Source organism: Lynx rufus, unplaced genomic scaffold, assembly GCF_022079265.1.
Source record: "Lynx rufus isolate CCGP_SWC_20201006 ecotype Redwood Valley unplaced genomic scaffold, mLynRuf1.p SCAF_13, whole genome shotgun sequence".
NCBI classification, from domain to species: domain Eukaryota; kingdom Metazoa; phylum Chordata; class Mammalia; order Carnivora; family Felidae; genus Lynx; species Lynx rufus.
In genome coordinates, this window is record NW_025814827.1 from 43,145,336 (window position 1) to 43,213,420 (window position 68,085).

General features: G+C 42.8%; 2 protein-coding genes and 7 non-coding genes across 11 annotated transcripts; 5 read left to right on the forward strand and 4 right to left on the reverse strand.

Moving 5' to 3' along the window:
- Positions 1-13,167: 13,167 nt before the first annotated feature.
- Positions 13,168-13,258, reverse strand: TRNAY-GUA (transfer RNA tyrosine (anticodon GUA)). Its single transcript is given in 2 exon segments — positions 13,168-13,203; positions 13,222-13,258. It is a non-coding gene; the product is annotated as a tRNA-Tyr (tRNA).
- A 1,251-nt stretch (positions 13,259-14,509) lies between these two features.
- Positions 14,510-14,600, reverse strand: TRNAY-GUA (transfer RNA tyrosine (anticodon GUA)). Its single transcript is given in 2 exon segments — positions 14,510-14,545; positions 14,564-14,600. It is a non-coding gene; the product is annotated as a tRNA-Tyr (tRNA).
- Positions 14,601-20,460: 5,860 nt separating this feature from the next.
- Positions 20,461-20,542, reverse strand: TRNAL-AAG (transfer RNA leucine (anticodon AAG)). Its single transcript has one exon. It is a non-coding gene; the product is annotated as a tRNA-Leu (tRNA).
- A 5,659-nt stretch (positions 20,543-26,201) lies between these two features.
- Positions 26,202-26,283, reverse strand: TRNAL-UAG (transfer RNA leucine (anticodon UAG)). The gene has a single exon. It is a non-coding gene; the product is annotated as a tRNA-Leu (tRNA).
- A 12,046-nt stretch (positions 26,284-38,329) lies between these two features.
- TRNAT-UGU (transfer RNA threonine (anticodon UGU)) lies at positions 38,330-38,402 on the forward strand. The gene has a single exon. It is a non-coding gene; the product is annotated as a tRNA-Thr (tRNA).
- A 1,093-nt stretch (positions 38,403-39,495) lies between these two features.
- On the forward strand, positions 39,496-39,586 carry TRNAY-GUA (transfer RNA tyrosine (anticodon GUA)). Its single transcript is given in 2 exon segments — positions 39,496-39,532; positions 39,551-39,586. It is a non-coding gene; the product is annotated as a tRNA-Tyr (tRNA).
- A 1,155-nt stretch (positions 39,587-40,741) lies between these two features.
- TRNAP-UGG (transfer RNA proline (anticodon UGG)) lies at positions 40,742-40,813 on the forward strand. The gene has a single exon. It is a non-coding gene; the product is annotated as a tRNA-Pro (tRNA).
- A 533-nt stretch (positions 40,814-41,346) lies between these two features.
- On the forward strand, positions 41,347-59,923 carry LOC124508757 (ribonuclease 4). 3 transcript variants are annotated; one of them, XM_047075387.1, is made up of 3 exons: positions 41,354-41,443; positions 55,181-55,324; positions 58,677-59,923. In XM_047075387.1, exon 3 carries the CDS (start codon positions 58,694-58,696, stop codon positions 59,129-59,131), a length of 438 nt encoding a protein of 145 aa, XP_046931343.1. In that variant the 5' UTR covers positions 41,354-41,443; positions 55,181-55,324; positions 58,677-58,693; the 3' UTR covers positions 59,132-59,923. The 3 variants fall into 3 exon arrangements, with proteins under 3 accessions (XP_046931342.1, XP_046931343.1, XP_046931344.1); XM_047075388.1 differs by having other exon boundaries at positions 41,421-41,443; positions 55,188-55,324; XM_047075386.1 differs by lacking the exon at positions 55,181-55,324 and having other exon boundaries at positions 41,347-41,443.
- On the forward strand, positions 41,356-53,311 carry ANG (angiogenin). The gene is made up of 2 exons (XM_047075385.1): positions 41,356-41,443; positions 52,682-53,311. Exon 2 carries the CDS (start codon positions 52,700-52,702, stop codon positions 53,138-53,140), a length of 441 nt encoding a protein of 146 aa, XP_046931341.1. The 5' UTR covers positions 41,356-41,443; positions 52,682-52,699; the 3' UTR covers positions 53,141-53,311.
- Positions 59,924-68,085: the final 8,162 nt, after the last annotated feature.

Genomic DNA, 68,085 nt, shown 5'->3' on the forward strand with positions numbered 1-68,085 from the left:
ATAATTCTCAGCCTCACTCTATGGTGATACCACTGGCTTGTATCTTAGGAAGCACCTATGCCAGTATCTTCATACTTTTCCTTTTGGACTTGTCAGATAATGCAAAGAAAATTCTTCAGTTTCGTATCTAACTGCTAAATATGTGGCATCTAAAACAGACATCACAGTAACCAGTATATATAATTTATTTAATCCCCTAGTTTCAAAGGTAAAAGACTTTCTGCTTTACCTACCTGTTCCAGAGACAAACCATCCAGTCTCTTGCTGGGAGTGAGAAGGATGACAACTAGCCTGGGTAATAAAGAAGGCCTCAGCTTCTTAAGACCACATGTGACCCATGTTCTCCACCAATCACACCTGACAGGACAAGAAGTCCCTAACCCTTACCAGAAGCCTTCATGTTCCGAAGCAATAATGTTTGTGAATATTCCACCAAGGGAGAGTCATCTCTTTCATGAATGTGTGGACTCTTTCCCTTTGATCCCCAGAGGACAACATGGTCTCTGAAGTTGAAGTTCAGCCTCCTTAACCTCCCACATAGGAACTATAATATGTTCCCTAAGCTGTTACGCAGGAATCCAGGTGGATGTGCCTAGCAGGGATTCTAGGGGAAGGTTTGATTGACTCAAAGCAGTCTATCCCCATTGAGACTTACAAGGTTGCCACCATGGAGGTCTTACGTTCCTAGAGGGAGCGTGATCACTGTGGCCTGCTGATTCCCAGTTTCCTGTAGGAGTCTTGCCTGACAGGCCAGGGTTTCTTTCAGACCAAGCTGTCTCTCTGTGCTCTAAATTTGGAGTTGGAATTGTTTGCACATGGTGGGCAAGTATTTGAGTTGGGTTTTCTCCATCGTAACTTGCTCTGAATCTCAATTTTAGCACCTCTCCCAAATGGTGCTGGTAAAGAGGCTGTGTTCTCAGGAGTTAGGGCTGAGTTGTGCATTAACTGCCAGAGACTTTAAGCTTCTTAACACCTTCTTGCTGGGTTTGACAGGAGTAAGCTCCTTCCTTACTGAAAAGGATTTTGCAATTTAGGATTTTGGCTAGGAAAAAAAAAGAATCATTCTAGTGCTCTCCTTGCTGTACTGATATAAGCTGATTTTGGTGGACCACAGTCTGGGTCATAAAATACATGTTTACAATTTTAAAAGAATAGAAACTATGTAATTCTCTCAGACCACAATGGAATTAAACCAGAAAGCAATAATACAAAGATAGCTGGAAAATCCCCAAATATTTGTAGATTAGACAACACACTTCCAAGTGACTCATGGGTCAAAAAAGAAACATGAAAGGACGTTTTAAAATATTTTGAACTAGGGGAGCCTGGGTAGCTCAGTCGGTTGAGTGTCCAACTCTTGATTTTGGCTTAGGTCATGAGCCCAGGGTTGTGGGATCAGTCCCAGCACTGGGCTCTGCACGGAGCATGGGAACCTGCTTAAGATTCTCTCTCCCTCTGCCCCTCTCCCCTGCTCACACTCTCTCTCTAAAAAAAAAAAACAAATAAAATATCTTTAACTGAATTAAAATGAAAACACAGCTTGTCAAAAAGTGTTGAATGCAGAAAACACAATGATTAGGGGAAAATTTATTACATTGAATACACATATTAGGAAAGAAGAAAGATCTAAAATCAGTAATCTAGGCTTCCATCTTAGGAAACTAGAAGAAGAGGAAATTAGATCCAAATAAGCAGAAGAAAAGAAATAATAATAATTAGAACAAATATCAATGAAATTGAAAACAGGAAATTAGTAGAGAAAACCAGTGAAAACAAAGGCTGGTTCTTTGAAAAGATCAGTAACATTTATAAACTTCTAAATAAGCTAAACTATTTAGTGAAATATAAATTGAAAAGATGCAAATTACTAGAAAGAAAGAAAGAAAGAGAAAAGACACAGATTATTAATGTCAGAAATGAAATAGAGGTATTCACTACTGATCTCATGGACGTTAAAAGGATTATAGGGGAATATTATTAATAATTCTATGCCTGTAAATCTGATAACTTAGGTGAAATAGGCCAAATCCTTAACAGACACATTTTACCAAAACTCACACAAGGAGAAGTAGGTCTTGTGATTAGGCCTTTCTATATTAAAGAAATTGAATCAAAAATTTATAACCTTCTAAAAAAAAAAAAGCACCATTCCTGGATGGTTTCACTGGTGAGTTCTATCAGACATTTAAGAAAGAAATGATACCAGTTTTCTACAATCTCTTATAGAAGTTAGAAACAGAAGGAATACTTCCTAGTCGTTCCATGAGGCCAAAATTACCCTAATATGAAAACCAGACAAAAACAATAAAGGAAAATTACCGACCAATATCTCTCATGAACACAGATATAAAAATCTTCAACACAATTATCAAATCAAATCCAACAATGTATTTTACACCATGACCAAGTGGGATTTATTATAGATATGAAGATTTAACATCAAAAAACCAATTAATGTAATCCATTACATCAACAGCCTAAAGAGGAAATATCATATAATCATATCAGTTGATATAGAAAAAGCATCTGACATATCCATCATTCATTCATGACAAAAATGCTCAGTAAACTAAGAATAGAGGGGAACTTTCTCAACTCGATGAAGAATATCTACAAAAAACCTATAGCTAATATCATACTTAACTGTGAGGAACTAGATGCTTTCCCCCTAACATCAAGAACAAAAACAATGATATCCTCTTTCATCACTCATATTCAGCATCATACTGGAAGTCCTAGCTAATGCAGACAATAAGATAAAGGTATACAGATAGAGAAGGGAGAAATAAAACTGTCTTTGTGCACTGATGATATAATTGTTTATATAGAAATTTCCAAATGGACCAAAAAACCGTCCTCTTGTAATTACTAAGTAATTATAGCACAATTACAGGTTTAATACCTAAGTCAGTTGTTTTCCTCTATAGCAGCTAGTATATAGGAACAGTTGGGATTTGAAATTTAATGGGCTCTGGGGTGGCTCAGTTGGTAGAGCGGCTGACTTCAGCTCAGGTCATGATCTCACAGTTCATGAGTCCCAGTCCCTTGTTGAGCTCTGCGCTGACAGCTCGGACAGAGCCTGGAGCCTGCTTTGGGTTCTGTGTCTCCCTCTCTCTCTGCCCCTCCCCTGCTCGCTCTCTCTCTCTCTCTCTCTCTCTCAAAAATAATAATAAAACGTTAAAAAGAAATTTAAAACACAGTATCATTTATATCAGCACAACAAAAAATAAATCTTTAGGTATAATTCTAACAAAATATGTATAGGGGAAAGGGTTAAGATGGAGGAGGAGTAGAGCAACCCTAAGCTTGCCTCCTCTCCGAACAGCTAGATAAATATCAAATCATTCTGCACACCTAAGAAATTGATTGGAAGTCTTAGAGAGCAAAGCTGCATGTCTACAAACAGGAAGATCACTGCGGAACGTAGGAATTGAGGAGAGTTGATTTGTGGGAGAAAAGAGCCATGGGAGCAGAGTGGGGAGGGAGCCCTGACCTTAGAGAGGTGAGCTAGAGAGAAAGAGAGAAAGACTAACAAAATATGTATAAGATCTGTATGAGGAAAACTACAAAATGCTGATGAAAAAATCAAAGAAGAATTAAAGGAGAGATATTTTATGTACATGGGTCTTCCTAGACTCAATATTGTTAAGATGTCAGTTCTTCTGAACTTGACCTATAGAATCAACACAATCCCAATAAAAATCCCAGCAAATTTTGTGGTATCAAAAACTTAAAGTTTATATGGAAAGGCCCACAATTCACATGACACTGAAGATCAATGTTGGAAGACTGACACTACCCAACTTTAAGACTTACTACACAGCTACAGTGATCAACACACTAATGGAATTGGCAAGAGAACAGACAAACAGATCAATGGATTAGAATAAAAAACTCAGAAATAGACCTACATAAATATAAGATTAGAAGAAGGCTACTTTGAAGAAGTAGCAAGGGCAATTCAATGGAGAAAAGGGGACTGTCTTGGGGTACCTGGCTGGCTCAGTCGGAAGGGCATGCAATTCTTGATCTTGGGATCATCATTGGGTGTAGAGATAACTAAAAATATAAATGAATACACTTTAAAAAAGAGAGAGAGAGAGAGAGAAAGGGGATAGTCTTTTCAACAAATGGTGCTCAACTAGACATCCACATACCAAAAGAAAAAAAAAAAGCCTCTAGACACAGATCTTACACCTTTCACAAAAAGGAACTCAAAAGAGATCATAGACTTAAATGTAAAATGCAAAATAAAATTTCCAGAATATAGCATAGGAAAAAAATCCAAATTACCTTTCATTTGGCACTGGGTCTTTTAATACAACCCAGAAAGCAGATTATGAAGAAAATACTGATACATTGGACTTCATTAAAATTGAAAGCTTTAGCTCTGTGAAAGACACTGTTAGAAGGATGAAAACACAAGCCACAGACTAGGAGAAAATATTTGCAAAACATATGTGTGGTAAAGAACTTGTATCCAAAACATAAAATGAACTCTTAAAACTCAACAATAAAATAACAAGCAGCCTAGTTTTAAAAATGGGTAAAAGATCTGAACACACATCTCACCAAAGAAGACACGCAGATGGCAAATAAGCATATGAAAAAGCATCACACATCATTAGGAATTGCAAATTAAAACAATGAGATACCCTACATACCTAGTAGAATGGCTGAAATCCAAAACACTGACAACACCAAATGCTGACAAGAGTGTGCAGTAATAGGAATAGCAATTAGTAATAGGAATAGGAATAGCAATTCATTGCTGGCAGGGATAAAAAGGATACAGCCACTTTGGAAGACAGTTTGTCAGTTTCTTACACAGCTCAACATAGACTTACCATATGATCCAGCAATCATGCTCCTATGTATTTACCCAAATGAGTTGAAAACTATGACTACACAAAAATCTGCACATGAATATTTATAGTAGCTTTATGCATAACTGCCAAAACTTAGAATCCACCAAGATATCCTTCAGTAGATGAAGGGATAAATAAACTGGGATTCTTCCAGATAAATCCATCAGTGCTAAAAAAGAAATGAGCTATCAATCTATAAAAAGACATGGAGGGAAACTTAAATGCATATTGCTAAGTAAGGGAAACTAGTCTAAAAAGGATACTGTGTAATTATAACAATATGATATTCTAGAAAAGGCAAAACTATTGGAAAAGTAAAAAGGTCAGTGGTCGGTTTCCTGGCTGGCTCAGTCAGTAGAGCATGTGACACTCGATCTCAAGGTTGTGAGTTCAAACCCCATGTTGGGTATGTAGATTACTTAAAAATCTTAAAGAAAAAAAAAAATCAGAGGTTTACAAGGGAGGGATGAATAAGTGGGGCACAAGGCATTTGGGGGGCAGAAAAACTACTCTGTATGTTACTGTAATGATGGATACATGAAATTATGCGTTTCTCAAATCGATACAACACAAAGAGTAATGTCTATAGACTTTAGTTATATATCAATGTATCAATATTGGTTCATTGATTATAACAAATGTATTACATTAATGCAACATTTTAATAATAGGGGAAACATGAGGAGTATGGTGACTTGTAATTTCTATGCAATTTTTCCGTAAACCTAAAACTGCTCTAAAAAGTAGTCTAATGACTTTTTAAGAGATTCTTAAGGCTCCAATATCTAACAACATAAATTAAAGGTGGAGGAAAAACTAAGTTTCCAGACTTTACTGTCATGTATTGGGTTGTAAAGTGATATTTATTTTTTAATTGCCTATCTTTAGAATATCATACTTGAATTATGTATGGGATATCAATGACCTCATATAACTTAAAATACCCTTCAGATCATGCAATTCCTTCTGATTTTTGACTATCTAGAAATAGTAGCACTTGCGTGTTATTGACTTTTGAGCTATTGAAAACTATAAGATAGTTCTTTAATATGTGAAATCTGAACACCTTTGGCTCCATAATAGTTGAAAATTTTGATTCATGTAATTTCAAGTTTTTAAACAGCTATAGTTTGAGAGTTTGTTAAAGATAGTGAAATAGTTTGTGTTTCTCTTTAGGGAAAAGGTGATAAAAGCACTTTTTTTTTTGTACGAGCATTCATCCATTTTTAAAAATAGTTGACTTTAGGGATGCTTGGGTGGCTCAATTGGTTAGTCATCTAACTTTGGCTCAGGTCGTCATCTCACTGTTCATGGGTTCAAGCCCTGCATCAGGATCTGTTCTGTCAGAGCCTGGAGCCTGCTTTGGATTCTGTGTCTACCTCTCTCTCTTTGCCCCTCCCCCTTTCATGCTCTGTCTCTCAAAAATAAATAAAAGTGTTACAAAAACATTTTTAATAAAAAAATGATTGATTTTAATATATTTTTCTTTAGATATTAAAAGTTATTTTCCTGAAGAAAGTAAATGTTTCACATAAAACCTCAAAGAAAAATTTAAGACTTTTAAAATGTTATATTTAAAACCTTTGGAACATAGATACATTGTTTGTGAAGTTTTAGGAGAACCTATTTTTTCTAATAGAATAAAAGGTCATCAAAATATTATTTCAGGAATTGCATTGCTTTAAAAACTGATGAAAAAAAAGCATTTGGGATGGGTTATCAATTGTTTTTCTTATAAATTTGTAGGCATTCTTCACATATTTGGGATGTAAATCCTTTGTTATATACACAAATACATTCTCCACTCTGTGCAGGACTATTCTTTCAACGGAATTTTTTGGTTTTTGTTTTTTTTATTTTTTTCAGTGGAATTTTTTAATTTTTTTTTCAACGTTCATTTATTTTTGGGACAGAGAGAGACAGAGCATGAACGGGGGAGGGGCAGAGAGAGAGGGAGACACAGAATCGGAAACAGGCTCCAGGCTCTGAGCCATCAGCCCAGAGCCCGACGCGGGGCTCGAACTCACGGACCGCGAGATCGTGACCTGGCTGAAGTCGGACGCTTAACCGACTGCGCCACCCAGGCGCCCCCAGTGGGATTTTTTAAATGAGATTTTACTTCTAATGTAGCCCAATTTATCATATTTATCTCTTCATATTTGTTTTTATAGGTCTTGTTTAAGAAATATTTGCCTGTCTCAAGGTCATCAAGACATTCTCTTACGTTTTTTAAAATAAGCTGTACTATTTTACACTTCACAATTGGGTTTATCATTTATCATTTTACATGTGATATGTGCTTTAATAAATCAAGATTCATTTCCCCCATTATGTTAGGTGAATGATCCATCACCATTTATTGAAAAGTCTCTTCCCTCCCCTCTCTCACTAATCTTTGTCATAAATCAGCGACCAACCATTCGTCTATTTTTCTAAACTGTACTGTTCCATTGGTATATTTGCCTATTCTATATCACTACCACTCTGACTAAATTGTGTCTTCATAATAATTATGACTACTTTCTGATACAGCAAGTCTTCTCTATTTGTTTTTCTCCAAGAGTCCATTAAACTAGTTTTGGCCCTTTGCATGCCCATATATACTTTAGAATTGTCAAGTTGCACTGCCTAAGTGTGGAATTTTTATTGGATTTTAAGATCATAGATTACTTTAAGATTTGACATTTTTATAGTATTGAGTTTTCCAGTACAGGAAAAAAAAACAGGGGCTGTCTTTCCCTTTGTGTAGCTTTCCCTTAATTCTCCAATAATATGTTGCATTTTGTGCCTGGAGATTTTTGCACATTTTAAAAGATGTGTTTCTAGGTATTTCATTGTTTGATGCTATTATAAAGGTAATCTTTTTACATTTAACATTCTAACTAGTATTATGGCATAGAAGAACGTAAGTAATCTTTGACTATTGCTTATTATTTCTAGTAATACACCTGTAGATTTTTTTCTTTGGCTTTATGCAGTGAAGATTTATTTCTCATTCATTTCACAGTCTTGTGGGCTGCAGCAGTGGCTTGGAGATCCAGGCTCCTCAATGTAAGGTCTGCACAGTCACCAAGGATGAGGAGGAGAGCACAGGGTTGGCATACGAGGACACTTATATCACTTGTGCTCACATATCTCTGGCCAGGACTGATGAGGTTAACTGCAAGGGCAGGGGAGGGGCGTGGCGGTATGTGTCATGGTGTACATGAGCCTTCACACCTCACCACAGACACCAGAGAGAAGAGAGAGGCAAGAAGAGAAGGTGTTTCAGACTATTGTCACCAAAAGCCATCCCACTAACCAAGAGGGACAAACACCTAGGAGTTCATTGATTTTCAGTTGGTGGATCTTAAATCCTACAAATGGTGTCCACAGTATTGTTACTTCATAGATTTCTTCAAATTTTCTTTTTACTCAATCATTTCTTCATTTTCATTTCTTCTAACGAAAACCTTCAGTATAATGTGAAACAGCAGATTAGTGGGCATCCTAATCGTGTTTCAGGCTCAAACAGAAATCTAACACCATTTCACCATTAAATATATTGTGAGATACAAGATACAATGAGACTTCCTTTTTGCAGAAACACTTCCTCAAACTAAGTAAATTGACTTCTATTCCTAGTTTATTTATCATTTTTACCATGACAGATATTGGATTTTATGAGACAAATTTTCTGCATCTATTTTTCTCCTTTGGTATCTTAGTGTAGTGAAGAACATTGATTTTTCTAATGTTAAATCAATCCTACTTTTATCTAATAGCTCCAGTTCTGTCAGATAAGTTATAATTTCTATATATATCACTATTTGGTTTGCTAATTTTCTGTTTACAATTTTTTATATCTATGTTTATGAATGAAACTGGCCCATGGTAATTTTCTTATGTTCTTGCTTGCTTCTGACATACAATTCACATTGGCAGCATAATATGAATTATTTCCTTATACGTGGGGAGTTTCTAGTTAATATCACTGTAGATTTCTATTTATTATCACTCCTATATTTTGGCTAAATAACCCTTCTTATCTTTGTTTTATCTCTCCGATGTCATCAAGCAGATATTTTCATGTATTTTTTTCAACTTTCAAATTTCCTCAGGGGTAGAGTTAATTTGAATATCTTATTGTGTGATTCCCAGATGCTTCCTCATTCACTTTTCATCACAGAAAACCCTGGGCTCTTTACGTGGGATATGTCATCTCTGGTTGTTATCTTAGAAGAAATTATGGGCTCTTTTTGGTCTTCCAATAAAGCAGGTCTCTAGTTATTACTCCGAGTTGTAATGATTCGTTCACAACCCTCATCTTCCTTGAACTGATGCTGCAATGCCTTAGGCCAGTTAATATTTTCACATATGCTGGGTGTCTGTCCTATGCAAAATGAATACAGCATTGCCCCAAATTTCAAGGAGCTCACTCCTAAAGAGGATGTGAAAGTATACCATCAGTATGTTGTGATAGGTGGAAAGGTGAAAGTAATCAAGGAGTACCAAAGAGACAAAGAGGAGGAGAACCAAATTGAATCTTGAGGAGCTAGGAGAAGATTGTGGTAAAAGATGATCCTGAAATGATTCAGAGATAATGGGAAGGACTTTGATAAAGGATGAGGCAGAGGGATCAAAGCAGAGTGAGAACCTTGTCATCACCTGGTGTTTGTAAGCCAGGAAACATGGTACATTTTGACTGAGTCACAGAGTTTGGGCCGAGGTGGGAATGGAGGTAATGGAATTGAATGTGCAGAAGGGGCAGAGAGAGAAGAAGAGAGACAGAATCCCAAGCAGGGTCTGCACCGTCAGTGAGGAGTGTGATGCGGGGCTTGATGTGGGGCTCCAACCCATTTGAATGGTGAGATCATTACCTGAGTCGAAGTGGGACACTTAATTCAGACGCTTAACTGACTGAGCCACCCAGGCACCCCCATTAGAATATTAAGGTGAGAGGCAGAAAAGCCCACTTGTAAAAAGAGCAATACTTGCCATCTTATGCGACAGTGTTGGCCTTCCACTGAGGGTGGGTCATGCTACAGGACAGAGGGACAGGAACTCATTTCCCCTTTTTGTGACACAGATTCTTGCCCTGTTATCTGACATACTGAGGGGGAAGTGAGGCTGCAGGGATGGGAACAGCACTCAGGAAACCAAGCCCTGCCTACGAAGAAACTGCTTGTTTTTTTATGTTTTAATCTCAAGTGTGGCTTCTCAGATTCAGTTTTTCTGCCTGGTTAAAAAAAAAAAAAAGAGGGGGGAGGGTGCCTTCTGATTCTGAGTCACTGTATTATCTCTCAAGGCTACCAACTTCTAGGATCTCACCCTCTCCTGTTTCAGAGAGTTTTATTTATTGGACAGTGCTCAATGATTTTAGTAGGCTCTGAGTTTATCTGATACGTTATCTGACATTTTTAAAGTAGGGCCCACACCCAACATGGGGCTTGAACTCACAAGCCCTGAGATCAGGAGTCCAGTGCTCTACCAACTGAGCTAGCCAGACACCCCTCTAAAAGCTACTATTTAAATAAGGAGGCTTTGCCACAAAATGCCCCAAGATATTTCAGTCTGTGTGCAATATAGGACTAGCAGGCAAAAGTGTACCTGAGAGGAAGATATCCCTTGTCCTCCATCTTGAACAGATGCCGACATTTTTCCACTCTCCTTTACACACTGATCGAAAACATATCCCACTTGAGGTCAGGTCTTAGGTTTCTCATTTATGGATTTTACATGCAAATAGTCATATATAAATATATATATTTATACATATATATACATTTATACATATATATTCATTTATACATATATATGTATATATTTTGTTTGTTTTTGTCAGTCTTGGACTACATCCTTCTTGACTGCTGGTATTAGCACAAGTGCAGAGATGGAGGAGAGTGACAAAAGCTTTGGTTTCTAATTAATCCCATTAGTGAAAAGTAAACATTTTTATTTATAACCTGTTTGGAACTATTTAGTTACCACTGGGGGTGACCTGCATTCAAGAATTATATTGATCCAGGCATCAGGAACCCAGTTAGAGGAAGTACTTGCTGAGAAAGGCTACCCAGATGGTAAAGAGATGGTGAGGTTTAAGAAAGAAAGAAGACAACTTCAAAGGATCTTTTTTTATTTTACTTTGTTTTTAAGTAATCTCTACACCCAAAGTGGGGTCTGAACTCACAACCCCAAGATCAGGAATTGCATGTGCCAACTGAGCCAGCCAGGCACCCCTCAAGAGATCTTGAATGGAAATTTCCCGATTCCCTATTCTAGTCAAATCTGAAAAAGAAGTAAAGCCTTCATTGAACATAAGATTTTTCTCTCTCGACATTAGCAATGTTTCTGCCTTTATCTGTCAGCTCACCCAAGCCAGGCAGCAACAAAAATGTATGTGCAGAGAAAGTGATAACGGGAGTGGAGGCGAATGTTGAAGTACATGAACACTATGCATTTTTCTTCTTCTTGCCATTCTGCTAGAATAACATATAGATCAAGTGATAAAGCCATGGTGCTTTCTCTATGAAGACTCAAACGGGATGTTGAGAAACCTTCCCCTTGCTTCTGGAGTGAGTAGCAATTAAAACCCAAGGGATATGATGAGATTGGGTTAAATTTCATGCATGATTATCAATACTTCATTTCTGGCTAGTCCTGGACTTGTATGTATGCTCTAGTGATATTATATACAGTTACACACAAAATCAACACTCTTCAGGTTTCTGTGTATTTTTCTAAAGCTGTTCTGTGTCCACTGAACTCACCTGATCACAGATCTAGTCTCCTGTTCTAAAAGTCAACTGACTCCAGGCCATTGGTGCTACCAGGAGACCTCTCCCATTTTTTACTCTGACCTCTACCCCAGTCTGAATTAAAACTTTCCAAGGTTAGTTTTAGTTTTAGATTTGCATGGAATGTCCTATGTACCTCTACTACAGTTTTCAGGACATTATATTTTAATTATCTGCTTCCATCTGTCTGTCCCCTACAAACACTAAACTATTTAGGGCAAGACCTATGTTTTAATCTCTCTTTCCCTAGCACAATCACAGTACTTGGGACAGATTAGGTACCTATTAAAGGGTTTGTGACTAAAACATACACAGTCTTAAGGAGTGACAGCTTTTTGAGCCAACATGACCTAGGTTCTTGAGCTAAGAGGATGTAGGATTTACTATACCCTTATTGATGAATACCTGCTTCAGTTCATATTCTCAGGGAACACTTCTCAGTAGACAGGAAAAAACAAATCTAAATGTAATGGTGGAAGTATTAGCTGAGTGCACAAAGAAGTAGAATTCTCGGGTGTCAAAGAGAGGCCAGAAATTTCATCGTTGATCCCACAATGCTAATTTCTGCATATGGTGACATTCAAACCTGAGGTCTCTTTGCCGAGAAAGAGTTATAAAATCTTCATGTAGATCACCTGTATGTGCCCAATGGTGTGAACAGAGTAGGAAAGATCACTGTTCTTATCACAAAAGCCACAAAACTCCAGAGGCAAAAAGTGCAACACAAATAAAACCTGTGTCTGTCAGGAGCAACAATCTAGACACCCACGTAAATAGGCCACTGAGAGTTATAATCATCCCTTTCAAACTACATACAAAATTACATTTGCATCCTACAAATGTCAGCTAAGGTGCAGTCCAGAATTGGCAATTATTTGAAAGTTCTCCAAGGGCAATTCTGTACAAATACTACGCTAAGCACGAAGATGAGCCATTTCTGTCTTTGTAGATCAAAATATTTACCCAGCATTGGAATTGGGAAGCAAAAACATAGAGGAAAGAAAAGAGTACACCCGTGCACAGACACAGAGAATGAAACAGTGAGTCTCCAAGAAGGATGCCAAGGTTGTCCTCTAACCCCTGCGTTGGCCTGTGTGCTTGGGGGCCTCCAGGGCTTGCCCTGGGCAGCACCTATTTGGCCACCTCTTTGGCAGGGATCTGCCCATCTGGGCAAATTGGTGTTGGTGGCAGAGCCCAGAACACAGGGGGTGAGTGCATGAGTGTAAAGTGCCCTGGATGGTGTGGGAAGTGGCTGCTCAGGGCTCCTCCATAAAGCCCCAGCAGGGTGGACTGTTTTGCGCTGCAAGGCACCCGTCTGTGGACTGCAGAAAGATGGTGCAGGTGTTCCTTAACGACAGCATACACCTGGCTGTGCAGGGGTTCCCAAAAGCTTCTCCTGGCTTTGGACTGTGAGAGTGAGTTTGCTGTAATCCTGACCCTGCCAGGTTCAGAGGAGGGCTTTGGCGTTAAGCACTAGCCGCTGGTGGAGGCCTTCATGAGGGCCAGTAAAAATGACGGGCACCTCCTTCGAGCCGGAATCGAACCAGCGACCTAAGGATGTCCACCTCGCGTCTAGTCTACAGTCCTCCGCTCTACCAGCTGAGCTATCGAAGGGTGCACGGCATTGGGGTTGAGTCACCGCTCTTTCTGGAAATGACGAGGCCAAGACTGGACCGCCCCAGGCGCAGTTTGCCTTGGATTCGTCAGAAGCTGCCTTTGAAGGGAACCAAACACACGCTGCTACGTGATGGCAGCCGGCTGTCCTGGGACCGCGATTTTCAAGATTCCCGACTGGAGCCCTCACCTGTTGCGTCTTTTCGCCTCCCAGAGTTCCTTAATACAGTGGGAGAGGAGACGATGGGGGGGACTACGGCCGTCCGTCGGGGCCAGAAAGTCATTAAGAGGGGGAGGGGAAGGGACGTTGGCGAAACGGATGCGTGGGTCGGGTGGGAAGGGCTTGCGGAGCAAGGGAAAGGAGAACCCACCCCATGGGCGCTGGGTGGGCGGCCGCGAATCGCAGGACCTCAGGCTCAGGTGGAGGCCCCTTGGAGGAATCTCGCCTCTCAGCGCCCTCGCCTTCCCCGTGTTGTGAGTGCCCGCCCCCGCCTCGTCCCCACGCCACCCACTCACCATGCACCTGCCGCGTTGCGTCCCCAGGACCTCGGGGTTCACTTTTCTGAGCGGGGAGCCTTACTGGGAAGTGATGGGGAAAGGCTCTGGGGCCAGGCTTAGAGACCACGGCCACGGGGCCCCGGCGTCGCGGCCATTCTGGGCACTTGTCTCCCCGCCTCTGCCCCCAGACACGGATTCCTGTGGCTGAGATGGCTGCTCCCCGAAATAGCTCACAGTTCTGTGGGCTTCCCGGAGACGCACCGAAGACAATTTCAAGAGTCTGAAGTTGGGCTAGACAGACGTGAGACGGCGCCCAAGCTAGGAGGAAGCTGAGGAGAAGGAGACTGAGACAGACGTTGAGAGAGTGGGTTTTCAAGAAGGATGCCCAAGACCCGTGTGATGGCCTGTGTGCTTATCAGCCTCCAGGGCTTGCCGAGGACAGTGCCTGTTTGGTAGGGATGTATGTTTAGCAAAAACGGTGGTGGCAGATCCCGGAGCTAGAGCACCGGGTGCATAAAAAGGGCTGGCGTCAAGGCTCCTTGATAAGGCAGGAGTACCAAGCAGACTGCGCGCTGCAGGCCATGGGTGTGCGGACTGCGGAAAAGAGGTGCAGGTGTGTTCCCTGGGGATAGATAGCACACACGTAGCTGTATAGGAGTTCTGAAAGTGTTTCCTGGCTTTGGTCCCTCCTGCGAGGCCTTTGACACTAGCCGGTGGAGGCCTTCATGAGGTCCAGTAAAAATGACAGGCACCTCCTTCGAGCCGGAATCGAACCAGCGACCTAAGGATGTCCACATCGCGTCTAGCCTACAGTCCTCCGCTCTACCAGCTGAGCTATCGAAGGGTGCACGGCACTGGGGCTGAGTCACCGCTCTTTCTGGAAATGACGAAGCCAAGACACTGGTCCGTCACAGGTGCAGTTTGTCTTGGGTTGGTCGGAAAGTCCCTTTGAAGAGAGCCAAACACACGCTTCCACGTGATGGTAGTCAGGTGTCCTGGGACCGGGATTTTTAAGATACCCAACCCGGGCCCTCACGTGTGGCGTCATTTCCCCTCCCGGAGTTCCTTAATACAATGGAGGGGGGGGGGGCGACTAAGGCCGTCTGTCAGGGGCCAGAAAGCGGATAAGAGGGAGGGGGGCGGAGATGGAGGCCCGAAACAGATGCATGGGTCGGGTGGGAAGGGCTTGCGGAGCAAGGGAAAGGAGAACCCACCCCATGGGCACCGGGTGGGCGGCCGCGAACCGCAGGACCTCAGGCTCAGGTGGAGGCCCCTTGGAGGAATCTCGCCTCTCAGCGCCCTCGCCTCCCCCTGTTGTGAGTGCCAGCCCCCGCCTCGTCCCCACGCCACCCACCCACCACGCACCTGCCGCGCTGCGCCCCCAGTGGGGCTCACTTTTTGGCGTGGGGACCCTTACTGGGAAGTGATGGGGAAAGGCTCTAGGGCCAGGCTTAGAGACCACGGCCACGGGGCCCCAGCGCCGCGGCCATTCTGGGCACTTGTCTCCCCACCTCTGCCCCCCGACCCGGATTCCTGTGGCGGAGGCGGCTGCTCCCCGAAATAGCTCACGGTTCTGTGGGCTTCCCGGAGACGCACCGAAGACAAGAGCGGCAGAGATCACCGGCGTGAGCCCGGTTGGACTCCTTTGCCCTAGCTCCGCGTCTTTCTCAGACGTTTCAGATCCCATGCTCCCCAAGACATCTCATCCATCCAGCGAAGGTCTCCCAGAGGCACAACAAGCCACACTCAAGTGCCTCTGCCTCGAGCGTGTGTGGGCGGCAGGTGTATCTGCACCTTCGAGGATCGAGGATCGGGGTGAGGGGCAGTGCCTTTGAGCCGGTACTACTCTCTCTGTGTGGTACCAGGCAGAAAGAGTCAGCCAGGCCGGGTTTGTAGTTTTGCATGCTCTGGTCCTCTCAGGCTGTGCTGCATTCCTCTCTTGTCTTGTTGGGAGCAAGCTTCAATTTTGAGCCCAGGTATTTTGCCATAGTGAAAATGTGTCTTTGGATTTTAATTATTAATAAACCCTCAAAATTGTCTCATCAACTGCAGCAAAATATACCACAGCAGTGCACGTTATCATTATAGGAGACAACAGTGGATGAAGGGCAGTTAGAGTATACATGGGAACTCTGTACTCTGTGCTTAATTTAACATAATACCGTCCCCAAACATAAAGTGTATTAATTGAAAAATTAATAAATTGATTTGACTAATTTTATTTATTCAGATGTATATATACTGACTTACCAGTCTCTAAGAGAACTATTCCCCAAAACATTAAGAGTAACAAGGTATAGAATATAAAATGTAAATGTTAAAATAACGAGTGGTTAGGGGCGCCTGGGTGGCTCAGTCGGTTAAGCGTCCGGCTTCGGCTCAGGTCATGATCTCGCGGTCTGTGGGTTCGAGCCCGCGTCAGGCTCTGTGCTGACAGCTCAGAGCCTGGAGCCTGTTTCAGATTCTGTGTCTCCCTCTTCCTCTGACCCTCCCCTGTTCATGCTGTCTCTCTCTCTCTGTCTCAAAAATAAATAAATATTTTTAAAAAAATTTTTTTAAATAATGAGTGGTTAATCCTGAATATCTAACCCTAATGTTACAGGAGTTTTAGTAAGAAGTACAAAGAAAACTTTGGTAAACGTAGTTAAAATAACAGTAATCTGAACCAATGGGAACTAATCTGCACAATGAAATAGTCCAATCATAGATGAGCAGGATAAATATAAAATAAACAACACCTACACATTGGAGATAAAAATCAGGACACTAAAAATAGAATAGTAAGTCTTACTTGGTTCTAGAGAATGAGAATGTTTTTACTACATAAGTGAAGTTTATGTTTCTCATCAGATTTTTGTAAATACTAAGCATAATAATGTAACATTTTCACAAGTCTAAAGGAATTTCATTTTTATCTTTATTTTATCAATTTTCATATAAAGTAAATGGTGAGATACCATAATCATAATCATTACCCAGATTCAACAATCTTCAGGGTTTTACTAATTTATCTATCCCTTTTTCTTCTTCTTCTTCTTCTTCTTCTTCTTCTTCTTCTTCTTCTTCTTCTTCTTTTTTTAAGTAGGCTCCATACTGGATGTGGGGCTTGAACTCATGATCCTGAGATCAAGAGTCTCATGCTTTACCAGCTGAACCAGCCTGGGTCCCCTCTTCTATTTCCTCTTACTGAAGTATGATAAAACAAACCTATATCATGTATTATCACCATTTATATTTCAGTATGGTTCTCTAATCATATGAACATTATTACATATCCACAAATTTATACCTAAGAAAATTAATATTCATTCTTTTGTAACATTTATTACATAATGCATATTGAAATTTCCCTGATTTTCTCAAAATGGCACATAAAGAGGTTTTAATCTAATCAAGAGCGAAACAGATTTTACGCATATATTTGCTTTGTGTGTAAATCTCCTCTATTTTGGATCAGTCTCTTTCAGTGTCTCTGTGTCTCTCCTCTTTTCTCTCTCTGCCAGTGAGATAATAAAGAAATGAATCAGTTGTTTTGGACAATGGTATACGTTTTTCCAAATCTAATGCTTTCCTTCGTTTTAATTTATACTGCTCTTTCATTTCTTGAAAATAGAACATTAACTGTCAATTCTTGATTAAGGTTAGAGTTTTTACAAAAGTACTTCAGAAGCAATTCTATGTACTTCACGTATTGAGTATCAGCTCAAAAATCACATAATCTTTCAATTTTAAATGTTAGTGTTGATCAGTGGGTTCACATACAGAGAGCCTGATCCCTCCATTGCAAATTGCCCCATCAGCTTATCCTTAAATATTAATATCACAGCTAAATCATGATATCCAATTTTATATTTCATCCATATTTACTGGCTTGATTTCCTCTTCACAGAAGTTTTATTCACCAGCTAGGGCTACTTGGTTATCTTAAACAGAATGAACATTTAATAGGTAGGGATAATGCTTGATTCTAACCCATTAATTGCCGAATTTCACATTAAATAATTTTCTCCCTGGTTGTCCCCACTGGTGATCAATGGGTTGTTTTTCTTTCTGCCTTTAGGAGATCATTATATGTTTTTATATTCAATGTTTTGGAGTAGGTATTCCTTTTGGTCATCCGTTTGTTCCATCTTTGGCCAGTGGAAACTTGTTGGCTCCTGAGAACTTTTGCCATGGCCTAGTAGTTTGCAGAAATTCTTGCTTCCTTGCCAGCTCTTCATGTATGTTTCTTGCCCCAAACCTGAAATCGGCCTAGTTCTTTTTGATCAGAATGGTTTTGGGAGACCACAACATTTCAATTATTTCATGGAGCAGCAATTCCCTTTTCTCTGTAAATTATAGAAAAAGGAAATTTATATGTCTTCTCACTGAGGGATCAGTAATATGTACCCGGCTGGATTGTGAGGGTCTCCCTCAATGACTAGACACCTGCTATTGATCACATTTTTTTTTTTGTACTAACTTTTTAGTACATAAGAGAAGTTTAAAGGATGGATTTTTTTTTATTTTAAAAACATCAAAGCATTAGCAGTGGTGGAATTCAAACCTACAAATCCAAGAGACCATAGCCTAAACCCTGCACCTTAGACCACTCTGCCACACTACCTCATACTTAACCTCTTCACTTATTTTCACATTTTGTAATCTAGATGGAAGGCGATTGGGTTGAACATCACCATTTGTTTGAGAAAATAATCCTTTGACTTCTAGGAAGTGAATTCCCTGGGATCACAACCTTACCTCCTCCAGCCAAGGACAATCCTTGGCAAAAAATAGGCACTCACTAATTTGTGGAAGGTGCATACATCTTGATCTACATCAGCTCCTACCAGCGTTGGGGAGAAAGAGGTTAAGGAGAAAACAGAAATGTCCATTCTCACACTCCACCCATGCAACCAAATTTCAGGCCTTTGCACCACTTATTAGCGTGATACTAAGAGACCTAGAAAAAGCCGCATGAAGATTTAGAGTGACCGTGAATATAAAGCGAGCCTTGTATCTGCTCCCATCATTGCTGCCAGAACGTGCTATTTTTATTTGATAATTGGATCTTAATAGCCGCGTACCAGTAGGCTGATGGGAATGATCCCACAGAACAGAGAAGAAACAAGTGTTGGAAAGAATGTTTTGGGGTAAGCAAGAGAGGACAGCATCTCCTGCACCAAGGGTAGAGATGGCCTTAGCTAGGATCTCGCATAGATCATCCACAGTAATGGGAGTCCTAAATATACTCGGCAGCAGGTGGATGAGGACCTTGTAGAAGTTCTCCTGTGACTGCTTCTGTTTTCTCGGTGAAGGAGAAAGCTGAGGAGTTAGAGGAGTGCATGAGGAGTGATGGCTGTTTTGAGAAGGGATGAAACAGCAATCTTTAAGAATCCTATAGAGGACTCTCGAAAACTTGTAAGATTGTCATGCAGACACGCTTGAGATCACCGCCATGAATTTAAATTGAGGCCAGTCTAGCATTACTGTTTCTCTCCATTCTAGATAAGCCAGGTGAGTGCGGGGACAGGCGGCTTTCTTTAAATAAGGATTGTGATTTTGTTAAGTGAGTATGCTTAAGCAAAAGAGGAACAACCATATTCGAACTCCTAGATGGAGAAGCAGCCCAGAAACTTGAAGTTTCTCTTGGTCATTCTTTTAAGGACACGGGCCACCTCCGTTTCTTCACCCCCTCCTCGAAAGGACGTTTCTCCCCGTTGCCCAAAAGCGCTCTCACCACAACCTCCCCCAAGAGACACAGTGAGAGGGGCAAGTCTTAGACTGCACTTGGGTTCCACCCATCCACTCTTCGGGGGAGCCCCCAAACCACACGCACAGATCCGGAAGTTCTGACAGTTCAAGACGTGAAAATGTCTGATAGGAGTTCGCACTTGGGGTCGAAACTTTCTCGGGCTTTCTGAGAGCAAGCGCTTAGGGGCAGTGAGCTTATTTTCCAAGTTGGTCATCAAGGATCCCTGACTCAGGTCTGCGAAAACCGAAAAACCTCCCTCCTCCCGCGGGCATTGCCTCCTTTCCGAGACACTTCGGACAGTCTCGCTCAGCCGTGTCCTTCCTTCTCGCTTCCTGGCCGAGAAGACCTGGAGGAACCGGGAGACACTGAGTCGAGAGAGCAGAAAAGGGGCTTGGGAGTGGGGAGACAGAAACGCGAGCCGGAAGGCTCCAGAAAACAGGCCAACGGGGACCTAAGAACCCAGGAGCCGGCGCAAAAGTTGCAGGTATGTGCGGGCGACAGTACAGCCCTAGGGTCTGAGCCCTGTGATCTTGCCAAAGGAGTTTCCTCTGGACGTTTTGCTCCTGGACTGGCTGCAAAGCCTCTGTGCGTTTCCGTTTATGAGTGGGAAAAACGTAAAAGAAAAAAGCACTCCCTGTCCTTTCCGAGCCCTTCTATCAATCCTTATATCAATCCGCGTGTGACAGCTACTTCTGTGGACACACCTGCCACTGTGAAGTCTTAACATTTGTTTCTTGCCGTCCCTTAACCTCCTGGTGAACTTCGTCTTTGAAGACTTATCAAAACGTTGCGGGTTGGCAAAACTTTCCAGAGCGCTACCCAGGCCAGAAAGCAGGCGCTCTCTGCACTTGACCTGAAAGTTCACCCTCGTGTACTCAGCCCAGACCCATTCCGGTGCTACCTAAGTAGACACTGGAGTGATTATTCGTCATCCTCTGACCTCAGTTCCACTGCTGGTAAAAAAATCACTTGGCAGCGGTGGGATTCGAACCCACGCCCCCGAAGAGACTGGAGCCTTAATCCAGCGCCTTAGACCGCTCGGCCACGCTACCGCTGGCTTGTAGTGGCTCTGCCTGGTTTTTTCTGATGGTAACTACCTTCCTTTACATCTCCGTTCTATTACATAGATTTGTGTTCTGAAGTCCTAAATCTCAAGAACATATGGAGGAAGGGATGGAGGAACCGTAGGGCTCATCGCGAAAGCTTACTTTCCTCCTAGACTCTGGATTGTCCATCTCCCACCCACGGCTTAAAGAGGAATATTTTACTGAGTGAATGAAGAATACATGAGTAATAAGTGAATGAAATTTGTAACACAAGAGAAGGCTGTGGGCCTTTTGCAGGTGTCGACTATGTTGGCTTCCTCTCCGTCTTGCTACAAATATCTTAGGGAAGATCAATGAAGTATTCAAGCTAATTAAAGCCACAAAATCCTTGCTCCGAGGGAGCATGTCTTATCAAACAGAGATCTAGGGCATTTGCAAATGCCTGAACACCTACTTAGAGCTAGAATCTAACCAACAACCTAGATGCCAGTGGAAATCTACAGTCCTTTCTTTTACTAGGTGAGATATCAAAGAGTTCAGACATGTGTCTCTGCTAAATTATTTCTTCAGAGGAAGCAAAGCCCTTTATATGGTTTTACACTCCATTCCTAAGACACTTGGAGATGTCTTCTTTCTGCTCTCATAGAGCGGGTGCTCATTTCTTTTGAATCTGAGGGTTTTTAGGACCTTAGGGGTTTCCCAGGCCACCACATTGGCATCTAAGCATGGCAAAATCAACCCTCTGGACTGCTCCTGTCACTCCAGAATTTGTGCAGGGGAATGTCCAGGCAAGTAGAGAGAGCAGCGCTCAAGTTCCCTGCTGACCAACTCTGCCGGTCTCCACACACACTGCAGAGCTATGCCCAAGCCCCAGGAAGGAACGTCATCTCCAGGCTTTCCTCTGAGCTCAGGGACACGATATGCTCATTTTTCCAAGAAAAACATTTTAGTGAGAAGTGACAGGAGACGGTCCTGCAACTGCACAGAGGCCAGACTGGGACTGCCAGTCCCTGCAGCTCCCCTCTCCCATCAGGCAGTTTTTATTATTGCAGGATATTCTGTCCCTGTTTACAAGTTGCCTTCATTTGATAGCTGCCTCCAGTTTTCAAAAGAGCTTTCGGGTTCTGTTGGGTTTTTGCTCCAGCACATCACAGCCAAAATAATCATGACATCCCTAGAGCAGTAGTTCTTAGCTCTGTTCATTAGAATCACGTGTGGAACTTTTAAAAATTCTGACGTGGACCTAGGCTCTAGACCAATTACCTCATAATCTATATGGGTGGTATCCAGGCATCAGTATTTTATAGTTTCTCACATGCAGCCAACATAGAAAACCAGTGCCTGAGGATATTCCAACAAGCAGTTCTATTTCTTTTAAGGACTTCTCACTTGTCCCACCTGTCATGTCCAAACCTGCTTGACACAGGCTGTTTCTCTGGATACCTGCTGTGACACAGCCAAGAAGTTGCCAGGTTCAATGCCTGAGTGGCAGTCGCAATGCTGCTTGACTACCACATGCCAGACCATGTGACTTGGTAAGGACCGTGTGCTGGAACAGAGGTGAAGTTGTTCACAGATTATAATGTGGAGCCACGTATCGAAGGTTCTTCCCTAATCCCTCCATGTTCTTCTATTTGTCTTTCAGCCTCATTCTTTTATGTATCTCAGGATGACCCAAGGCTTCTCACCTCCTTATCTCCTCCCACACACCTGGGGTGAGCTCTGGACTGAACTAGCCTTAGTTCTAGGACCAAATACATACCCGAAATGACAGCTGAGAATGGGCCTTCCAGTTCAAGATTGCATGGATCTTAAATCATTCATTTAATCCTCAGAGCTGACTTTATCAATATATTCTAAAGTATTGGCTTTTCCATGACCTTTTACACAGTTTATAGAAGAGATGGGACAGAGAAGCCCCTTCCAGTGCCACAGCGTTCTTCCCAAAGTTCAGCCCAGGAATCTGGGAGGCTATGGGAGGCGGGGAATCTTGGGGGAGGGTTTGGTGCCACTCCCAGAGTGATCTGCAGGACACTTCAGAGATTTTCCACATTAGGAGAGACTAGGGGTCCTGATGGATACTGTGCAGGATAAATCGTACACCAGGGGGCAGTGTAGCTCAGGCTTCCTCCAGACTCAAATGCACAGGTTGCACTTTAGAAGATTCAGTTCCTGTCTGGTTGTGGGATGAGGGGGAAGTGGGGGGCTTTGTCTTAGAGTGTGATGGCCTGGGGATGTTGAGTTGCAATTACTTGAGCCAAGGACAAGTATTTGTTACTTCTTCCTTCTGCCAGTTTTGTTGGTTGTGGAGCAACAAAATGAAGATCTCTCTTACAAGAATAGGGTAAGAAGCTGTAACTCAAGAGTGAGTGCACCAGTCAGGGGCTAAAATATGAAATCCAGTTCCTCCTAGTTGAACAACTTTAGCTAGTTGAATCCACAATATATAAAATAACAATACATCTGGATCAAGTGGGATTTATCCCAGAAAAGCAAAGTTGGTTTGATATTCAAAATCAATCAATGTGATTTATTATTTCAACAGACTAAAAAGAAAAATCATATGATCTTACCAAAAAATGCAGACAAAGCATTTGACAAAGTCCACATTCATTCCAGACACAGACTCACAGCAAATTAGGAAAAGAAGGAAACTTCCTCAACCTGATAAAGGGAAGCTATGAAAAACTTCTGCTAATATCATGCTCAATGATGAAAGACTGAATGTTTTCCCTGTAAGATTGGGAGTAAACATGGACATCTGCTTTCATCACTTTTGTTCAACATGGCGCAGGGGATTCTTGCCCAATCAATAATGGGGGAAAAAATGAAATGGAAGGCATCTAGGTTTTTCTTTAAATTTATTTTTTAATGTTTATTTATTTTTGACAGAGAGAGAGAGCATGCGGGGGAGGGGCAGAGAGAGAGAGGGAGACACAGAATCAGAAACAGGCTCCAGGCTCTGAGCTGTCAGCACAGAGCCCGGCATGGGGCTCCTGAACCGAAGTCAGACGCTCAACCGACTGAGCCACCCAGGTGCCCCAGGAGGCATCTAGGTTTAAACAAACAAGTAAAGGTATCTTTTATCCCAAGAAAACATGAAAATCTATGTAAAATTCCTACAGAATCTACAGAAAGCTGTAACTAATAAGTGAATCCAGCAAAGTTGTTGGATAGAAAGCAAATATTACAATTAATTGCATATATTACTGTCTATATACTATATCTATATATATATATATATATAATTGTACCTAGCAATGAACTATCAGAAACTGACAATTTTAAAAACAATCCAATTTACATTAAATGTGAGATACTTAGGGACAAAATATGTCCAAGATTTGTACATCAGAAAAAAAAATGCTGAGATAGATAAAAGAAAACCTAAATACAAGGATCCTTGGATCATTTCACGTTTGTGAATGAGAAGATTCAATATCATTAAGATATCAATTATCCCTAAGTTGATTTATAGATTCAATGCAATCCTAATCAAAATAACAAGGTTTTTAAATGTATTTTTAAGACATGTTTTTTTAAATTTAAAGTTTATTTATTTTTGGTAGTCTCTACACCCAAAACGGGGCTGAAACTCATGACTCATGATATCAAGAGTCCCATGTGCTTCCAACTGAGCCAGCCATGTGACTCTGGTTTTTCTTTTCTTTTCTTTTTCCTTTGTTTTAGAAATTGACTAGCTAATTCCAAAATTCCTATGGAAATTCAAAGATATAGCATGCCCAAAACAACTTTAAAAAGAACAAAGTTGGAGCAAACTCACTCTGACTGACATCAAGACTCATAAAAGCTGCTCTAATCAAGACCATAGTATTGGTATTAAAATATAAAAAATAGATCTATGAAACAGGAGTACAGAGATAGAGCCATACATAAATTATCTATTGATTGTTGACAAAGTTTCAAAGGCAATTCAGTAGAGACAGGTAGTCTTTTTTAATTTACTTTTTATTTTTTATTAAGTTTTTAATTTTAATTCCAGGATAGCTAACACAGTGTTATATTAGTTTCAGGTGTATGAGATAGTGATACAACAATTCTATACACATTACTCAGTGCTCATCACGATAAATGTGTTCTTTAGAAAGGTAGTTTTTTCAATAATGTTAAAAAATAATTTTGATCCCTACTTAACACCACATAAAAAAATAATTCAAAATGGATCATAAACCCAAACTATAAAATATTTAGAATGATATCTTTATCAAGTTGTATCAGGGAAAGATTTTTTTTAGAAGCAACACCAAAAGCATGATCCATAAAAGAAAAATATGATTAATTGTACTTCATCAAAATTAGGAGACTTTGCCCTTCAAAGACACTGTTGAGAGACTGAGAAAACAAGCCACAAAGTGGGACATAATAGTTGTAGAATGATTTTGTCTCCTAAGGGACATTGACAATGTCTGGAGACACTTTCAGTTGTCATAACTGAGACAGTATTACTGGTATCCAGTGAGTAAAGGCCAGGGATACTGCTAAACATCCTATACTACACATGACCTCTGACCCCCACAGTAAAGAATTATCCGGTCCAAAAATGTCACTATTGTTGATGTTGACTAGAATAACAAGCCACATGGACAAACTTAACTCTTGCCTCCTTTAGGGCACAGGCCAGTCAGGTTCCACCACCATCTACTAAAATGAGCAGAGAACTCCTTCTCAAAGCCTTGAGGAGGGGACAGTGCCTGGATTCAAATCTGAATGCGGTATATATTCATAAACATGTGTATGTATCCAAATCATGCCTAATGCACCCTCTAGGTACTAAAGGCTATACACGTACATGGCGCAGGAAAGACATTGCCCTCAAAGGCCAGAAAGTGAGAATGTTCCTTAAAGAGCTCAAATTCTTACTTCAAACCCATCCTAGGACTCTTTGGGGGCTAGGTAAGAGTCAGAGTGGTCTTCCTGGCCTGGCTCAAGTCTGGTGGTTGAATCACTTACCTGAGCTGGTGAGAACTTGCCTCCCTTGACGATAAGCTTCCTGCTTAACACATCTTCTTTGCTGTCCTGTGGTGAACTTGGAGGGAGAGACAGAGTGTGGGTTGGGAGGGGGTGCCGTAGTAGCAGAGAGACCAGAGGCACCTGGAAAGAGAAATAAGACGGAACATCCTATAGGTAACGCATTAGGGGTCCGAGAGGCAGCACCGGGGACCACAGGGACACTTTGGGCGCCCTGTGCAACTGTCTGATTTTTTTTACTTTGGCTCTGAGTGGAACTGCTGAAATTTTCCGAGTTAACCCTTAGGAGCAAAGGCTGACTTCATTCCCTGCTCCCCTCCGTGCCCCACCTTACCTGTTTACTGCACTTTCAAGGTTCTGTCAAGATTCCAAGACTACCTCTCCTCTCCTAAGTGCCCAGGTTAAATGCCATCCTTTGGCCAGCAAGGCCTTATCCTCTCCCTTCCAAACAGCGGGGGGGATCGGGGATCCAGAGGAGTGCGTCTTTTAAAGATCTGCTTGTGAGCTCCCTGCCAGTAAAACGGAGTCCTTCATTCACTAGTCCCAACCCATCAGTCAAGAGCCGAGTAGTCAGAAAATCCACACATTGAGTTTTGGTCAAATCCCGCAGGGGTACTATAGTTTTATTTGGAGTGAAGGCAAAGGCCGTGACTACTTATGACTAGAAACAAAACCCTGGCAGCGGTGGGATTCGAACCCACGCCCCCGAAGAGACTGGAGCCTAAATCCAGCGCCTTAGACCGCTCGGCCACGCTACCAAATCCACGGAAGTGAGCTGCCTACACTTCCTACTTACACATTTCTGCTCTTTTTCTCAGCATTGGTCTTTAAACCTTCAACCTGGGACCAAGATTGTAGGTATCACCAAAGGACCCTAAGGAAGAGACTCTTCCCTCCCTGCTTCGCTCCACTAGGATTCCAATCTGCATCCGCCCACCTCGGAACAGCTCTTCTCACTCCAGTAACTAAAGGGAAAGATCTTCAAACCAAACCATCCCGCTCCGGAAGCGAAGCTCTTGGGATCTAGAACCTAAGAGCATTCCAAAGACAGGGGTCGCGTCAGCTTCCGCCTAGCACCTAGTAAGCGCTCAGAAAGTATTTATTGAACGGATGAATGAACTCTTTTAGACTCCAGATAGCTTCGGGGTGGGGCTGGTGGGGTAAAGAAGACCAAAGCAGCAGCTTTTGCTACATTTTGAGTTTGATACTTTTCGGTTCCGAAGCCAGGAGAGAAGGCTTCGAGTCTCCAGGAAGCGTAGGACGTGAATTAAAACCACCGAGAAAAAAAGCTTGCCTCCTGGTTCCCTTTTGCTCCTTTGAGACCTAACTGCAAATAGGCGGTGCCAATCTCCGCCAGCTCCCTAGTCTGCACGGAACAGAGTCTACAGAGTCTTCCTCCCCCCAGTCCTGCTTGCCCGAAAGGAAGGCTGTGTCAGAATGGATCGGTTCCTGCTGCTGGGAAGCCTTCAGTCCCTTTCTTTAGAACTAACTCTTCGTCTGCCAGACAGGTCCCCTTTCCCCTGATCAGTAGTAGCCACGTGGCGCCTGTTATTACGGGCGACTAGGGACCGAGATAGCCAGAGACGCCCTTCCCTGGGGACAGAGCCGTGATTCTGAGCCCGCACGGGTGCTCCTAGCACCCAGGATTCCGGAGAACTTCCCTCTTCTCATCTTCCCTGGAAGCCCAAGCCAGGTTCCAGAATGGGGGAGAAAAAAGATTCACACCTATTCTCTTCTTGACACAGGGAAGGTAGACACACCTCAGTTCTCCAAATGTCAGCGTTTCTGTTCTGGGCCTACCAAACCTTGGTTTCCATGCTCCTTTTGATTATATCCAAGTGGAAATTACAGAATGCCAATAGCTGATGTGTCTCTTTTGCTAGTGTGTGGCAGTAGCAGAGAAATAAATTCACAGTTAGTGCCTAGTCTTCAGAGAAAAACAGGTGCCTGTGTCACAGAGAAAGGCTGGGGGATGTGGGTTGGGTGATGTTTCGGCTAATTTTCTGCCTTCTTAAGGTGGAAATTGTGGCTCCCTGGTGACATCCAATCATATTTGGATAACATTATTTATTTGATAAAATTAAGGATATTTGGGGGCAACTTTACACAAAGAGCTTTAAACAGGGAGGTTGTGTATGGTTATGCTTTATGCTTCCCTCTCTCTTGCAAATGTACAGCCTATGTCAGGGAAGAAGCCGCCAGACCGGGCTTACTTTCCTAAAAATAGACAATAGTCATTGTCTATTAATCAATTATGCTTCCCAAGAGAAGGGACAAATAATCCCATGGTGGTGTTGGGACACATAAAGGGTATTCCCCACCCCCCCAAGAGCCTCCTGTAAAATTCTACGGTCCTTGTTATGGGTGGAATCCTGTCCCCCTCTCCCCTGCCCCCCACCCTCGAAAAAAAGATCTATAGAGTCCAAATCCCCAGTACCTCAAAATGTGACCATATTTAGAAGCAGGGTCTATACAGAGGTAATCAAGTTAAAATGAGGTCTTTAGTGTGGGCCCTAATCTAATATGACTGGTGTCCTTATAAAAAGGGGAAAAAGGGCATAGAGGCAGAGATCTCTTTCTGGAATCCCATAAGCTTCAACATAAAGAGAGCAATGCTAACTCTGACATATTCTGTGGGGCTCTCAGAAAAAGAACTGCAATGCATTTTCAAGGGTACAGGTGTAGGCAAATTGGGGCCACTTGTGTGGAGACAAATAACTGGAGAGAGGGACAGGGTTTTAAGCACAGAGCAGTGGTTCTCAAACTTTAACGTGCACCCAATCACCTGCAGGGTTTGTTAAAAAGCCATTGCTGGACACAACCCCTGCAATTTCTCATTTAGTAAACCTGAGAACTTTCATTTCTCATAAGTTGCGAGCTGATGCTGTTACTGAGCCAGGGAACGTGCTTTGAGAACCACCGCCCTGGAGATCAGTTTTGTAATTTAGAATTCTGGTAGAAGTGAGGAAAAAGAATTGAGGAAGTCAAAGACCTGAGACCTCTTGAGAGCAGTGTCCAGGGAAGATATGTGTGCTTAGTTGACAGCAGTGGGAATAAATGAGAAATCACAAATAAAATAAATTTATAAGTGAGGGAGAAAAGCCCGGCAAAATAGTGAAGCCTAATGTTTTTTTTAAATTATTTTAAGTTTATTTATTTTGAGAGAGAGCAAGAGCACAAGCAGGAGAGAGGCAGAGAGAGAGGGAGAGAGAGAAAGAGAGAGAGAGAGAGAGAGAGAGAGAGAGAGAGAATCCCAAGCAGGCTCCTCACCACCAGCACAGAGTCCGATGTGGGGCTCAAATCCACTAACCATGAGATCATGACCTAAGCCAAAACCAAGTGTCAGATGCTTAACTGAGTGAGCCACCCAGGCACCCCTAGTGAATCCTAATGTTAGGGACAGGGAAAAGGGCCTCCCAATACTGGACAATGGTAGTGGCCACTTTACCACCCTTTGGGATTTCGATAGGGCTTCCACTTAAGGATACCCACCTGTAGAAACACAGAGATCTCAAATGAACCACAGAAAATGGAAAATGGTGCTATCTTCTGTGATCTCTGGGCATGTTTATTTGTCCTGCTGGGTAAGACATAATGATAAGCAAGGGTGCAGGAGAAACTAGGAGAAGTGCTTGCAGCCTTACCCTCTCCTGGACCATTTGGAAAGTTCAGTACATGCCCAAAACAATCGCCTGAGCCCCCCAGAAAACTTGCTGCTGGAGATCTTTCTCATCTGCGAAAGAACTTCAGAGACTTTAAGCCTGGGAAGGCTGAGGTCCCAGAACAATGCACCTGCAAGATCTCAGCCCAAGAACAGGGAATGTCACCCACTACTGTGTGGTTCCTTTTTTGTTCAACTCTCAAAAGTAGAATACTTGGTCTCCTAATTTCAAAGACTTACCACAGACTTCTGTATGACTATGGGGGCAGAAATCCTGCAATTGTACCCAGTATTCAAAGAAAAAACAAATTATAAATACAGTTTATATTTACAATCTATTTCACTTGATTTTCTAAGTCCAAGAGTTTTTTTTTTATCATGTCCATTGTATGGGCTTAGACAAGGTGGAGTCCACACCCTTGTCAGTAGTGTGCAATACCTGAACTCTCCTTTGATCTTAATCAGAGACCTAAGGATGTCTACCAGGATGTGCATCCTACTGTCCTCCACTCTATCAACTGAGCTACTCAAAGATGCATAGTAAAATTTATGCAAAATTTATTGAGGAATCTATTCTATTACCTCTCACAACCATATATTTATTGGTTACTGTGTTGATTAAACCTTTTATGCCCTTACTGATATTTTGTCTACTTGTTTAACACCTACTGAGAGAGGATTGTTAAAATATCCGATGATTGGGGCGCCTGGGTGGCGCAGTCGGTTGGGCATCCGACTTCAGCCAGGTCACGATCTCCCGGTCCGGGAGTTCGAGCCCCGCGTCAGGCTCTGGGCTGATGGCTCAGAGCCTGGAGCCTGTTTCAGATTCTGTGTCTCCCTCTCTCTCTGCCCCTCCCCCGTTCATGCTCTGTCTCTCTCTGTCCCAAAAATAAATAAACGTTGAAAAAAAAATTTAATAAAAAAAATATCCGATGATAACTGTGTATTTTTCTATTTCTCCTCTTAGTTCTGTCAACTTTTGCGTCTTATGTATCTTATTCTTACAATGCTTTTATATTTTGCTTCTTATATTTGCTTGTTATATTTTGCTTTTTATATTTATGTTTTATAACAAGCTGCATTATTAGATACATGGAAATCCAGAAATATTGTGGGGTTTTTAAATAGAGTTTATTTTTTAGGGCAGTTTTAGGTTCACAGCAAAATTGATTAGAAAGTACAAAGAGTTTGGGTGCTTGGGTGGCTCAGTAGGTTAAGGGTCAAACTTCTGCTCAGGTCATGATCTTGCAATCCAGTCCATGGATTAGAGCCCCACGTTGGGCTCTGTGCTGAGAGCTCAGAGCCTCAAGCCTGCTTCATATTCTGTGTCTCCCTCTCTCTCGCTACCCCTCCCCTGCTCCCACTCTGTCTCTCTCTCAAAAACAAATAAGCATTAAAAAATTAAAGAAAGTATAAAGAGTTCCCATATACCTCCTGCCCCCACATATACACTGCCTCCTCCATTATTAACATCCCACACCACGGTGGTGTATCTGTTACAATAGATGAACCAACACTGACACATCATTCTCACCCAGAACCATAGTTTACATTAGGGACCTTTGTGAATTCCTGTGAATTTTCGGATTGTTTGTTTCTATCTCTATAAAGAATGCCATTGGGATTTTGATATGCATTGCCTTGAATCTGTAGAGCACTTTGGGTAGTTTGGATATTTTAACAATTTTGGATAGTTTGGATTCTTCCAATCCATGGACACAGGATGTTTTTCTATTTATCTGTGTCCTCTTTAGTTTCCTTCATTAATGTTTTATAATTTTCAGTGTATGAGTCTTTTACACATTTAGTTAAGTATACGCATATACAGGAGCACCTGGGTGGCTCAGTTGGTTAAGTGTCCAACCCTGGCTTAGGTCATGATCTTGTGGTTTGTGAGTTCGAGCCCTACATTGGGCTCTGTGCTGTCTGTTTCAGATTCTGTGTCTCCTTCTCTCTCTGCCCCTCCCCCATTCGTGCTCTGTCTCTCAAAAAATAAATAAATGTAAAAAGGATTTTTTTGGAAGTATATGCATACACATGTCTATAAATAACAATTTCCTGTAACTTGAGAGTTGGTTCTCTTTTGTCACTAAGAATATTTCTATTTCCTCTTTCCTCACGGCAGCCTATCAGGTATTTGAGGATGGTGATGATGTCCCTCAAATTTTCTCTTTCACATACCTAAAAACTTGACTTCCATTAAACATTCTTCCTCTAGTGAGGTAGCCAGCTAGCCAGCGACTCAGTCCCTCTGCATTCCTGTGGTTCACCTGGGCAAAATGCCTGAGAACAGTGCTTACAAAATGATCCCGATAGAAAAAAAGTTGGACAGCCATGAGCAGTGTAGGGAGAAAGAAATCAAAGGCAAGAAGACAGTAGTGGAAGGTCTGAACAGAAGTAGCAAGAGAAAGCTTTTTACAGAGACCAGAGTAATCTGCAGGTGATATTTAAAGGGGCTATGGAAAGCAGAATAAGTCAGCAGGAATTCCAGGGCACCAGGCAAATGTTTGCAGGGTAGGGCTTGACTTTTCAATTCTTAGAAGATTTCCTTTAGACAGCACAGAGCCTGTTTGGGATTCTCTCTCCACCCCTCCCCTGCTCGCTTGCTCACTCTCTCTCTCTCTCTCTCCCCCCCCAAAATAAATAAATGAACTTAAATTTAAAAAAGCAAGCCATCAACTTTTGTAGAAAGTCAGCTGCCACCCTTCCCCAGCTGGTCGAGGGAATCAGCGGCTCAAGGATAGCTATACACTAAGCCCTACTGTCCTCCCCTCTTCTGGCTGAGCTATGTACGGCTATATGCCACATTTCTCCATTTTGTGTTTAGGATACTGCAAACTTTGAATCTTTTAGTAGATGGGACAGAACAGTCTTACAAGGTTGTTGGGTCCAAACTGGGGGTGGGGACACTAATGAAATGCAGAAATGAAGTCTTGGGAAGTAACTATTGTTTTTAGTTTAAGCATCATAGGTTTGGATCTTACAGGTTTGAACCCTGGCCCTCTGGTGTTCAAAGTGAGAATCACATGTCATGAGAATCACGTCATGAGTCAAAGAACTGAACCGCACATCCGTTAAAGGACCTGCATTTCCACTGCCACTCATCTCAGTCAGTTTCTGGGGAGTTTTGTGACATTCTCTACTGTGTTTTCATTTGCTCTGATCCCCTAAATACCCAGTCTTAGTTTCCACACACTGTTAAAAACATGAAATCTCTTGCTCAAATCCTGCAATTAAGCTCAACCTATTTGGGATTGAAGGCCATTCCCTCCAGGTCTTAGAAACGCAGAGTCTTGTAGAAGCTGAGTCCAAGAAACATCCCCTTTGCCTATCTTACTTGCCAAACCTGAGAGCACCCAGATGCAGCTGAGACCACACCCAGCATTGCTCAGGCCTGAAGAAAAGCCGAAAGGTGGCTGGCACTGGTCATCCACTTAGCAGGACAGAATGAGGCTTCTCCCAGTGGAGAGCATGTATCCTTGGGAGTCTGAAACTATGCACTAACTTGAGAGAGGAGGCAAGACATTTTCCAGGGGAACCTGCCCAGCAGGGCTGAAGGCACATGCCACGTCAAACTGATTCTACTTAGTGTTTGCTTAGTGTTTGGTTGAGGACATTACCTTAGAGATTCTCACTCTCAGTAGGTAACCATATGTTTATGTTTAGGTAAGTTCTCCCCTTTTCCATGAGGATGCTCTGTGTGCTGGTATCTGGCACACCATTTAGTGACCACATACATATGAGAATTGGCACCTGAATTCAGGTGCCACCTGGTTTCCTGGAATTTACACTTAAACTGTATGAGAGCTGGAATGCCCTTGGAGATTTTTAGTGTTTGTTTTACCAAGAATTCCGGGAAGAGGAAAGTAAAAGATTCCATGGTAGTCCAGATTTCTGTGGGTTATGATATCCTTTTTTCTTTGCACATATATCTGCATTTGTTAGCTCTCCATTTCAAATACTTATTAATGCCCTGAAATGTGCTGGTCTCTTGGCTAGGTAGCTGGAGACTCAGAAGTATGAACCATACAACCTTCCCTTCAAGGAGCTGAGGTATAAGCTGAGGACGTTATATTAATGTATATGATTTTTTAATGTTTATTTATTTTGACAGAGAGAGAGAGACAGCATGCATGCTTGTGGGGAGGGGCAGAGAGAGAGAGAGAATCCTAAGCAGGCTCCTTGCCATCAGTGCATGGGCTCCATTCAACAAACCATGAGATCACAACCTGAACTGAAATTAGAAGTCAGATGCTCAACCAACTGAGCCACCCAGGCGCCCCGTTAATGCATATGATTCTTTTTTTTAAATTTTTTTGCATATGATTCTTAAAACAAAATAAACTTAGTAGTCCATAGCTAAGTGCACTAGAATCTCCTTCCCTTTTTCTTTGCCTTCTCATTTGTTCTTTCTTTGTATCTTCCTTTGCATTTTCAAAAAGATGGACACAGGTGGGATGCCTGGTTAGCTCCATTGGTAGAACATGCAACTCTTGATCTCAGGGTTGTGAATTCAAGCCTCACCTTGGTGTAGAGATTACTTAAAAATAAAATCTTTTTTAAAAAGTAAAATAAGAAAAATAGGAATAGATAGGAAACCACAACTTAGAAGTAGGTCTGGAAGACTAAAAAATAAAATTAAAATATGTGTTATCTTTTGACAGTCTTTCATATAAGATGAAGAAATATGGGAAGGGGAACAGAATAATTTGATAATTTCATAAGCAACTGAATATACGTTGAGTGGGTAATGTCAGGCTGGATGCTTACTTCCTAGGTGCCATGGGTCACCTCCATTATATGTGTCCTCTTTAGTCTTTTGAGAGTGGGAGTGAAATGGAAAGAACAGCAAGGATAATAAAAAGTATCATGGATTTCAGAGGAGAGAAGAGATGAAATCTATTTGGTAAACAGCAAAGGCTTTCTGAGTTAGAACAGTGAGATGGTCTTTCCAGGATAAGTAGTGTTTGACAGGTAAGGTGAAAGGGGAAATCACTCTAGTTGAAGAAATGATAAGCAAATGATCACAACTGAAAAAGGTGTGAGTTCTGTTTGGGGAATTATAAGTGGATCAAGTTGACTGGAACAGAGATCTGTTGTCAATATACACCTGTCATTGGGTAAATGTTGATCTGAATATTAGAAGACAAAAGCGGTAAGGTAAAGAGGCACAGACTGAGAGCACTTTAGGGTACTTGAGAGTCTTTAAGTTGAAAACAATTTTTGCTAAAATAAAAAAGGAGGATTTCTGGAAGGATCCAGGAAAATCTCGTAGATTCCAAAAGTGGAGCATGCTGAGGCCTCTGGAGTGGGCCACAGCCAGGGACTCAGAAGGTGTGCAGGCAGGCTCCCTCTCTCACTATCACCTCCCCATGCTCTCCCTTGTGTTCTTCCTACAGTAATGCCTTCTCTGCTTCTCAGTTCATGTGGTAGAATATGATTGATGTTACAGCTCTTCCAACTCTAATGTCCTTTCTACTAATTGTGGGCTAATTAATTTGGACCAAACTCTTTGAGGAAAAATGATAAGAATATTGGATAAGATTTTACCAAATCTTCTTAAAAGCATCAAAATACTTAAAATGGTAGTAAGCAATGACTAGGCCAGAATCTAAACAAAAGACAGAATCTGAGAGGTAAGGGAAGCATTGACCTTTGTAGCTCTGAAGACACTTGCTAATTACTGCAAAACTGGGCTAGAATTTTGGCAGCCTCTTTGGGTGGGAGAAACAAGAGGGACAGATGTCAAGACCCAGCACCTAGCAAAAATAGAAAGTCTGGTGAGACACTCTCCCCAAATATTAAGTTTAAATTCGTAATATTAAAGAGCTGTTCCCATAAGATGAACAAGAAGTAAACCTACCTCTATCCTCCTACTTCCAATAATGGTTATGGAGCTCAGCAGAAATCAGCTGAGCTTAGCAAGGGAAAACAGAAAGAATGAGAAGCTGTGACTGCAGGTTTCCATTCTCCCTGATTTACAGCTTGGTAACATCATCTTGGAGGCTCAGCAAATGTCTGGCCACTAACATTTTTTTAGTGTCCTTTCGGGTTGATGGTGCTCCAGGTGCCTGGGAGAAACCGAAGCTATATATATATATATATATATATATATATATATATATATATATATATATAACAGAACTACCATATGATCCAACAATTCTGCTTCTGGGAAAATAGCCAAAGGAAACAAAAGTAACAACTTGCTGCCTTTTTTTCCTCTTAAGTAGGCTTTGCGCTCAGCATAGAGGGCAACAGGGGCTTGAAGTCACAACTATGAAATCAAGACCTAAGTTGAGATCGACAGTCAGACACTCAACTGACTGAGCCACCCAGGAACCCCTGAAAGCACTAGCTTAAAACAATACTTGCAATTGCATGTTCATGGCAGCATTATTTACAACAGCCAAGACATGAAAACTACCTAAGTGTCCACTGACAAATGAATGAATAACGTTGTTATATATAATATATAGTATCTAATATATAATATCTCACACAACATGTAATATAATAATATATGAATATTATTTAGCCATAAAAATGAGGAAATATTGCCATTTGGGACAACATGGATGGACCTTGAGGGCATTATGCTAAGTGAAACTAGTCAAACAAAGGCAAGTACTATATGATCTCACTTATATGTGGAATTTAAAAACAAAAACAAACAACCCCCCCCCCAAATCATAGAAAAAGAGATCAGATTTGTGGTTACCAGAGGCAGGGGTTGGGGAGAGGTGGATAGGAGAAAGGTGGTTAAAAGGTACAAATTACCAGTTACAAGATAAATAAGTACTTAAGTACATGTAATGGACACCTGATGACTACAGTTACCCATGTTCTAGGATATATATGAAAATCGCTCAAAGAATAAATCCTGAGTTCTCCTCACAAGGAAAAACTTTTTTCTTTTTTTTTTGCTCTCTCTTTTTATTGTATCTATATGAGATAATGGATGCTACTAAGCCAAAGCAGTGATCATTTAACAATATATGGAAGTCAAACCATTATGCTGTACAGCTTAAACTTATGCAGTGATGTATGTCAATAATATCTCAGTAAAACTGGAAAAATTTTTGGCTTCATAGTTTTAAAAAAGAATAAAATAGAACTTCTAGAATTGAAAAATAGAATTTATAAGTACAATTGACTCAGTAGGCAGATATAACAGCTGATTAAACACAGCTGTAGAGAGCAGTAGTATATTACGAGTATGTTATTCAGAATGCAACCTGGAGAGACAAAAAGAAAATATGGAAGAGAAGTTAAAAGAAATGAAGGACGAGGTGTGAAGGTTTAACTCTAGTTTCATAAATGAAGAAAGAAAAATATAGCAAAACAGCATTTGAAAAGTTGACCAAGAATTTTCCCAACCCGAAGAAAGATAACGGTCTACAGACTTACGAAAGCCCTTTATCTCACCATTGAAAAAACATGGGATTTCCCTCTGGTGTCATTCACCACCTAAATTGAAATCTTCCTTGGATTAATCTTACTGGTGGAACATAGGTCACATGTCCACCCAGCTGGGAAAGCAAGTTTTCTAAGACAGACTTATATTATGTGAAATTACCAAATATAAGGACAATGTTCAAAAATGTTGGGGAGTCACTCATAGGACAAATGCCTGCAACAGAGCTCTTCAGTTCATGTTCAGACTTTCTCAGTTTTCCTTTTGTACTCTCTTCCTTCAAGAGCACATGACTCTTAGAGGCTCTAACTCAGTGGATAATTCATGTAAATTGATCTAATCATGGCCTATTAATCTGTGGACTTCAGGACACGAGTATTCTAGCTATTGTACAAGTCCCATAAACTCCTCCAATCTCACTTCAAATCCAGCCTACCTAAATCCCAGCAATTCACCCCTCTGTCCATTCCAAATACCTATCTCTCCTTTGGACTTTTTTTTCCCCTCTGAAAATATCATCTTGCTTTTTTGAGGTGTAATATTTGAGAGTCCTCCCTGACTCTGGACTGACTCTTTATTCATATTTAACTTCAGCTGAATCTGCTTTCCCTCTCTCTCCCTCATTCCTTCCTTCCTTTCCAGTCCCATAACTGTCACCCTCTTGCAGCTTTATAGTTGAGTACCTGTACCGTGGCCAGTCTCTGATGTTCCTTTGACTCTGGTTTCTCTTCCTTTCAATTCATTCTGCATATCAATGTCTGGTGAGTTTCCATTTTCAATTTTTTAAAGGGCATAACCTCATTCCAAAAGTCTCTTGGTCTCCTACTAACCTGTCTTACCTTCCCATGCTTCCAGGAGGTCAGACATCTGCCCCAGCCACTGTTCTGCCTTGGCTCCTTACATGCCTCCGTTTTTCTCTCACAACTTTGCTCATATATTTTCTTGTACCAGAGATCACTCCGCCCCCAGAATTGTGTCTTAATCTCCCTTCGAAGTGCAGCTCAAACCCCATCCCCACCTGAAGGCCTGCCTCTGTGATGGCTCACTGTGAATCTGCGAAGCTCAGCCCTGTCCACTACCCCCCTCACACCTGGCACAGCTACTTTTCGCTGTTCTCTTTCATAAAAAAGTAAAGTTCTTTTATTCCACAAGACTATATGACAGGGACTTCAAGTTCAAGACCCTATCTGATGCCTTGTTCCTCGTGCCTAGCACAGAATTAGAGTTCAGTCAGTGTCCGTTGAATGGAAAAATGAATTGAATAATGAATTAACAAATGCTTGCTCTGGCGTGGAAACTCAAGCTGTAAGAAAGGTCCCTACATGTAAGGAACTTGAGGTAGGCGGTTGAAAGTCGCTGGCCATCCTGAGTCACAGAGAAAATAAGTGGGAAGGTCCAGTTTCAGCTGAGAGACCCATGGTAGGCAACTTCCTCTACGCCTGGTTTCCCCTCTTAATTTTCAGTGTGAGGGCGGGGAGGTGGACTCTTTCACTGTGTTAGATTGCGTTGGGTTAAGCAGATTTCTCCAATCTTAAAATAGTGGTGGTTGCTGTTACTGGCCTTCACACTGTGTTATCCCTAGCAGGAGCCTGCTGACCGAATTCCAAAAGTAAACTGATTGAAACGAAATTCGGATTTGATCTGCCTCCTACACTTGATCCTTTAACAAAGAACCAGCATTAAAAACTTTCCTTTTCAAAGAAAGAAGCGAGACAGTAGCCCGGGAGGCCCTATAGCTCAGGGGTTAGAGCACTGGTCTTGTAAACCAGGGGTCGCGAGTTCAAATCTCGCTGGGGCCTGCTTGTTCTTTCTTATTGTTTTAAATCTCTCTTACTCCTGGACCCCTTCCCTCTCCAGTAACTTTGACCCCCGACGAAATTCGGTCCTTATATCTTCTCGCCGCAGGGCTGACAACCCGAATAAACCACGCAGAGCAGCCACCTCGTAGGCGCTACTGCGCAAGTGCAGCTCTGCTGCCTGGATTGTGGCGGAGGCCATTACAAGCGGCGGGAAGCGCTGCCTGCCCCGCGGACGTACAAATTCTGTTGACCAGGCCGCGAGAGCCCTCTCTGAGGGCGGCGGGAGCCCTAGCGGGGCTGATGGCGGTGGGGGAAAAGAATGGGGTCCAACCCTCTGGCAGGCTTGGAGCCCAGAACAGGCTCCCCTCGCCAAAGGGGAGGAGCCGTCCGGGCGAGGGATTCTGGAGTGTGGGCACTCCAGCAAGGTGTCCCGTTTCAGTGGGTTTTCGAACACCTTCGGTATGCCAGCGGGAAAAGTAAGGTCGAGACTTGGGTCACTAAGTTTGTTACTGACTCAAAGGAACTGTGGGTTCCTCTTTACAAAAACCTTTAAATATTTTCTCCAGAAGTCTTCTCACAGAAACATCGGGCTTACCCGTACGTGCCATATTCCACATCCTCCGCCTCCCCGAGTCTGTGGACGTGTAAACGGAAGAGAGCTGCAGCTCGCCAGTGCAGCCGCGCCTGGACTGGGAGGCGAGCGCAGGAAGGGAGGGAACGGGAAGGGGCGCAGGCTTGAGTCCCGAGGCCCGCCCTCCTCCTGGCGCCGGGTTCCGCGGTTAGAACCGCGTCTCCCACCGCCGCAGCCAACGGCCCCCGGGCGAGCAGATGCCCCCGCCCCGCGCGGCCACGTGATGCAAGGGACCTGGGGGTGCCTGTGAAGAGCTCATGGGTTGGCCCTGCTTTGGAACCCTCTGGGTGAAAGAGGGGAATCCCACTCTAGAAGGGTTGTCCCCAGAACTGCGGAAGCGGGACTTTTTTCACACGCTTTGTGACTCTGAAGTGTCCGCTCGCCGGCAGAGGATCTTTTCCCACGCGCCTCTGTTTATGGATGTCCTGAATAGGTGACTCTGGAGAGGTGCTACGTGTGCCCCCTTCGATAGCTCAGCTGGTAGAGCGGAGGACTGTAGTGCGCTTCCCGTGCGGTCATCCTTAGGTCGCTGGTTCGATTCCGGCTCGAAGGAGGAGCTCCAGTTTTGGTGTCACCCAAGAATCCATCGCTCTCTTGTTTCTTTGGGGGGTCTTCTAGAGTTTCTTTGTCCAGACCTTATTCCTGTCCCAAAGAAGGAGTTTGAGCTTCACCAAGCATGTGTGAACAAGTGGATCCTGTTCGGCACAGGTTCTAGGGAGGAGGCGACTGCGAGCCAACTCTGGCAGCGAATTGGAAAGGCTGGGAGCCAATTTTAATTTTCCCTCAGATGTGTTCTTTTGGCTTCTATTTGATCCTACCTAGATCGCTGCCTGAAGTCTACGGTTCGAAAACCCAAGACCACTGTTTGGTACAGAAGAACATTGTCTATAAACGCTGTATGCACATGTCTGCGCCCTACGGGCTGAGAGGCCCCAATTTGCAAAAGAAAACCCCTAAACTGTGACCCTTGTCCCGAGTGTTCGCCCGCACTCTATATACACAGCCATTCAGGGAGAGGCCCTTACAAGACAGCTTTTATATATTTTTATACTTTTACAAAAAAGATTTTCAGCCAGAGCAGTTAACTGCAACAGGTTTGGACGTGAGTTGGGCTGAGCCTAGGAGAGAGAATTCCAGACCCAAGGAAACAAGTGAGGCAAAGGTGGGGAGATGGAAAAGTCGATTCTCCCTCAGGGGCCTAACTATCCCCACACGCGCCAGACGGCCGCACGTCCCACTGACCTCGGCTCCCCATATGTTGAGGCCCACCATTTCCTGCCCCTAGGGTGTTAGGCTCGCGCGAGGTAGCTGCAAGCGTGTCCGGCCTGGGCTCAGGACCCTACAGCCTCGCAGGCGAGGTTGGCTCGGACCCTCGGGCCCCCGCCAGGCTCCCTCCAGGATCCAGCTCGCAGCTTCAGTCGTCTGGCGGTGCTCGGTGGAGCCCAACACGCCGCCTGAGGTCTGAAAAGTCGCCTCTCTTTCACCCTATCCGGCCTCTGGAGGGCTCCAAAACGTGGATCGGGGAGAATAAGCGAAGCTAGAACTCGTGTCAGCTTTCAAAAGGGTGAGATTTTGTGAAGATGGGAGAAAGGGCTGCAAGGCAAAAGGTAATGTCACCACATGCAGCAGAACTCAGGAGCAGCCTGGCGGCCAACTGTGAATGGAAAAGTAATGTTCAGAGGAAACATGGGCAAACCTTTGCTGTCGTGGCTCGTTGGTCTAGGGGTATGATTCTCGCTTTGGGTGCGAGAGGTCCCGGGTTCAAATCCCGGACGAGCCCAGGCTTTTGCTTTTTCTTCTTCCTTCCAAACTACGCCAAAGTTAGTTCTGTACAAACTTTCTCACTTTCCGACTGTCCTGCAAAAGAAAGGTGCACTGGACGAACACGTGCCAGGTGAGGCTGATGAGCTATGAGGGAAGAAACTGCCTGGTCTCCTGGACTCTCCGCCAGCGGACACTTCGGAGGGACCGCCTCGCTCCTGGGAGCGGGGACCGGTGTCCCAAGGCCCGCTGTCCCCGGAGGTCGCGTCCTAGAGGCCGCGGCGCGTGGGGCTCGGGGCCCCAAGGCCCTGTCCTTTTCCAGGCAGGGACCTGCCCCCAGCTCCTGCTCCAGAGGCAGGTCCCGGCCGGAAAGGCCCGCTCGGGGAAACAGGGCGCGGTCCCAACTGCACAGAGGCTCCAACGCCGTCCTCCTCCCCGCCCCCTTTCCGCTGCATCCCCCGCCCGTCGGTGTAGCAGTGTACACAGTCGCAAACTGACCCCACCCAGGATCCAAAACAGGATTCAAAAAAACGTCTTTGCGTTTTCTACCAGCTCCCTATCCTCAAACAAGGGGAGGGGAAGAAGCCGGTGAGAAAAACCTCTCTTTCCGCCGCCCTGCGCGTTTCTGCAGCCTTGCTCCGAGGCCGAGGTGGGTTCACATTCCGCTCCTCCTCCTTGTCAGTAGTTTTACCAAGAGCGTTTTGGCCCGAGGAGCCCCTTCTTAGCAGAGTCAGTGTGGGGCTCTTCGGGGAGGCGTTTGCGGAATCGGGTTGGAGCTGCTGAGGAATGGGAAGGAAGGTAAAAGTCCTGTTCTCGTACGACTTAGCAGTACGACTTAGCGAGTCTACATTCCCGCCCTGAGGTTTACTTCCCGCAGCTGAGCACAGATGGCAGCATGACAATCTGTTGCCTAGAATGTGGGCTCAGAGGGGGACCACAGAATTGGCCGACAGAATGGAGGCGGGGAGTGGGGGCGGATAGGGGGGAGCCTGCACTTGCTCAAACCTAAGGATTCTTTACCTGGTACCCAGGTGGATCGCCAGATTGATGAAGCAGGCCTTGTTCTTTTTTGCCGGCATAACTGGCACTTGGGGCTGATGTTTTCATTTTCTGGTTACTCACATCTGTCTCCTCACCCTTAACCCACCCTCAGCCAGGGCTGAACTTCTTGGAGACACTGCAAACAACCTCTAACCCAAGCTTTCTTACTAGAATGTTGGGATCCTTGGCCTTCTTACTCTGAGACAGCATGTCATATGGTAACACATGGTAACACATGGGTGAAACAGAGCATCTTTATTTAGGAAGGACAGTAAAAACAGTTTTAGCATCATGCCAGGGACTAGGGAAATCGCAAATGAGGCAAGACCCTCCCTCTGTGTTGCTAAGAACCTTATAATCAAGTCATAAATGTAATCACTAGAAACGCAAGTGACATAATTACCTGAATAGCACTGGCCAACTAACTTCCCAGAAGCAGCCTCAGGTATTCAAAGAACTCCTTAACTACAGTTACTAACTAGTTAGTGCCGAAGGACAATTTTGATACACTTTATTTTAAGCAACTCTTTTACAGATAAAGAGGGAGTAAAATATTTTTGAAATTAATGGAAATAGTCAATAGGTTTCCCTTAAACAACAACTTTCAGTGGCACCTTTAAAATAAGCTTTAATTTTCTAGAAATTGCTAGTGTGGAATACGAAAGCTGTGCGGTGTGTTGGAAAGCTTCTAGGTCCTGGAACACCAGATGTTCCTTGGAGAATGCATGTTATCTTTCTCTGTTCCTCAGTTTCCTTATCTGTAAAATGAGGGCTTGATAATCCTCCAGGTCTCCCTCTTTCTTATTCTAGGACATCTTGGGGTGGCAGTGTGTAAATGACCCTTATATAAAAGAGGGTACTCTAGTAATGTGGAGAAGAGCTGTAGTTTGGCAGAGAAGATGGGGAAAAACCATTCCAGGAAAAGAAGAATGTTTCTGGCTATTGTTGAAAGGGCAGATGTCAGGTTATAAGCAGGCAAAGGTAAGAGATTTGTCAAGCTATTGTTGGAAGCATTTGCCCATGCGATTCAGAAATTAAAGTAGATGGCTAAGAAAGTGGACCATATCAGGCCAGTAAAACCCCTCAGTAGGAGTTTTCACTTAATCCATATTTGAGCAAAGAGCAATTTCTGTTAATAGTAATTCTTAGAAGAACACCTTGAGATACCTGGGAGAGAGAATGGGCACAAAGCCCCACATTTGTTGACAGTACATGTGTAATTTTTGTCTTTGTTTGAAAAAACACAGGCATGTAAGCAAGAGTGTGGCTTATTTTCCCCCAGTCATACTGCCCCCCCCCACCCATTCCTGGAGATGTGATCCTTCTTTTCATTGGAGCTTCATCCTCTTTTAACCATTACTTCTGTTAGTCAATAAGTTTCATGCTTATAAACCTAAAAAAAAGTTAGTTAAAACAAATTTAGAGATTAGTCATTTCTCTCCATCACCTAATTTTATAATTAGTGTTAAGGACAGAATTAAACATATGTACTCTGTCTAAAGGGTAAAGGACACCAGCACTTGAGTCCTTAGAAGGAGAACCCCAGGCTTCCTGTGTCTACATGCAAGGAAACTAGTGGCATGAAGAAGAGACACAAGAAAAATTTCAGGAAGAGGGGAATGACTTTCAAATTCAAGCTGTCAGAACATTTTTTAAATATATGAGTGGGTTTTTCTCAATTGACATTACTTCACACCTATTAAAATTACTGAAAAAATATAGATATAATTCCTTGTTGTAGGTATTTAGAAATACAAATGAGTAAGCACTTAAATGCATTAAAAAAATTTTTTTAACGTTTATTTATTTTTGAGATAGAGACAGAGCATGAATGGGGGAGGGTCAGAGAGAGGGAGACACAGAATCCAAAACAGGCCCCAGGTTCTGAGCTGTCAGCACAAAGCCCGACGCGGGGCTCAAACTCACAGACCTCGAGATCATGACCTGAGCCGAAATTGGCCGCCCAACCGACTGAGCCACCCAGGTGCCCCTCACTTAAATGCATTTTAATGAAATAGTCAAACTCCCCCCCCCAAACCTTTCTTTTATGTTTTTCATCATAACCACATTGTGCCAAGCTGAAAAGAAAGGAAAAATCATGGGACCAAAAGCAAACCATTCGCCATTCACCTAACTGGCTTTTTGCATTGTCACCTATGTGGGGGAGGGTGTTAATTCTCCCCAAGTTGTCAGGTGAAATACCACAGGCAAAGAAGGGACCTGGCTGTGTGCAGAGGCCTGAAGTTGCTCCCAGCAATACAGCATAAAGCTAACATCAGAGGCTGGTCTGTTTGTGTGAGTTGGTGTTTGGCCTGGTGCTTCAGGCCATGGGACTCTGTGTGTGTGTGTGTGTGTGTGTGTGTGTGTGTGTGTGTGTGTGTGTGAGTGTGTGCGCGTGCGCACTCGCGTTTTAGGTGATTTATCAGAGAAGGATCCTGTTAATCAAGTCCTCTTGATCTCCACAGAGATCTAATTTTTTTTTAATATGTGTTTATTTTGAGAGACAGAGAGAGAGCAGGCAGGGGAGGGGCAGAGATGGAGAGAGAGTATCCCAAGCAGGCTCCACACTGCCAGCACAGAGACCAACAACATGGGCCTTGATCCCATGAACCGTGAGATCCTGACCCTCAGCCGACCCGATATCAAGAGTCAGACGCTTAACTGGCTGAACCACGCAGGCAACCCATTAACAACTTTTTAGAACTCAGCTCTTCAGCGTCTCTTTAAATAGTGATATATGATTAATTTAAAATAGGTACCACTCTCAAATATCAGGTTTGCCCACAAAAGGAAAGTGAGGACTAGGGCACCCTGATAGGTGCAGGTAGAGTCCCCACTCTGTGGGCCCCTTGTCTTGTTGATTCTCTTGGTACCTAACAGACTTTGAACTTTGGTATTTGGCAGAACAATCGTGTGGATCAGGGACACGCCTGTCCCTTCCTTTCCAGAGACTTCAGTAACCCTGAGGCACCAGGTACTGAGGGAGAGGCAGTTTGCGGTCGTGTGCTCGGCCCTTTTCTCACTTCCCCAGACTTTTTTCCTTTTAGTTCAGACTTTGGCACCAGAGTTTTTCCTTTTAGCTCAGACTTTGGCTGGGGGGTGCCGGGAAAAGGGAAGAGAACAGGGGGAAAAAGTGAAGCTCTGGCAGGGCTGGGCCTCAACACAGCTGAAAAGCCAGTGAAGGTTGTCCTTTTCCAGGCTCTCCGTGTTGCCCACTCTTCTTCCTCCTCAAATCCTCAGGCCATTCCAGTTGCCTAAAACCATTCTTCAGCTGGGCCATAAAGCCCATGCCCAAGCATGTGTGAATCACAGACAGCTGTTTAAGGAGTTTATCCTCCTAGGAATTTTGGCATTGGAACAGGGACCAGTACCTAAGAAATGAAGGTCTATCCATGGGCTTTCAGGATTTACCAGTCAGCCAGAAGCAGAGCCTTCCTGGTAACCTTGGAAGCCTTCCTGCTCTACGTGGGAGTCAAGCCCGCCTTGTCCAGTAGCTGTTGCCAAACCCAATTGTGTTTGTAAGTCTTAAGAGAATCCAGGAGAGTTTGTGGTTGGGATTTCCAAAGTGAGATCAGATGGTATATTTCTAGAAGCAATGAGAGGTAACAAAAAAGCTTGGGGACTAGGAGTCAGTCACTCTTTTAGATACTAAGAATGCAGAGATGAATGAAACCATTATTCTTCTCTCTAAGGATTCCATCTAATGCAGAGACAGAAATCATCAAAGGGTGATGGCTAACGACCTGTTTCCTAACCTGAAGTAAAGCCAGATCCATCCCACCCATGTTGTAAGAACTCCAGATCAGCTCGCATTCTTCCCTGAGCATTCCTGAAGTTCCCAGGGGGTGCAAACATGTTTGCAAACTAGCCCCTTTAGCCAACATAGTGAGGCTGCCATTTGGTTCTTTCTTACTCCAGCTCCCTGGGGGAGGTCTATCCCTGCCCTAAAAGGGTCCCATGCTGCTGAGAATGCTTGAAGATGCCAACACACAGTGTCCTCTTCCTTTTTGATAGAGCACATGGTCTGACCTGTTGCTGTAGTTCTTGTCCAGACTCACTCAACTCTGTCTCAACAGGAGCCTCCTCCAGGAAGGTATTTTGCCTCCTGCCCCACCCCCTACACCACCTGCAGTCAACCATGTAGTGAACTTGTTTACAGTGGTTTGCTGTGTGCTTCTTGAATCTTAGAGAGATTTCATGAAACAACCTTGATTTTTATTGTAGAGCCCTCCCTGTAGGCCCAGGAGGCCAGGTCAGAGGGGATGTGAATGAAGCACACCATATTCCTTGCCCAACACCGGTCCACGGCCTTGGCATCTTTCTCCCACCTCTTATCATGGCCTTCTCTATGGATGAATCCATCCCTGGAGCGTCACAGACTCTGACACAAATAGGCTTCACTTGGGCTGACCCACTAGCTTTTCACCCACACCAGGACCCACCTGAAGTCTAGAGTCAGCTTGGCACCGCTGCTCCATGCTGGCCTCAGCACGGTGTGTCCTGAGTACAGAGAATCCCCCAAAGGAAGACGTGGGCAACTCCTCCTGGGATGGGTGGGACTGTGAAGCACCTGGCAGGACTCAGAGAAGGCGCCGCTCATGCTGAGTCTGGAAAGATGAGTAGATCCACTCCCCGAAGATGAGGGGTTTGAAGTCTGCCTAAACCATTCCCCTGCTGTTTGATCTGGGAGCTTCCCGGCTTAACGTAACACCTACCTCACACAGTCCTGGTGACAGTTAAATATGATCACGTATGTGAGAGCATCATAAAATGAAAGGCAATGACTGTAATTATTATGATTATTATGATGATTTCAAGTACAGTTATTTTATTGGCAGGCAGCCTGTCTTTACTGACACCTTCTCAAAGACAGGCAGGCAGAAAACAGGTGGATGGATGACAAGAGAAGGTTGGGGATTTTTTAAAAAAGAGCCCTGTTGGAGATGCCACACCAGTGTAGATGGTTGCTGAGGGTCTGTGAAGCAGTTGGCAGCCTGCAGCTACCTGATATTTGAAACTATAGGATCTTTATAAAGTGACCCCAGTGACCTTTGGCTCAGTTGGCTTGTTTCTATTCAAGCAACAAATCCAAATCTGCTTTGTGAGTAGATGCAGTATCAGTGTTGCACTGATGGTGGAGATAAATTTCGCAACTGTGTTACAAGGAACAGAAAATTGAGTGCTTGCGATTTATCTCTTGTGAACAGGTTAGGATGAAAGGAAGGAGAAGCCCAGGAAATACAGCCAGGAAACTTCTGAGGGTTAGTAGCTGGAAGGTTCAGGTCACAGGCAGGGTATGAATAGCTGTCACGTAACCTTCTCTGGGAATACTTTCCTGGTTCTGTGAAGTTGATGAAATAGCCTACTTAGCATTTTTCATGAAACAAAATTATGTGGCTAAGAACAAAGGACATCGTCTTACTCTGGAGGCTTTCTCCAAGGCGGTTCTTGGAGATGGCCCATAGGATCAGAAACAACATCTTCTGGATCCAGATTACTGCATGTCCTGTCATGGGCAAGAGTCAGAACCACAGACATCAGAAATAGGCAGCTATGGGACAAAAGGCCATGTTTATCAAACTTGGCCTTCCAGAACAAATTTCTATCCATTCAGGTGGGTTAATATTTGACCCAGTCATGCCCAGGGAAAAGGTGAATGACTCTCCTTGTTTGTCCAAGAGCAGTGTCCTTGGTTTTCATGTCTCTGCCAGGATCAGAGATCTTTAGATCTAGTCTTCCCACCCCATTTATCTGATCACTATATAATCAGAACCAAAAGGGGCCTCTAGGTTCACACAGCTGGAACTCATCTCCAGGAACAAACAGCTGGAACCCATCTTCAGTTGGAGGGAAACTTCCAGACTTTTGTAAGATTCTTCCTCCTGGGTAATCTATTTTTCTGTTTGTTTATATGTATACTATTTCTAGACATCCATCCACTTCAGTGAAACCATTTTTTCCCTTTTAAAAACTCTTGGTCCAAGTTCACGAATTAAGAAGGAAATAAGTCAGATTCTAAAATGTAAAATGCAAACAGATTTCTTCTGGGATAGCCTGAATGTAGAAATAAAAGGAAATTAGTGATACTGGGAACAAGTGGAGATTTAGAAGGGATTCCTAAATTGTGATAAAGTCCCCACAGATCTGGGAAAAGCATTTGCTGAAGGGTATCTGGACCCCCACCCCTCCGCCCTATGTCATATGTGGCTTAACAAGAAACAGAAAGTATACTTTTACCTTTGTTTTCTTGTAATCTTTCCTGCTAATTCTTTCCTTAAGAAAGTTTTGGGTCTCTTTGAAAGCACAATAGAACAACACATGGCAAAAGCAAAAAAAAAAAAAAAAAAAAAAAAAAAGAAAAGGTACACTGCAGGTTGAACAGAAGAAGGAAGGAAAGGGGACAAGGGAGGAATATGCATTAGGTGTCCTGCTTCCACTTTGGAGAATATTGCCCTAGGACAAATAAAAGTGTGAGACCATATTTATGGAAGCTGTAACCATAGTCACTGATCATAAACTGTCTAGTTAACTCCCTAGTGAATAAAGTTTGATAGATCTCTTGAATACAAAGCATTGCCTGTGAGGAGAGAGAATATTAGTTTTTGTGAAGATTAAAGGATTGTTTGAGGTAGAAGGTAAAGTTAATCTAGAAAACAAATTGTGGGACAAATTCCAGTAAGAAAAATGTGATGGTTATGTGCTTGGGTGTGGAAGGACAAATGTGAATGAATTTGACCACCAGATCTCTGTACCCTTGGCCTGGGCAGATTTGCTTCCCCACCACAAATAATCTCTTACTTGTTTTCTCCCAATTCCATTTGACCTCTCTTTAGGGGAAGTTTAGTATTGAGTATATAAGTGAGGAAGTTATGAGTGGGAGAGCAGATGTTGTTACTGGTGGCCCTAGTGTATACTTGCTAGGATTGGTTTCTGGGTGGCTGAGGGAGTTAAGATTGCAGTAAACCTGGGAAAACCTCAGCTAAGCTGTTACAGAATGAATGTACAAATGCTGCAAATCAGAAACAAAAATATTCCTTAACCTCTAAGGCTAGGACATGAGGGCCTTCAAGCTCCAACAAGCAAGCGGTTTTTTAGGATGTGAAGTTCCTGTGTCGTGTCAGTCCAATGTCTTAACTAGAGGTGGGCTGTAGGCTTGGCTTACACACCAAGCCTTAAGAGATGATGCGTCTCAGTCAACCTATCATCTGTTTCTTCCAGGTGGTGCCTTGTGCCACCAACTACACTTAGACACAAACTTGTCTCTGCAATTCCATCCTGGTGGAACTAGAAAAGGCTTTTATGCTTAATGAGAACCATGGAGAAAGAGGCATTTAGAGTTAGCAACCCTAAAAGTTTTACAGATGAATACAGTAGGCCTGGAGAGGAAAATGAAGTCAGCCATTAAAAACATAATTATTGAGGGTCTACCATGAGGCAGACACTGTGATTCAAGGTGACTAATATCGGCTCTGCCCTCCTATAGATTACACACCAGTAGGAAATACTGACAAGTAAACAGGTCATTGTTGGCCCAAGATCACATAGATAATGGCTTGGAAATGGCACCCATGAAACCTGACAAGAGATAACCTTTATTTTATTATATCCTTGTGGACAGATCAGCTTCGTGACTTTTGCTTTAACAATTATATCTAGTAAAGTGTTCTTGATCTTAATATCTAAAGCATAGAGTGTTTGGACAGACACTCTTGGCAGACCTGCCAGCTCATACTCCCTTCTGTGAGCAGTGATATCCCCACAGCCTGTTAACACTGGCACTTCCTACAAGCACCCATGGTCTCCTCCCCAGCGTGGAAACCCTTGGCAACATTCCTATCCACCACTGCCACCTAATGACTCTTTTGGGTACTACCAGCTCTGGTTCTACTTCCTGATTTTTTTTTTTTTTTCTTTCTTTTTAACTCTGGGATTTCTCCCTCTCTGGCAGAGAGGTGTTGACTGTGTGGTCTCTAACATCCCTTCTGTCTTGACATTCTACAATACCTTTGATGTTAGAAGGCATTGCTGAACAGGAAACTTAGTTGATTACAAGTCAATAAAACTTTGAAGAGGTCTTCCAAAAAAAACTAGAAAAAGAAAACACAGCCAGGAGAATGAAAAGCACAATGTAAGTGTAAAGAACTTGGTAGATACTGTATTGGAGCAGCAACCATGTAGGAATACTTGTTATTCTTTTAGGAGTGGCTCTCCTCCCTGCAATGATGTGCCACTTTCTTGCTAAACTTCCAGGAACACAATTTCACTTGATTCTATTACAAATGATACTCTGTGTGCTTAATGGAAAACTTTTCAGCCGCTGGTTATTTCAGTATTGTAGAATGGTCAAAAGATTCCTCAGTGTCTAATCTGGTATTTTTCAGCAGCGTACCAAATTTGTTTATAGTTATTATGAAACAGACAAGGTGGATCAATGCCAAATGTTGATGAGAATGAGAGCTCACTTTGCTTACTCTGTCACATGCCTTCCATGTAACCAGCAAAACCCTGGATCATACTCCCAGGGCTGTTTAGCAACAGGCTTACTGCTAGGACCTATTGCCTCTGTAAGGTCTACCAAAATAATTTTATATGAAAATAATGTTTATTGACTTACACACAAAAAAGCACAACATAAAAATCAATAATTAATTTAATATCTATGATAATATACCATCTATTATTAAATTTAGTATTCAAAAGAATTATATTACATTCAAGAATAATTCAAAGGTCAAAATTTTCTCCCATTATGAGAATTTCTCAGTATGTGTGATGATTGCCAAAAAAACCTAGCTGTTCATAAATTAAATTAATTACTCACAGACAATTTGAGAAACAAAATTATAAAAATCAGTTTCAGATATTCAGTGAAAAGTCATTTTTTTTATTGTTGGATATGGGGCATTCACATGTATTTGATATAATGTGTAGGACTATGGTGTTTTTTTTTTTCTGACTTACGTAGAATCAAGATGATATTTTTCCTCAAATTTTTATTTAAATTCTAGATTGTAAACATATAATGTAATATTGTTTTCAAGGACTATGGTGGTTTTAAAAGGCACTGAATACTCTTTAAGGTTTTCTCCAAAGAACTAAAGGTATAGTCAGAAACTACTTGCTGCAAACACCAAATATCTTTCAATTCTCAAATCTACAAATTTCATAAGAAATACAATCTTAAAAGTCCATAAAGAATTTCTTCTCTATTTTGTTATCATCTATACTTGTTTAATTCTATTTTTTTTTCTTGAGAGAGAGAAAGAGAAAGAGAGTGCAAGCAGAGGGTTGGAGGGAGAGGGAGAGAAAGAATATTAAACAGGCTCCATGCCCAGTGTGCAGCTGGACATGGCTAGATCTCACAACCGTGAGATCATGACCTGAGCCAAAATAAGAGTTGGATGCTTAACCAACTGAGCCACCCAGGCGTCCCTAATCCTATTTTTAATTATCTATCACTGAGTAAACATCATGTGCCAGGTAAAAAGCACCTTGTTTACCCTGTGGGTGTGTTTGAGTGTCTGACACACCGCCCCTGGGATGTGTGAGTTCTACAGTTTGAGATTGACAGCTCCTGAGAGAGAATGGTGGCGATCCTATTCTCCTTGTTCTTCCTCTGAGAAAAATTTGAGAAATCATCGCAGCAAATCGTAAGGCCTTTGACTTGAAAAAGTCTAAGGAGGGGTGCCTGGCAGGACTCTTGATCTCAGGGTTGTGAGTTTGAGCCATAGAGTTTAAGGGGGGAAAAGTGTCTAAGGAGTTGTTTTTATTTTGTTTTTGTTTTTATCACAAGGTAACATCATTTGCCTGTGTGTAACAGTCTGCGTACACGTGCAGGAAAAATTAGAAAATATTCTCTGAGGGGCGCCTGGGTGGCTCAGTCAGTTAAGCGTCCCACTCTTGATTTTGGCTTGGAGCCTGCTTGGGACTCTGACTCACTCTCTCTCTCTCTCTCTCTCTCTCTCGCAAAATAAATAATTTTTTTTAAAAAGAAAATGTTATCTGAGAATGATTCAAAGTGTCCCCAATGCATAAAACAACTGAGGATAAGCTTTTATTCTTCTTCTTCCAGTCCTAAGAGTTGACGCAGACCCAATTCCAAGCATTACATGGGTTCTTCCATGTTCCTCCCTGTTCATTCTAAATAGCACCTCATAATTCCACCTTTGGCCATGAAACACCTACTTCTTGGGGAACTAGGTCTGCCTCCTTTCTCCTGAGGATAAAACTGCTCTCAACTGCTCTCCTCACAGCCGGCTTACTAACTGACTTGAGTATCTGACATCCTGTCTTCAATAGTCCTCTGATCGACCCTTCCCTGGGCTCAGGGTTCCCTCTAAGTACCCCTTCTTCATAGCTCTCGCCTCCTATTTTACTGTCTCATCTCAGGAAATTGGAGCTCCGTCCCTTCTCCCTGGATGCACCATCCTCTTTCAGGGAGGCATTTGGTGTATCTTGATGGTCTTTGTGTTCCAGGACCTAGCACAGTGTCTGGTACCCAGTAGGGACTTACATAAAGGTTGTTAATATGTTAATCAGTGAAGTAAAGAATGTGGATGGATTTTGTAATGCTGTGATTGATAGAAAGGTAAATAGCGATCCTAAGGGATAGGAAAGAATGGTTGGGGCAGGGAGTTGTGTTCAGGAAACTTTTAATTTGACTTTGCAAAGGAATGGACTGATGAAACGTTTGAGATTAATGAGGAAGGGAAAAGAAAAGATGTATTTAGGTGACTGAGGATACCTGATTCTAGGAGCTCTGTCAGAGAGGAAAGTCCCTGTCCTTTTAGCCTAATCTGGCAATGCCATTCTGTGCCCCGACCACACCTCCTTTTGCCCTTGGCAGGAGCCCCTGTTGGAAGAGATGGTGATGGGCCAGGGCCCCCTGTTGTTGGTCTTCATGCTGGGTCTGGGTCTGACCCCGCCAACCCTGGCTCAGGATGACTCCAGGTACAAACACTTCCTGACCCAGCACTATGACGCCAAACCAAAGGGCCGGAATGACAGATACTGTGAAAGCATGATGGAGAGACGAGGCCTGACCACACCCTGCAAAGACACCAACACCTTTATTCATGGCAACAAGGGCAGCATCAAGGCCATCTGTGGAAATAAGAATGGAAACCCTTACGGAGAAGCTTTAAGACTAAGCAAGTCTCCTTTCCAGATCACCACCTGCAGGCACGTAGGAGGGTCTCCCCGGCCTCCCTGCCGGTACAGAGCTACACCAGGCTTCAGACACATTGCTGTTGCCTGTGAAAATGGCCTGCCTGTCCACTTTGATGAGTCTTTTTTCCGTCCATAACCAGCAGGCCACAGCTGGCTCTGCTCCCCTTTCCTTGCATTTCCCTCCACACCCCAGAACAGTGGTGGCAACATTCATTGCCGGGGGCCCGGAGAATGACCTGCCTGGATCTCTTGCTTTCCTTTTTACAACATGCTTAAGAAATAAAAATGACTCTGAAATCAGTAAGAATCAAAGTCTTCTCACTGATTATTGGCCTATAAATCTATTAAAACCCCATTTTCTCTACTCAGCTGCTCCCTGAGAGGATTGGATACAATAGAAATGCCCTTTTCCTTATCAGTCAGTTCCTCATTAGTCAGTAGGGAGGTGGACTTTACCTTTGTGTAAAAAGAAGGTGGTTAAATTCATCTTACAGAAAGAACTAGGAAAATTCCAGGGCTTATGGCAACTAAGCAGAATTTTCAGAAGGGGCAAATAATAAGCCCAATATTACTTTTACAAATGTTAAACCTTGAGAAAAGTTGAGGACTAAATACCAACAGCTTAATCACACTTTCTCTCTTTCCCACACCCATACATGTAACCCTGCATCAATACCAAAACCCATGCAGAGTAGACACCTCTTATCTTAAGCAGGAGCTAATTTTTTTATGTTGCCTTGAATGGAATACTCCCCGGATATTCTCATGGCTATTTTATATAAAGATCAAAAAGTGATTACTTTATCATTCATTCATTCATTATTACAGTCTTTTCTCCCTAATCTCTTACTTTATCAAATAATGTCTGGCAACTGTGAGATCTTTGGGAAGGCACAGAAAGATTCCAAGCTTATTTTTTATTCTTCTTCAACTAGATTTGGTTTTCAAGTAAACAGAAACTTAAGTTAACGACATTCTCTTTGTAAAATATACTTATCAGTCCACAGGTTAAGTGATTAACTTCCTGTTAACCTAATTCCTATCAACAGGTGTCTCAATATTTTATTTAGAAAGCAGTTGATAAATTACAGTTATAAATTACAGTTTGCCATCTTGTGAATGTATAACTGTCGTGGTCACAGTATCCCCAGTGGTGGCCTCCCCTGCTGCCCACATTGCTCTTAAATGGGCCAAAAACCCTGGTTTCTCAATACTCGGGTTATAGATCAGTGTCTAGGTGGCATCTGGGAGAGCCCAGCCTCCCTGAAAATATTCAGATTTGGGGAGGAAGTGATGGAGAAGTAGGTTACAGGTGTATACTCAGCACATGAATCTGTCCGCCTTGAGTTATCTATTTCAAAATTAAAAACACTGTCATTAGAGAGAAGAATTTTCCGAACCTCTCTTATTAGAAAATGTGCCTTATCATAAAATCTCAAAAACTCCTTAAAGAGTAAGAAAATTCCAATTTGTGGTAAAACATTTGGACGCTTTCTCAGGGTCTCCAACCAGTACTATGTCCTTGATATGAGGCAAAGTGACTTCCATACAGATCATTGCCCCTCTCTTGATATAGAAAGTTAAAGGCACAGACCATTATTATATTGATCACACCATATCTGAGAAAACTCATGTCTTCTCCAAACATCTGCTTAGAGCATTACCATTGCAAACTCTGCTCTAGTGTTGGGTCAAATGACTGTTTCCCCGGAGATGACATGGCAACGGGCTGTGGGTGCTTCCTGTCCTGCTTTTGGAGCTAGTAGCAGCTTGGTAGCCAATCCTAGCCCTTTTTGCTCTGGGTCTCTTGTTCTCTCACCGTCAAAAGGTGTTTAGAATGAAATGTCAAGTCACAGGCAAGTCATTTCATCTGGAGTGAATCATTTGAGGAGTTGCAGTACTGGTCAGCTGTACTTTACTGACTTTGCAAGGGAAAGAGAAGAAAAACTTCAAAAATGTCAAGTCCTTTGAGGAATGGTCACATTCAAGGAAGAAACCTCAGTGCAATTTGGACAGGACAAATTTCTCTAGAGACACAGCAGAAATGCTAGTAGGTGAGATATTTCAGCTTAAAAGGGGCCTTGTAATTTCTTGGGAATAAAGGTACTCTACAAAATAAGGGGGAAGGGATCCAAAATGTATCCAGTTTGGTGCAGTTATTCATTATTTTTATCAGATTGAAGGAAGCAAAGGAAAACAAGAGGAATGGAAATTATGAAAAGATCACTGCCAACATTTACTAAACACTATCATGGGCTGGGCGTTGTGATAAGCACTTGACATTGATTTTATCATTAATTCTTCATAACATCTTTAAGAGGTGGGTATTACCATTATGCTCATTTTACTTACGAGAAAATAGGCTGAGAGATTAAGTAATTTCCCCAAGGTCACACAGTTAATGTGGCAAAGCTAGGCTTTGGGGATCACCATATAGAAATTAGTTCTTATTGAGAGTCAATCTGGTGCAGTGGAGAAAGACTTTGGGACAAACTCTGACCAAAAACTATGTGTTGGGATGATTCAGGCATCATTTGATTTTCTGTAGTACCTAGCACCCTGAGATGTACCCATTGACGTCTACATTGGACTTCGGTTCGCAAATATTTTCCCATGTCTTGTTAAATCAGTTCGTTATTGTGGCTGAAGCCAGTTTGTTCTTATATGAATAGTTCAAGTTTTCTCTGTAGTCAGTTATTTTGCTGAACCATGATCTTGGTCACAAAGAAGGATGAGAGAAAGTAGACAGAACTGTGCAAGATGAGAGGTGCAAGATCAGATCTGGGAAAAACAACCCAAAGTACGTCATTGTGATGAAGCCATTACCCAAGTGCTAAGTGTGCCTTCAGAAGTTGTATCCATGGGTGCTGGGGTGAGGAGTAAATTGAGCATCATTTCTCCCATCCATCCTTCTTCCCATGACTCCTTCACTTCCCTCTCTTCCTGACTCCATCTCTCATATCAGCTGCAGGCACAGCAATATGACATAGAGCTTTACAACTTTCTGTGCACAGGCAAAAGGTGGCTGTGAACATAGAAGGTGGCATGTAAAAGAATGATGGTTATGTTTCATCCTGTCATTACCACTAACCAAAGTGTAGGCTTTAGGTGGAACAGATCGCAGGTCCCTCATCAGCCTTTTCAGTCACTTACACGCGTGATCCGGCATCAGGAAGCAGCACCTTTGCAAACAAAGGCCAGTAGTGCCCATATATGTCAACCCAGGGGTTCAGCTGAGGCCAGCCCTTGGACTGCGCATGTAGAAATGGGCCAGTCTTCCTCAAAAAAATTGCCTTTGCTATTGAGATGCTCACTCCCTGTTGAATTGGAGATTTTTTTTTCCCCTCTACTGAGTCAACCCTGCCTCATCATAAGAGTCAAGTAGTTCACAGTTTGAGTTCGTGTCAGTCCCAGACTGACAGCCAGAAGGCAGCATCTAGCTAGTGAGTTAGTGTGGTAAGTGACTCCCACCTCCACTCCCACCCTATTCCACCCCTGATTACATTCTGTTGCTAGAGAGAACCAACTCTGAGCACAAACATCTATAGTACCTTGGATATTTGGGACGTGGGATGGGAGAGGCAATTAGAAGATGGCAGAAAGAGTACAGATTTTAGAGCCAGATAGGCCTTGGATTCCTTTCTTTAATTAGTCCCTAGCAGCAATGTTCTGAAACTATATCACAATGCTTTCTTTGTCATTGCTCCAGAGGTGTTTGTTTGTTTGTTTGTTGACTCTGTAAAATAAATGTTTATTTCCCACCATCAAGAGGTGCCAGCACAAAGATCCTGCAGCCAGAGAATACAGAGAATTACCAACAGCTATTGACAAGACAGGCAGAGCATCAAGGATAGATGCAGGACAATGGAGTATATCAGCAGGGCCTAGTTTTTTGGGTTGTACATAGAAACAGAAAAAGAAAACCCCACAATCCACATCCTTTTTTGTGGAGATTGTGCTATTTATATTTCTTTATTTATTTTTAAATGTTTATTTATTTTTGAAAGAGTGAGAGAGAAAGAGAGAGCATGAGCAAGGGAGGGGCAGAGAGAGGGGGCACAGAGGATCTGAAGCAGGGGGCTTGAACCCATGAACCGTGAGATCATGTCCTGAGCTGAAGTTGGATGCCTAACCGACTGAGCCACCCAGGTGCCCCTAGATTTTTTTTTTTAACTTTGTTTTAAATGTTTTATTTATTCTTGTGAGAGAGAGACAGAGTGTGAGTGGGGGAGGAGCAGAGAGAGAGGGAGACATAATCTGAAGCAGGCTCTGAATCTGAGCTGTCAGCCCAAAGCCCGATGTGGGACTTGAACCCACGAACAGTGAGATCATGACCTGAGCGGAAGTGGGACGCTTAACCGACTGAGCCCCCCAGGCCCCCCAAGATTTATTTTTTTTTTAATTTTTTTTTCAACGTTTTATTTATTTTTGGGACAGAGAGAGACAGAGCATGAACGGGGGAGGGGCAGAGAGAGAGAGAGACACAGAATCGGAAACAGGCTCCAGGCTCTGAGCCATCAGCCCAGAGCCTGACGCGGGGCTCGAACTCACGGACCGCGAGATCGTGACCTGGCTGAAGTCGGACGCTTAACCGACTGCGCCACCCAGGCGCCCCAAGATTTATTTTTTTTAATGTTTCTTAGCTTATTGGTTAATTCCACAAGCCTGGAAAACACCTTCGTGCTCTATATCCATTTCACTTCATTTTTTCACAAGCTCATGCATTTCGTTTATTAGTTTATTCAGCCAATATTTACTACCTTTAGTGCACTGAGACTTGATACTCTGCTTTTGTAGGGTTTCTTTATATAATATTAACAGGATTTCCAAAAGGCCCTGATTTTAATATCATAGGAGAATAGCCAGTTAAGAGGAAAATTAAATATTAATACTAATACTAATACCTAATACTGCCCCGACCTCTTTTCTGTACTTCTTCAATTCCAGATATAAGGAATTAAAATCAGTTCATCAGCTTTCTTTGACATATCTTGAGTCTAGTGGCACCTGGGTGGCTCAGTCAGTTAAGTGCTAAGTGTCTGACTCTTGATTTTGGCTCAGGTCATGATCTCACAGTTCATGAGTTCATGCCCCCATCAAGCTCCGCAATGCCCATGCAGAGTCTACTTGGAATTGTCTCTCTCTCTCCTTCTCTGTCTGCCCCTCCCCTGCTCTCTCTCAAAAAAAAAAAAAAGAAGAGAAGAGAAAAAAGACATATTCTGAGTCTATCCAAATTTTTGGGAATCAGAGTCTCCAGAGGACTCAACACTCCAAAGATCACATGACTGGAGAATTACCTCAAGAAATAGTCAACTCCAGTTTCACTTAGCTCTGCCTTTTCTTCCTGTTCACGCTCTAACCATACAGGCCAGATACAATGGACAGCCACCCGGTCAGTGTCCATCCTGAGTTATTGTGCTCAGTGCAGCAACTTCTCTCCATAAAAGAGAATGACTCTTGCTTCCAGAAAAAGCCATGTTTACATACTCTTTGCTCTAGCAAAAGCAAGACAAGAAAAGTCGTGAGCAGAGAAGAGTGAGGAGCTGATAAGGTACAGATAAGGAGGAAAGAGGAGACTAGAGTTGAGGAAATGACAGTTTGCCATTCTCTTCACCTCTCTCCGGTGCCCAAATCTTACCTTCCTTTCTCCTTCCCCTTGGGCTTCTCTCTAGGCATCTCCAAGGTCGTGATGGCTCTCCAGAGGATTCATGCATTGCTTCTGCTCTTGCTGCTGACCATGCTGGGGCTGGTGCAGCCCTCCTATGGCCAGGATCGCATGTACCAACGATTCCTGCGGCAACATGTGGACCCTGAGGGGACAGGTGGCAACGATGCCTACTGCAACTTGATGATGCAAAGACGGAAGATGACCGTGCGTCAGTGCAAGCATGTCAACACTTTCATCCATGAAGACATCTGGAACATTCGTAGTATCTGCAGCACCACTAATATCCAGTGCAAGAATGGCAAGATGAACTGCCATGAGGGTGTAGTGAAGGTCACAGACTGCAGGGAGACAGGAAGTTCCAGGACCCCCAACTGCAGATATAGGGCCTTGGCAAGCACCAGGCGTGTGGTCATTGCCTGTGAGGGTAACCCCGAGATGCCTGTACACTTTGACAGATAGACACCATCCTGCAGGGGTGACAACCCAGCCCTTGGCCTTCAACTTAATGCGTAAACAGCAATGAGTAATGCATTTGAGCTGCCCCAGGCTCTGTCTCCTCTACTTCTTATTCTTTTTCTCTTTATAACCCATTCTGTTAAGCACATTGTATCAAAGAGAAATGGAGACATAAAATGAGGCTGGGCTTTTCTATAGTAAACTTTTTTGCTTGCTTTTATCATACTGGTCAGTTGAGCTCTCTCATCAGATCCTATCCTCTGGAATTTAGTCATTATCTGTATTTATATAGCACTTCAAGCATTTCAAAGTGCTTTCATCTAAATTATCTCATTTTAATAGCACAGCACTCCTGTAATGCTGCCTGTTGTATGTAGGAGCCCAAAGTTAAGAGATTTGCTGAAGACCATGAAGTTAGTGGAATAACTGAGACAGAAATCCAGTTGAACTGACTACCAATCCAGGGCTTTCTCCACTTCATCACAAGGAGCGTTTTGAAAGTAACTGCTTTTTGTTGTTTCCCAGAGTCAGCTGTTGGGAGAAGCATTACAAATTTGGAAATGTATGCTGGCAAATGAGAACTCTATCTGTGTGATTTGGCTCCCTTGTTATGCTGGGCTCTAATAAGATCAGGAAATGATGCGAGGAATTTTCTTTCTCTCTCTCCGTGACTTTTGAATCACTCTAATAAGTCAGAATATTAAAAATGTACTAGATCATTTATGACTTATTCACTCTTCCTGACTGAAATGTTTTTCATGTTTTCCTTGTAATAAAGGACATAAACTGCAGGTATCTGAGAAGGCTGTGCTGTCGTTCTTTTGGGGGGATTATTTTTTCCCTTCTGGGTAGGGAATAATTCTTTGCATTCTTAAGTTTATAAGTATGCACACACCTTAATATCCTCAAAAACTCTGGTCAAAGACTAATGCCTATCAGATCCATGACCATGACACAGAAACCTTTGTCTCATTTACTCAGAGGAAGAGACCCCTCTCAATTCTTAAATCCTTTCCTTCTCCCTCTGACTATTTTAAACAAACTGGGGAGATGTATGAAGATGCTAGGGCTAAAGAAAGGAAGTGTGTGTGTGTGTGTGTGTGTGTGTGTGTGTGTGTGTTTGTAAGGATAAACTGAAATCATTTGAGTTACAGCAGATACAGAAAGAAATCACTTTATAAATGGATTTGGTATACATATACATTGTGAAATAATCACTACAATTAGGCTAATTATCAAATCTGTCAACTCACTGTTTTGTGTGTGTGTGGTAAGAGCACTTAGGATTTATCCCGTTAGCAAATTTCAAGTATATAGTACTATTTCGCCACCTGTTAAACAAAAAAATTAACTGAGTAAAATTTTTTTAGCTTGTGTATTTATTTTTAGTAATCTCTATGCCCAACATGGAGCTCAAACCCACAACCCCAAGATCAAGAGTTGTATACCCCTCAGACTGAATCAGCCAGGTGCCCCTTAACGGAGTACATTTTGAAGATCTTATTGGCTTTACTCAATGATTCATGGATCAGGCAGCATCCAGTCTAACAGATAGAAAGGAGCTCCAAGGAGCTATACAAAATTAAAGACTTTTATAGGCAGGAGGAAGCGGGAACAAGGATGTTATACTAGGCAAAAAAGCAGGTCCTATATTGCAAGGTAACTTTCTTTTTTTTTTTTTTTAATTTTTTTTTCAACGTTTTTTATTTATTTTTGGGACAGAGAGAGACAGAGCATGAACGGGGGAGGGGCAGAGAGAGAGGGAGACACAGAATCGGAAACAGGCTCCAGGCTCTGAGCCATCAGCCCAGAGCCTGACGCGGGGCTTGAACTCACGGACCGCGAGATCGTGACCTGGCTGAAGTCGGATACTTAACCGACTGCGCCACCCAGGCGCCCCACAAGGTAACTTTCTTTAAGGGAGTGGTAGGAATCTATTAGGCAGATTGTTTAACTAGTGCATCAAACAGTTTCTGGTTTCTGGGAGAGCCAAAACTAGCTTAAGTCTCAATTTGATGATGTGGGGCTTAGCATAAGCAACTCCATTTTGGGCCTGTAATCTTGTTTTAACATATCTACAGTCAGTATGCTATACATCAGATCTCCAGAACTTATTTATTCATGATGAACATCTCCACATTTCCCCTACCCTCCCAAGCCCCTAGTAACCACCACTGTACTCTGCTTCTATGAGTTTGACTATTTTATTTTATTTTATTTTTTTATTTTTTTTTTTATTTTTATTTTTTTTTTTATTTTTTTTTTTATTTTATTTTATTTATTTTTTTTTATATGAAGTTTATTGACAAATTGGTTTCCATACAACACCCAGTGCTCATCCCAAAAGGTGCCCTCCTCAATACCCATCACCCACCCGCCCCTCCCTCCCACCCCCCATCAACCCTCAGTTTGTTCTCAGTTTTTAACAGTCTCTTATGCTTTGGCTCTCTCCCACTCTAACGTCCTTTTTTTTTTTTTTTTCCTTCCCCTCCCCCATGGGTTCCTGTTAAGTTTCTCAGGATCCACATAAGAGTGAAACCATATGGTATCTGTCTTTCTCTGTATGGCTTATTTCACTTAGCATCACACTCTCCAGTTCCATCCACGTTGCTACAAAGGGCCATATTTCATTTTTTCTCATTGCCACGTAGTATTCCATTGTGTATATAAACCACAATTTCTTTATCCATTCATCAGTGGATGGACATTTAGGCTCTTTCCATAATTTGGCTATTGTTGAGAGTGCTGCTATGAACATTGGGGTACAAGTGCCCCTATGCATCAGTACTCCTGTATCCCTTGGGTAGATTCCTAGCAGTGCTATTGCTGGGTCATAGGGTAGGTCTATTTTTAATTTTCTGAGGAACCTCCACACTGCTTTCCAGAGCGGCTGCACCAATTTGCATTCCCACCAACAGTGCAAGAGGGTTCCCGTTTCTCCACATCCTCTCCAGCATCTATAGTCTCCTGATTTGTTCATTTTGGCCACTCTGACTGGTGTGAGGTGATACCTGAGTGTGGTTTTGATTTGTATTTCCCTGATAAGGAGCAACGCTGAACATCTTTTCATGTGCCTGTTGGCCATCTGGATGTCTTCTTTAGAGAAGTGTCTATTCATGTTTTCTGCCCATTTCTTCACTGGGTTGTTTGTTTTTCGGGTGTGGAGTTTGGTGAGCTCTTTATAGATTTTAGATACTAGCCCTTTGTCCGATATGTCATTTGCAAATATCTTTTCCCATTCCGTTGGTTGCCTTTTAGTTTTGTTGGTTGTTTCCTTTGCTGTGCAGAAGCTTTTTATCTTCATAAGGTCCCAGTAATTCACTTTTGCTTTTAATTCCCTTGCCTTTGGGGATGTGTCGAGTAAGAGATTGCTACGGCTGAGGTCAGAGAGGTCTTTTCCTGCTTTCTCCTCTAAGGTTCTGATGGTTTCCTGTCTCACATTTAGGTCCTTTATCCATTTTGAGTTTATTTTTGTAAATGGTGTGAGAAAGTGGTCTAGTTTCAACCTTCTGCATGTTGCTGTCCAGTTCTCCCAGCACCATTTGTTAAAGAGGCTGTCTTTTTTCCATTGGATGTTCTTTCCTGCTTTGTCAAAGATGAGTTGGCCATATGTTTGTGGGTCTAGTTCTGGGGTTTCTATTCTATTCCATTGGTCTGTGTGTCTGTTTTTGTGCCAATACCATGCTGTCTTGATGATGACAGCTTTGTAGTAGAGGCTGAAGTCTGGGATTGTGATGCCTCCTGCTTTGGTCTTCTTCTTCAAAATTCCTTTGGCTATTCGGGGCCTTTTGTGGTTCCATATGAATTTTAGGATTGCTTGTTCTAGTTTCGAGAAGAATGCTGGTGCAATTTTGATTGGGATTGCATTGAATGTGTAGATAGCTTTGGGTAGTATTGACATTTTGACAATATTTATTTTTCCAATCCATGAGCAGGGAATGTCTTTCCATTTCTTTAAATCTTCTTCAATTACCTTCATAAGCTTTCTATAGTTTTCAGCATACAGATCCTTTACATCTTTGGTTAGATTTATTCCTAGGTATTTTATGCTTCTTGGTGCAATTGTGAATGGGATCAGTTTCTTTATTTGTCTTTCTGTTGCTTCATTGTTAGTGTATAAGAATGCAACTGATTTCTGTACATTGATTTTGTATCCTGCAACTTTGCTGAATTCATGTATCAGTTCTAGCAGACTTTTGGTGGAGTCTATCGGATTTTCCATGTATAATATCATGTCATCTGCAAAAAGCGAAAGCTTGACTTCATCTTTGCCAATTTTGATGCCTTTGATTTCCTTTTGGTGTCTGATTGCTGATGCTAGAACTTCCAGCACTATGTTAAACAACAACGGTGAGAGTGGGCATCCCTGTCGTGTTCCTGATCTCAGGGAAAAAGCTCTCAGTTTTTCCCCGTTGAGGATGATGTTAGCTGTGGGCTTTTCATAAATGGCTTTTATGATCTTTAAGTATGTTCCTTCTATCCCGACTTTCTCAAGGGTTTTTATTAAGAAAGGGTGCTGGATTTTATCAAAGGCCTTTTCTGCATCGATTGACAGGATCATATGGTTCTTCTCTTTTTTTTTGTTAATGTGATGTATCACGTTGATTGATTTGCGAATGTTGAACCAGCCCTGCATCCCAGGAATGAATCCCACTTGATCATGGTGAATAATTCTTTTTATATGCTGTTGAATTCGATTTGCTAGTATCTTATTGAGAATTTTGGCATCCATATTCATCAGGGATATTGGCCTGTAGTTCTCTTTTTTTACTGGGTCTCTGTCTGGTTTAGGAATCAAAGTAATACTGGCTTCATAGAATGAGTCTGGAAGTTTTCCTTCCCTTTCTATTTCTTGGAATAGCTTGAGAAGGATAGGTATTATCTCTGCTTTAAACGTCTGGTAGAACTCCCCTGGGAAGCCATCTGGTCCTGGACTCTTATTTGTTGGGAGATTTTTGATAACCGATTCAATTTCTTCGCTGGTTATGGGTCTGTTCAAGCTTTCTATTTCCTCCTGATTGAGTTTTGGAAGAGTGTGGGTGTTCAGGAATTTGTCCATTTCTTCCAGGTTGTCCAATTTGTTGGCATATAATTTTTCATAGTATTCCCTGATAATTGTTTGTATCTCTGAGGGATTGGTTGTAATCATTCCATTTTCATTCATGATTTTATCTATTTGGGTCATCTCCCTTTTCTTTTTGAGAAGCCTGGCTAGAGGTTTGTCAATTTTGTTTATTTTTTCAAAAAACCAACTCTTGGTTTCGTTGATCTGCTCTACAGTTTTTTTAGATTCTATATTGTTTATTTCTGCTCTGATCTTTATTATTTCTCTTCTTCTGCTGGGTTTAGGCTGCCTTTGCTGTTCTGCTTCTATTTCCTTTAGGTGTGCTGTTAGATTTTGTATTTGGGATTTTTCTTGTTTCTTGAGATAGGCCTGGATTGCAATGTATTTTCCTCTCAGGACTGCCTTCGCTGCGTCCCAAAGCGTTTGGATTGTTGTATTTTCATTTTCGTTTGTTTCCATATATTTTTTGATTTCTTCTCTAATTGCCTGGTTGACCCACTCATTCGTTAGTAGGGTGTTCTTTAACCTCCATGCTTTTGGAGGTTTTCCAGACTTTTTCCTGTGGTTGACTTCAAGCTTCATAGCATTGTGGTCTGAAAGTATGCATGGTATAATTTCAATTCTTGTAAACTTATGAAGGGCTGTTTTGTGACCCAGTATATGATCTATCTTGGAGAATGTTCCATGTGCACTCGAGAAGAAAGTATATTCTGTTGCTTTGGGATGCAGAGTTCTAAATATATCTGTCAAGTCCATCTGATCCAGTGTCTCATTCAGGGCCCTTGTTTCTTTATTGACCGTGTGTCTAGATGATCTATCCATTTCTGTAAGTGGGGTGTTAAAGTCCCCAGCAATTACCACATTCTTATCAATAAGTTTGCTTCTGTTTATGAGTAATTGTTTTATATATTTGGGGGCTCCGGTATTCGGCGCATAGACATTTATAATTGTTAGCTCTTCCTGATGGATAGACCCTGTAACTATTATATAATGTCCTTCTTCATCTCTTGTTACAGCCTTTAATTTAAAGTCTAGTTTGTCTGATATAAGTATGGCTACTCCAGCTTTCTTCTGGCTTCCAGTAGCATGATAAATAGTTCTCCATCCCCTCACTCTGAATCTAAAGGTGTCCTCAGGTCTAAAATGAGTCTCTTGTAGACAGCAAATAGATGGGTCTTGTTTTTTTATCCATTCTGATACCCTATGTCTTTTGGTTGGCGCATTTAATCCATTTACATTCAGTGTTATTATAGAAAGATACGGGTTTAGAGTCATTGTGATGTCTGTATGTTTTATGCTTGTAGTGATGTCTCTGGTACTTTGTCTCACAGGGTCCCCCTTAGGATCTCTTGTAGGGCTGGTTTAGTGGTGACAAATTCCTTCAGTTTTTGTTTGTTTGGGAAGACCTTTATCTCTCCTTCTATTCTAAATGACAGACTTGCTGGATAAAGGATTCTTGGCTGCATATTTTTGCTGTCTAGCACCCTGAAAATCTCGTGCCAATTCTTTCTGGCCTGCCAAGTTTCAAAAGAGAGATCAGTCACGAGTCTTATAGGTCTCCCTTTATATGTGAGGGCACGTTTACCCCTTGCTGCTTTCAGAATTTTCTCTTTATCCTTGTATTTTGCCAGTTTCACTATGATATGTCGTGCAGAAGATGGATTCAAGTTACGTCTGAAGGGAGTTCTCTGTGCCTCTTGGATTTCAATGCCTTTTTCCTTCCCCAGTTCAGGGAAGTTCTCAGCTATTATTTCTTCAAGTACCCCTTCAGCACCTTTCCCTCTCTCTTCCTCCTCTGGGATACCAATTATGCGTATATTATTTCTTTTTAGTGTATCACTTAGTTCTCTAATTTTCCCCTCATACTCCTGGATTTTTTTATCTCTCTTTTTCTCAGCTTCCTCTTTTTCCATAACTTTATCTTCTAGTTCACCTATTCTCTCCTCTGCCTCTTCCATCCGAGCTGTGGTGGTTTGCATTTTGTTTTCCATTTCCTTTAAAGCGTTTTTCAGCTCCTCGTGACTGTTCCTTAGTCCCCTGATGTCTGTAGCAAGAGATTCTCTGCTGTCCTGTATGCTGTTTTCCAGCCCAGCGATTAATTTTATGACTATTATTCTAAATTCACTTTCTGTTATATTATTTAAATCCTTTTTGATCAGCTCATTAGCTGTTGTTATTTCCTGGAGATTCTTCTGAGGGGAATTCTTCCGCTTGGTCATTTTGGATAGTCCCTGGTGTGTTGAGGGCCTGCAGGGCACTTCCCCTGTGCTGTGGTGTATAACTGGAGTTGGTGGGCGGGGCCGCAGTCCGACCTGATGTCTGCCCCCAGCCCACCGCTGGGGCCACAGTCAGACTGGTGTGTGCCTTCTCTTCCCCTCTCCTAGGGGCGGGATTCACTGTGGGGTGGCGTGGCCCGTCTGGGCTACTTGCACACTGCCAGGCTTGTGATGCTGGGGATCTGGCGTATTAGCTGGGGTGGGAAGGCAAGGTGCACGGCGGCAGGGGGGGCAGGCTTAGCTCACTTCTCCTTAGGTGATCCACTTCAGGAGGGGCCCTGTGGCAGCCGGAGGGAGTCAGATCGCTGCCGGAGGTTTGGCTCCGCAGAAGCACAGAGTTGGGTGTTGCGCGGAGCGAGCAATTTCCCTGGCCGGAGCCGGTTCCCTTTGGGATTTTGGCTGGGGGATGGGCGGGGGAGATGGCGCTGGCTAGCGCCTTTGTTCCCCGCCAAACTGAGCTCTGTCGTCCGGGGGCTCCGCAGCTCACCCTCCCTTTGTCCTCCAGCCTTCCCGCTTTCCGAGCAGAGCTGTTAACTTATGACCTCCCAGACGCTAAGTCACGCTTGCTGTCGGAACACAGTCCGTCAGGCCCCTCCGCTTTTGCAAGCCGGACTCGGGGGCTCTGCTTGGCCGGCGAGCCGCCCCTCCGCCCCGGCTCCCTCCCGCCAGTCCGTGGAGCGCGCACCGCCTCGCCGCCCTTCCTACCCTCTTCCGTGGGCCTCTCGTCTGCGCTTGGGTCCGGTGACTCTGTTCTGCTAATCCTCTGGCGGTTTTCTGGGTTATTTAGGCAGGTGTAGGTGGAATCTAAGTGATCAGCAGGACGCGCGGTGAGCCCAGCGTCCTCCTACGCCGCCATCTTCCTGGACCCCGGCAGACTGTAATTTTAGATGCGGGTGGGGGTGTCCTTGGTCAGTCTCATTGAGATGATGACTTCAAGTAAAGACTTAGGAAAGGAAAAGTGGGTTTATCAAGAGAAAAGAGTGACCCAAGCAGGCAGGACAAATGGTGCAGGAGTCCCGAGGAGGGAGGGAGAAAGGGAGACGAGTTTGACTATTTTAGATTCCACATATAAGTGAGATCATACAGTATTTGTCTTTCTGTGTCTAGGTTATTTCACTCAATATAATGTCCACCACGTCCATCCATGTTGTCAAAAATCACAGGATTTCCCTCCTTTTTAAGGCTGAATAACATTCCATTGTATATTAATACCACATTTTCTTTATCACACACTTTCCTTATCCATTCAACATCACTAACCATCAGGGAAGTGCAAATCAAGACTGCATTGACATATCACCTCACACCTGTTATAGGATGGCCATCATAAAAAATAAAAATAATAATAGGTGAGTGAAAAGTGCCAGACAATTAGCTTTTTAAATTGTAACAGAGATGCCTGACAGTAAGCTTTTGATTGCCAAGGCATCCATTCCAAAGACATCCATCTCAAATAAACATACCGCTAGCTTTACAGCTAAAAAAGGAGCTATGCTGTCCCACCCATGAACTTCCCCTTTTAGCCCTGGATGGCCTAGATAACTGACCATTTGTGTGACTCTGCTTTTCCTTTCCCAAGCTTTAATTCCCCCTCTTATATTTTAAATTCACCAATA

Coding starts and splice junctions, on each gene's coding strand:
- ANG (XM_047075385.1), top strand. CDS start 52,700: ATGGTGATGGGCCAGGGCCCCCTGTTGTTGGTCTTCATGCTGGGTCTG.
- LOC124508757 (XM_047075386.1), top strand. CDS start 58,694: ATGGCTCTCCAGAGGATTCATGCATTGCTTCTGCTCTTGCTGCTGACC.